The 67354-nt window shown below is 37.0% G+C and overlaps 14 protein-coding genes across 17 annotated transcripts in view; 9 read left to right on the forward strand and 5 right to left on the reverse strand.

Annotated features, from left to right (window-relative positions):
* LOC141847342 (stearoyl-[acyl-carrier-protein] 9-desaturase, chloroplastic-like) overlaps nt 1-1799 on the forward strand; it is a 2010-nt gene extending 211 nt beyond the window's left edge. For both annotated transcript variants that reach the window (XM_074735368.1, XM_074735369.1), the window contains exons 2-3: nt 609-1116; nt 1218-1799. In XM_074735368.1, the coding sequence (XP_074591469.1) occupies nt 609-1116; nt 1218-1799 (1090 nt within the window). The remainder of the gene's footprint in view (nt 1-608; nt 1117-1217) is intronic.
* A 3902-nt stretch (nt 1800-5701) lies between these two features.
* LOC141847343 (uncharacterized) lies at nt 5702-10373 on the forward strand. Its single transcript, XM_074735370.1, has 6 exons — nt 5702-5883; nt 7892-7956; nt 8054-8376; nt 8509-8583; nt 8665-8727; nt 9884-10373. Exons 1-6 carry the CDS (start codon nt 5777-5779, stop codon nt 9926-9928), a joined length of 678 nt encoding a protein of 225 aa, XP_074591471.1. The 5' UTR covers nt 5702-5776; the 3' UTR covers nt 9929-10373.
* Nucleotides 10374-11170: 797 nt separating this feature from the next.
* Nucleotides 11171-12615, reverse strand: LOC141847026 (cytochrome b561 and DOMON domain-containing protein At4g12980-like). Its single transcript, XM_074735018.1, has 3 exons — nt 12268-12615; nt 11787-12041; nt 11171-11452 (listed from the first exon to the last, which is right to left on the reverse strand). The coding sequence occupies exons 1-3, from the start codon at nt 12613-12615 to the stop codon at nt 11171-11173; spliced, it is 885 nt and encodes a 294-aa protein (XP_074591119.1).
* A 3584-nt stretch (nt 12616-16199) lies between these two features.
* On the reverse strand, nt 16200-18993 carry LOC141847990 (pentatricopeptide repeat-containing protein At1g77360, mitochondrial). The gene is made up of 2 exons (XM_074736101.1): nt 17454-18993; nt 16200-16693 (listed from the first exon to the last, which is right to left on the reverse strand). The coding sequence occupies exon 1, from the start codon at nt 18991-18993 to the stop codon at nt 17506-17508; it is 1488 nt and encodes a 495-aa protein (XP_074592202.1). The 3' UTR covers nt 16200-16693; nt 17454-17505.
* A 5608-nt stretch (nt 18994-24601) lies between these two features.
* LOC141847780 (BTB/POZ and TAZ domain-containing protein 1-like) lies at nt 24602-26623 on the forward strand. Its single transcript, XM_074735865.1, has 5 exons — nt 24602-24743; nt 24840-24985; nt 25295-25625; nt 25700-25983; nt 26262-26623. Exons 1-5 carry the CDS (start codon nt 24636-24638, stop codon nt 26437-26439), a joined length of 1047 nt encoding a protein of 348 aa, XP_074591966.1. The 5' UTR covers nt 24602-24635; the 3' UTR covers nt 26440-26623.
* Nucleotides 26624-27729: 1106 nt separating this feature from the next.
* On the forward strand, nt 27730-32218 carry LOC141847491 (28 kDa ribonucleoprotein, chloroplastic-like). The gene is made up of 4 exons (XM_074735550.1): nt 27730-28271; nt 28371-28472; nt 31280-31561; nt 31977-32218. Exons 1-4 carry the CDS (start codon nt 27765-27767, stop codon nt 32040-32042), a joined length of 957 nt encoding a protein of 318 aa, XP_074591651.1. The 5' UTR covers nt 27730-27764; the 3' UTR covers nt 32043-32218.
* Nucleotides 32219-32489: 271 nt separating this feature from the next.
* LOC141847793 (uncharacterized) lies at nt 32490-36993 on the reverse strand. 3 transcript variants are annotated; one of them, XM_074735880.1, is made up of 6 exons: nt 35695-36993; nt 35505-35581; nt 34650-34761; nt 34398-34514; nt 32818-33209; nt 32490-32506 (listed from the first exon to the last, which is right to left on the reverse strand). In XM_074735880.1, exons 1-5 carry the CDS (start codon nt 36985-36987, stop codon nt 32850-32852), a joined length of 1959 nt encoding a protein of 652 aa, XP_074591981.1. In that variant the 5' UTR covers nt 36988-36993; the 3' UTR covers nt 32490-32506; nt 32818-32849. The 3 variants fall into 3 exon arrangements, with proteins under 3 accessions (XP_074591981.1, XP_074591980.1, XP_074591982.1); XM_074735879.1 differs by lacking the exon at nt 32490-32506 and having other exon boundaries at nt 32625-33209; XM_074735881.1 differs by lacking the exon at nt 32490-32506 and having other exon boundaries at nt 33063-33209; nt 34650-34765.
* A 2130-nt stretch (nt 36994-39123) lies between these two features.
* Nucleotides 39124-40380, reverse strand: LOC141847027 (fructokinase-1-like). Its single transcript, XM_074735019.1, has 6 exons — nt 39974-40380; nt 39853-39877; nt 39668-39791; nt 39536-39612; nt 39337-39453; nt 39124-39252 (listed from the first exon to the last, which is right to left on the reverse strand). The coding sequence occupies exons 1-6, from the start codon at nt 40378-40380 to the stop codon at nt 39124-39126; spliced, it is 879 nt and encodes a 292-aa protein (XP_074591120.1).
* A 796-nt stretch (nt 40381-41176) lies between these two features.
* Nucleotides 41177-42677, forward strand: LOC141847028 (uncharacterized). The gene is made up of 3 exons (XM_074735021.1): nt 41177-41204; nt 41488-42000; nt 42570-42677. Exons 1-3 carry the CDS (start codon nt 41177-41179, stop codon nt 42650-42652), a joined length of 624 nt encoding a protein of 207 aa, XP_074591122.1. The 3' UTR covers nt 42653-42677.
* Nucleotides 42678-45204: 2527 nt separating this feature from the next.
* Nucleotides 45205-49432, forward strand: LOC141847446 (eukaryotic translation initiation factor 4B1-like). Its single transcript, XM_074735493.1, has 3 exons — nt 45205-46422; nt 48329-48751; nt 49067-49432. Exons 1-3 carry the CDS (start codon nt 45329-45331, stop codon nt 49089-49091), a joined length of 1542 nt encoding a protein of 513 aa, XP_074591594.1. The 5' UTR covers nt 45205-45328; the 3' UTR covers nt 49092-49432.
* A 2015-nt stretch (nt 49433-51447) lies between these two features.
* LOC141847447 (cytochrome b561 and DOMON domain-containing protein At3g07570) lies at nt 51448-52815 on the forward strand. Its single transcript, XM_074735494.1, has 4 exons — nt 51448-51642; nt 51718-52123; nt 52199-52485; nt 52555-52815. Exons 1-4 carry the CDS (start codon nt 51448-51450, stop codon nt 52810-52812), a joined length of 1146 nt encoding a protein of 381 aa, XP_074591595.1. The 3' UTR covers nt 52813-52815.
* Nucleotides 52816-55568: 2753 nt separating this feature from the next.
* Nucleotides 55569-59589, reverse strand: LOC141847029 (putative histidine kinase 2). The gene is made up of 8 exons (XM_074735022.1): nt 59539-59589; nt 59226-59441; nt 58512-59150; nt 58032-58407; nt 57343-57926; nt 56128-57255; nt 55806-56014; nt 55569-55692 (listed from the first exon to the last, which is right to left on the reverse strand). The coding sequence occupies exons 1-8, from the start codon at nt 59587-59589 to the stop codon at nt 55569-55571; spliced, it is 3327 nt and encodes a 1108-aa protein (XP_074591123.1).
* A 3101-nt stretch (nt 59590-62690) lies between these two features.
* LOC141847030 (protein TIFY 5A-like) lies at nt 62691-63422 on the forward strand. The gene is made up of 3 exons (XM_074735023.1): nt 62691-62812; nt 62929-63028; nt 63180-63422. The coding sequence occupies exons 1-3, from the start codon at nt 62691-62693 to the stop codon at nt 63420-63422; spliced, it is 465 nt and encodes a 154-aa protein (XP_074591124.1).
* Nucleotides 63423-63987: 565 nt separating this feature from the next.
* Nucleotides 63988-67354, forward strand: part of LOC141848058 (1-acyl-sn-glycerol-3-phosphate acyltransferase-like) — a 3456-nt gene continuing 89 nt past the window's right edge. Inside the window, exons 1-5 of the mRNA XM_074736171.1 lie at nt 63988-64275; nt 66295-66444; nt 66560-66658; nt 66740-66832; nt 66921-67354. The exon at nt 66921-67354 is cut by the window's right edge and continues 89 nt beyond it. Coding sequence (XP_074592272.1) covers nt 63988-64275; nt 66295-66444; nt 66560-66658; nt 66740-66832; nt 66921-67169 — 879 coding nt within the window. The 3' untranslated portion in view covers nt 67170-67354. The remainder of the gene's footprint in view (nt 64276-66294; nt 66445-66559; nt 66659-66739; nt 66833-66920) is intronic.

The raw sequence follows: 67354 nt of genomic DNA on the forward strand, positions 1-67354 counted from the left end.
TTCTCTCCGGCGAGTTGAATGATGTTGCCTTTTGATGCTCTTGAACTGGAACTGGAGGAAAGGTGGAGCCTTTATGTGGTTCCTCCGGTGTAAGTTCTTTCTCGCCGGCGTCGGGACTGTTATCCGAGTCCCACTGAACTGTTAGTTTTTTCTCCTGCTGCGCCTTCCGCCGGCGCTGACAACCCAGGCGGAGGCTTTCCTCTCGCTGGTGTTTGGGACTGTTTTCTGGCGATGCATCACCTTCCGCCGGCGTTAGGACAATTTCCCGGCGAAGTCATTAATTTTTTTCTTGGTTTCAGACTGTTTGCTCTTGATGTTTCTGAACTGGATTTGGTTGAAAGATGGAAAGATTAGAAAAATCCTCTTGAATTCTCAGTTCCTTGTCGTATTTTTATTTTAAAGAAAAATCCTTCCCGTTGACCTTCTGAATCCTCTTAGATTCTTTAAAGATCTTTGTCGTTGACCAAGAGACGAATATCTTAAATGGTTTAAGCATCTTTAAACTCCATTTTTTTTTAATTTCAAGTTCTAATTGAGAATCAATTTCCAAAGTAGAATTTGAAATTTATTTTTTAATTTAAATAAATTATTTATTTGTTTGTTTGTAGGGTTGAGATCCCTGAGAAAGTCTACGCTCCTGTGCCTCCTCGCCACCGACACGCGGAAGTCACGCACACACTCCCGCCGCAGAAGCTCGAGATCTTCAAAGCCCTTGAAAAGTGGGCGGAATCCGACCTCCTCCCCCACCTGAAGCCCGTCGATGACTGCTGGCAGCCGCAGGACTTCCTTCCCGACCCCACCTCCGAGAGCTTCCACGACGAGGTGGCGGAGCTCCGCCGCCGCTCCCGCGACCTCCCTGATGACTACCTTGTCTGCCTCGTGGGCGACATGGTCACAGAGGAGGCGCTCCCCACCTACCAGACCTTCCTAAACAACCTCGACGGCATCCGCGACGAGACGGGGGCCAGCCTCACGCCATGGGCAGTCTGGACCAGGGCCTGGACGGCGGAGGAGAACCGCCACGGCGATCTCCTCAACAAGTACCTGTACCTCACCGGCCGCGTCGACATGAGGAAGATTGAGAAGACGATTCAGTACCTGATGCGTGCAGGAATGGTACTCCCAAAGGAAAGATTTTTGCCCAAATTTTGATCGATGCGCCTGCGAGAAGATTTTGATTTGGTTTCTGGTCCAAAAATCCGACCAATTTTTTGCAGGATTTCCGGACGGAGAACAGCCCGTACAGCGGTTTCATCTACACGTCGTTCCAGGAGCGGGCGACGGCTATCTCCCACGGCAACACGGCGCGGCTGGCGAAGGCGCACGGCGACGCTGAGCTGGCTCGGATCTGCGGCACCATCGCGGCGGACGAGAAGCGGCACGAGGCGGCGTACGCCAAGATCGTCGAGAAGCTGTTCGAGGTGGACCCGGACGGAACCGTCCTGGCCTTCGCTGACCGGATGAGGAAGAAGATCTCGATGCCGGCGTGCCTCATGTTCGACGGCCGCGACGGCGACCTCTTCGCGCACTTCTCGGCGGTGGCGCAGCGGGTGGGCGTGTACACCGCCAAGGACTACGCCGACATACTCGAGTTCCTCATCCGGCGGTGGAAGGTGGAGGAGCTGCGGGGGCTGTCGCCGGAGGGGAGGGCGGCGCAGGAATTCTTGTGCGGCCTGGCTCCAAAGATCAGGAGGGTGGAGGAGAGGGCGCAGGCCAAGGCCAAGTCCAAGGACGCGGCGGCGGCGGCGGCGCACGCCATCGCATTTACTTGGATCTTTGACAAGGAACTGCACCTCTAATCCACCGTTGTATCATTAAGCGTGTTATATTAATGGGAACAAATTTTCACTTTGCCTCCTAAAACTTTACTTATTTTTCAAAAACCCCTCGAAAATATTAAAATTATCAAAACTCAAAATTTAAGGTTTTAAAACCGAGTTAAATCCATGCCTAACACAAACACTCGGTAGGCCTTCATTGTGTCTTTAAACTTATGACTCGAAAGAAACTCATTTATCGCGAAGGTGATCGCAATTAGTGTTGTTCGGTTGGGTAGACATAAGTCAATAACTAGGTAGGCCATTATCAATCTAGATTTATTCTTTTCACACATCGTATCGATCTAAGTTTATCTCGCGCAAGACTAATTTTGCGAATGTGGCTCGTAGTTAGTGTCGTAAAGAACACTATGCATGAACATTGATCAGTCGACTGAGCCAGCCTATACGTAATCTTTGTTTGAAATGTAAAATATATATATGTATGGAACATATATATATATATAGAAATTGGACATGAGGGTTTTGGCAGGTGAAAGGGATTGAATGGAATGTGTGATAGGGATGAGTTTGTTGTATCTGCTCTGTAACTATCAATCAATGCATGAAGTGGAAAATGTAAGAGTTAAATTGATGGCAACAGCTTAATTAGATCCTCACAATAAATAAGGCATTGATTGCTCATTTATATATTCTCCAAATTTATAGTTATACTGTCTGCTGGTTGGCTCATCCTTAATGATCAGTCTCTATCTTCTTCCTCACATGAACAGTAACATTATTTATTATGAACATGAGTTATGCAAACAATTAATTAATTAGTGAGAAACTAATTAAGATTACGTACATGGTTTTCGCTTTAATTTCACACCATTAATTTAAAGCTTCCCCTTTAAGTGTTGTAATTTATTATGAACATGAGTCCTGCAAACAATTAATTAGTGAGGAACTAATTAAAATTACGTGTTTTCCCCTTTCGCACCATTAATTTAAAGCTTCCCCTTTAAGTGTTGTATTATGAACATGCTATATTACCCTTCATTAAAGTTATTTTTAAAATAAATTAAATTAAATTAATAATATTAATAATTATAATAAATTGATAATATATATAAAAAATATATATATATAATTTATTTAAAATTTAAAATAAATAAATAAATTTAATATATATATATATATATATATATATTAATAAAATAATTCTTTAAATGATCTATTATAAATTTATAAGTATTTAAATTAAAATTTATTGAATTAATTAACCATTCAATTAATTCAATTTTAAAAAATAATCATAAAAAATCTTAATTGCTAAGGTATTCTTATTTTGAGTCTATAATTTATTTACTGATATTTTGCTGATATTATTTAAATTAAAATTTATTAAATTAATTAACTTAGTTTCACTATACATCCAATTTATTCAGTTTTAAAATCGAAAGATAATCATGGAAATTTTTTTTTTTAACATCTAGAATCATAGAAAATCTTAAACTGTTATCATTAATAAAAGAGTATAATTGGACAAACATACTTATCAATTAGTTGAATATTATAGAAAAGGAAACATGTATAATCCATATAAATCTACTGAGCAGGTTTGGGAGGAAATATTAGATGGCATCCCATTGGGGGTTTGCAGGAACCATATCCACATTAGAGTGAATGAAGTATGATTGAACAAACTAAGCAAGGGAGGGGACCAACCGATACATTGGAATCTAAGTCATATGATGCAATTGAAAAGAAAGCAAACATCTTATTTGAATTGATAGAAGAAAAAAAACCTAAATCTATAAGTAGGTAACAAGTGGATAACACGAAACTACTAATCAAATAGAATAAACAATTGACATGAATGGTTTGAGTTAAGTTACAAAATCATAGAGTTGGAATTCCATCTCCCACCACCCCACTTAAGCTACAAAATCATTCGGCAGTTTTTTAAGAAAAAAAATATGGAATTTGGAATAATCAACTTGTGAGTTGGAATTCCATCTCTGGGTCATGGGCATCAGAACCACAATTTCCATGGCCTCAATGGCATCCCCAAGCAAGCACTCGAGGAGATTTAAAAGCATGCCTTATCATCGATTCAAACAATCAATTAAAGCACAAAATTATGTCCATGTTTCGTTTGTTGCACTTCAACAAATGGCACTTTGATTTATTTCAATCCTGCAATTATTGAGGGTGAACGGAGATGAATCCAGAGGACAAACAAATTCATGATTACCTTGTTGAAGTGGGGTGGTGAGGAGGAGGACGAGGCCGAGGTCAGGAATCGCCGCTAGGGTTTCGCCGGAAGGGGGAAGCGCGCGCTCGGGACGGACTCGCCGCTAGGGTTTCGCTCGGGACGAAGAGGAAGGCTTCGAATGTTTTGCTCGGGGGAGACGAGCGCTCGCGGAGGTTTTTGCTCGGGACGGAGAGGAAGGGCTTCGAATGTTGTCGCTCGAGTCGAAGAGGAAGGCCTCGCGGAGAGGAAGGGCTTCGAAGAATGTTTTCGCTCGGGGGAGACGAGGCCTCGCGGAGGTTTTTGCTCGGGACGGAATCGCCGCCGAGGGAGACGAGGCCTCGCTAGGTTTCGGGTTTCGCTCTGGGAGGGTAGAGGTTTCGCTTGGGACAGCGGGTGCGGAGGTTTTCGCGGACGGCTCGGGGTAATGGGGTAAACGAAATTACGATAACCCGGAATCCAGCATAACCTCGATTTTTCTTGGTTTTGCAATTCCGGGTTAGATGCCCTGATTTGCTGACATATGCTGACATGTCAGGAATATAACATTACTAGGGAATCATCGATTAACTAAACCAAACAGGATTTTAGTTGATAACCTTGGGTGGATAACCAAGGTAATCATGGATTACCCTTAACCAAACACCCCCTTAAGGTAATCACATTCTGAATTTATAACTCATTTGTTAATATTTTATTGATGTGGTGATGAAAATATATTATTTGAGAATCGATCATAATTTAAATCAAATAAAGTTATCATTAATAAACTTAGATAGATAATTAGAGTTATCAACTATTATAATCCTGAATCAAACACGAAAAATGTTGTAATTTATTATGAACATGAGTCATGCAAACAATTAATTAGTAAAAAACTAAGTAAAATTACATGCTTTTCCCTTTCACACTATTGATTTAAAGCTTCCCCTTTACGTGGTGTAAACGCGCCGAATTTAAAAGAACCAAGTCGGTGTTAGTTATTTAATTAATCTTATGAATTTTGAATTAATAATTTTTTTTACTAAATTGAATATTAAATTTATTCACGAAAATTTAATTCGTGCAATAAATATTCATTAATAATCTATGAATGGAATAAGGATGTTTAATTTGTTAATTTTCTTAAAGTTTGGTCAATGTAATTGAATAATTAAGGATGGAATAAGCATTTTTATATTTAGCTTGTAAAAATATGGGAAATTGATTTTCAAAGCAAGGATGAAAATTTGATTAATAGATCATCCAAAATTAATCAATTGATTTGATTAATTAAAATAATAATTAATTAATTAAGATTAGTCACTTAATAAAAATTAATTAAATTAATTATTTGTTATCTTCCTCTCCTCTTTAAAAAGAGTTTTTAGATTTTGAAAGCTGATCTAGAATTATAATTTAGATTAATTTCATTTTGAATTGTAGTTTATTATAATTTTAGAAATAATTATCAATAGATTATTATGAGCTCAAGCATAATGAATTCGAATGTCAAACCAAATAATTCATAGAAAATATAAAATAATAAAATAAATTATAAAATGGACGACGCCGACATGACCACGTGTCCTATTTGTCATGGGCCATGCCGAACGTGGTCCGCCCAAGCCATGTTGGGCCAAGCTGGGCCGTCTTGTTATCAGGCGCCCCCAAGCCTCTTGCTCCAATTCAGGCTCGATCCCTTTCCTTCTTCCTCCCTCTGGCTCCAATCCTCCCCCCTCATTCAAAACCCTAGCTCGTCGGGATCTCATTGGAGCTCCAAATGTACGCCGATCTGGTGGCCGCAGGAAGGAAGAGGTCCATCAAAGAGCGCCTCAATGGTGTCTCGGAGGAGGAGCCACGCCGGATCACGTTCCCGAACGCCAAAAGGTAAATACTTTTGTTCGAGTCCTCGTTATCCTTTGTTGTCACCAACGTTGCCTTTGATAGTATATCCTTTCTATGTTAAACTCGTTAGTCCTGTAGGCTCTCTGATTGTGATTTTAAAATTTCGCTCTTTCTATTTGATAAAGTGGAGTACTTTTGCGTGGTGATTGAGAGACTGTTAGAACGGCAGGTGTTGTGCTTGATTTTTGTAATTTGTTGAGGAAAAATTTGGCCTTTTATTGGTACGTGTTCCAGTTTGGAAAGGTCATGAATCTAGCCAATTACGATTTTATTGAATCGACACGAATTGGTAGAGAGAAGAGTTGCCCATATATGGAAAGAGTGTAATTTCCTGCAGTTTAGGAAATCATCATTTAGAAATTTTTGCAGTGTTGTGGCTGGCAGAATAAAAACATCATGATTTGTGTTGAAGTATTACAATATTGAATATGTTTAGATTTATTTTTTTGGGGTTGTGCATCGCAACTACTGTATCCATTACCTCTATTCTCTTGAGTCCCATAAAGATGCTTCAATTGAAGATGTGAAACAAACTATGCAGGAAAGAATCATAAAATTATCCTTCAGCTCCTGGTTTGAAATCATGGATAATCAGTTCTTTTCATTGTATCCCTTAGTAGACAGAATTTATGGGTCAGTTCTTCTGATAACATATACTCGCTTAATTTACTATACATCAATCCCGTAGATGGGGCTTTAGGATCATTCATATGGACTTGGGAATTACAAATTTTTACTGAAATTATGAAAAACAGATCATGCGAGCCAATCAGATAACAAATTTTCTTGTATGATAACAGAAGGAGAAAACAGAACATCTTTTGAAAAGTTGTGGTACATCAGGAATAAGAACAGGTTTTCCTCTTGTGTTTTTGTGGGACAAGTGAACATGCTAATGTTAAAAGTTCTGCCCCATCTATGTCTATGTGTTTTCTTGGTTCATACTTCCATAAATAGAAGCACTTTGACCGTTCTTAAGTGGGGCCTCTCTATTTAGTTGTACCCTTGTATAACATTAGGTTTTCTTTTTTATTTCCTCTTGTTTTACTTTTTTACTTTATTCTTTTATACTTTGACCTCTGAAGTTCTCTTTTTGAATTTTAGGACATTTCATTTTGAAAAAAAATGAAATTGGTTGAAACTATAGGGAATTAGCATAACTTTTTGCGCTTATAATTTTTTGAAAATGCCAATCCAATATAATCCTATTCTTGTAGTCTTTAGGATATGAAGTTTTCCCAATACTCGTCGGTGAGATATTACTTAGATCCCCAAATCCTTGAAACCGCAATATAGTCACTGCACTACAAGCTAACTAATGATAGGATGAAGCATCATCTTTGGTTATTATGATTATGCAAAACTCTCTAGGTCTAGAAGGCTACCCAATTTTCTGCTTGTCCAACTTTCATCTTTTCCTTTAAAACCTCCATTGATCTTTGAGGCTATCATGCAGAAATGGCAGATTGAAGGATACTTAGATTTGAAACTTATAAGGATCATAGACCTGTGTTTGCTTCCCTTTCTTCTCTTTCTTTTACTTTTATACTTAGATAGCAGTATATGTTTCTGCTTGTACCATGCATCTTGTGTTGCTAGAGTGAGAGGAGTCGACATCATTGGTTGGCGACTACTTGTCATCTTGATTCTTAGATAACCATTAAAGAAATTCCTTAGTCTTTAATACTGGAACTTGCTACAATTCATCATAATGATTAGACACATGAATCTTTCAATCCTTCGTAGTTTGCTTTCATTCTAGCATGACTGCCTATCTCAGCTTGTTCCAAAGGGCATGACTTCATAGGGAGTTTGTCTTAAATTGAAATGGCACATAATATTGAACTATAAATAATTGAATCATCTATGGTTATCACTTATCAATATGCATGATTCTTATTAGAAGCCTACTTATCTTTTTGCAAAATTGCAAACTCAAACTTAGCTTTTCCATTCTATTCTTGTGCTGATATTTGAAATTTTTATGCAGGCAATGCCAGAGCGAAGGAATACTGAGAAATGATACCTTTAAGGATAATAGATCTACAGTTCCACGTATCATATTGTCAAAGACCTGATCTTGTGATTAGATAAAAGTTCTTTTATTGGTTTATTATGACACTTGCATTAACTTTGTATTACTTGAATACAGCCAAAATTGATGCTGAAGACCTTCGGCATAAGCTTCAAAGAAAAGGTTTGCAGCAGCAGACAGTCTCGGGGTCATACCTTCCAGGGAAATTGCCTGGAAGTGGAACTATGCGCCAACAGTCCATCACAAGTGAGAAATTACCTGCAACTCTTCATCAGCAGCCAATCAAATCTGAGAAGTTAGCTGGACCTTTGCGGCAACATGCTGCAAGTAGCAATTCGTTAAAAAATAAGGCAGTAGCTGGACCTGCATCGAATGAAACTGTTGCTGTAACAGAAAAGACTCCTGTTCTAGTTTTGTCAAACAAAATCTCACTCAAAAAGGTAGCATGTCAGTAGTTATGCTGCTCGTAATGATTATTTGTCAGTAGTTATGCTGTTCTAGTCTTCGCTAAAACTTTTCGTTTGACAACTCATCCAATGGTTATTTATACATCTTCAATTTTCTCTCTGCAGCCTGAAGTTTCAGTTGACAGTTTCCTGCAGTCATTAGGTTTAGAGAAATATGCAATAGCATTCAAAGTTGAAGAGGTAGACCTCCCGATTAATTTTTTTCTTCAGGAATGATGTTTTGTTAACTTATCTATTTTTTCTTAAAACATTGTGTGGCAGATTGATATGGCATCCCTTAAACACATGACCGACAAGGATTTAAAGACAATAGGCCTTCCTATGGTAATTCTCTCGTTTCTATCGTTTTCATGATTTACTTGTTCTTTTTAAAAAAAAAAAAAAAACTATAGCAATTAAGTGCTATTCCAATAGATGATATAATGAGAGGTAAACTAATGGATTAAAATAATGATTTAAAAAGTCTTTTTGTGTCTGTCGACATGGCTGAAACTTATTGTTCATTCACCGACTAGCATTCAAAATAAGTTTGAGACCCTCAATATGAAAAGTAGAAAAGTAGGTCTGGCTTCTGTGAGCCTTTGCAACCATGATGGCTAAGTTTTTGTGAGTGATAGCGACATGGCTTCCGCGAGCATGTATGAGGGCTAGGCTTCATCAATATGAAAAGAGGAAAAGTGGATCAGTCTTCCATGAGCCTCTGCGACCATGATGGCTAAGTTTTTGTGAGCGATAGCGACATACCTTCTGTGAGCATGTATGAGGGCTAGGCTTCATCAATTACAGCGAGAAAGCTTTTGTGAGCAACCGTGAGGACCAAGCTTTTGTGAGAATGAGGGCTAGGGTTCTACTTATTACACGATGAGGCTTTCATGATGGGACTTTTGGGACGAAGTAAACCAGGGACCAGATTAGATGGATATTCAAACCTTAATTGAGACAGGATCTATATGTTCTAAAATGACCAGCATATTCTTTAGTTAGAGAATTGAAAACATTAAATTGGAAGGTGGAAAGGTAAGAGGGAAAGACAAAAAAAAAGTTACTGTAATGAAAAAAATAATTTGATTATTTTGAACATTTATAGTGATATAATCTTGCTTAGAGTTTAATGGAGGAATAAGACTCATGTAGTCAACCCCTAACAGTTATAATAAAGACAATTTGACGATGATGATGATGACAATGATGGATTTCCCCCATCGCTCTCTGACATTGTTTGTAATCATACCAATTCACAAAATTCGGTTCCCATGTTGTGTTTTCCACATAGAAGCATTCTTAGTTTCTGCCACATAAATAATTAATTACAGATTTTTCCATCATCAAACAGATGTTGAACAATAATAACTAACTGGCTCCAAGTCTGATTTTTCTTTTTCTTTTTTTTTTATGTTTGGATTTAAGATTTTGAGAAAGTCGCATGCAAATTGTGCTATCACAACTTTGCTTCACCTCATCCCTGTGATTGCACTTGCAGGGTCCTAGGAAAAAGATACTGTTGGCTCTCAAATCCAAAACCTAGGGTTGCTGGTAACAATTTGGCGATCCCAATTGGAATTAGATGTTCTTGTAATCTTGTCAAGCCTCCAATTCATCCTCCTGGTTGCTCTAGATGAACACACTGATAATTTACTCAGGATGATTCAATTGCATTCCACCTCTACGCATTGCAAATATTCCTCTGCAGCAGCTCTTTGTCGATGGATCCTTACCATTTATGAAATCTAAAACTTGTTTACAGCAACGTGCTTAGGCTTGTATCTTAACTAGGTAAGCTTTCAGTTGTATCTCATGATTCAAGCAAGTTAGCTGTATTCCTTGTCAATGTTGTTTGATTTCTGTTTTATCGATTTATTTTACTCTCAAATTGAACTGAATATGCATGTATATATGTTTTATTTCAATTTTTGTAAGACACTCATATATAAGGGGTGCCCTTATTGACATTGATATGGGAGGATAAAACAAATTAGTCCTCAAGTTCATGATTTTCTTATTGAAAAAAGTTTAATTTGAATTTCCTAATAGATTAGATTGTATTGGCTTTCTATTCAAAACTTTAACTCATTTTGCTTGATCTAGAGAACACTAGGAAAGAGAGGAAGTAAAGTAGAAGTATTCTTGATGTTCCTTTATTTACTTGGGTGGAAAGTTAGAAGTGGTGGATTTAGGAACCAATGTGGGAGGACAAGATGAATTAACCCTCTAGGTCATAGTTTTTTCAGTTGAATTCATTGAAGGAAGCAGAAAGGCTTCAATATGGATATAATACCTAGAATTGATTGGATTGTGTTGGTTTCTTATTCACATATGGTCATGGGGTCGATCGTGTGAGACTGTTGGGGTGGTGGATTCCACTTTTTCCTGAAGTGAAGTGTTGGCTTATGATTCTTGAGTAGTTAGTTTTGTTAGATTTGGAAAACACTAGATAGGAGGGGAAGTGAAAGGATCATAAACTTTGTTTGCTCGGAAGAAACGAAAAAAAAAAGAGGAAATTTGCAAGAATGAAATGAGTAAGATAAATGAAAAACTAGAACTCCATTGACAAAACAATTGCTTAGACTTCTTCTATAGAAACAACTGAAAGAAATTAAACCAAGGAACTATCATCAGAGATGATAGAAATTTAAAATGATCGCTTATTTACTTAGACCCAGTCAACAAAGAATCCACATATAGGATAGGAACAAGGTCTCTCCTTGAAACAAGAATAGACATTGTCAAACTAAACCTCTAAAGTCAACATTGAAAACAGCAGATGAAGTCAAACATGAAAATTGGGTCTCTCCGTAGGTTTCCCGGTCTTCTTCCTTTTGAGAACTATGGTCCAGGTGATGATCTCCAAGATCAAGGCCACGGCCCCCAAAATACAGATTGCCACAATGTACCCTGTCCTCCATTTTTGATCGACTGCTAATATGCCCATGCCTTTGAGGATATTGACGATGCTCAGGATGATTACAGTGTATCCAATGGAGTGATGGTAGATGTTCCAGTAGAATCTGTATTTGTGATCCTTGTTTGGCCTCAGAAACAGTGCAAAAACCTGAAAAAAACACACACAATGAAGGAGGTTTTCATGCAGAAATTAATGAAAATCTTAGGAATGAATCTTCCCCACAACATTCTTTTTCAAATCCTGCAAAAACAATCAGTTAACAAATGTGTGTCTTGAAACTTTGCGAGAATGGTGCATCCACTTTTGTTGCTGAGTTGATTTTGTAACCAAAGTCTGTTTAACCTTGGATGAAAATAGATGGTTGTTTATGGATTCATTTTCTTAGAGAGGATGATAAACTGAAACTGAAAGTTTCATTCACCATAGGTTTTTATGTGCCAAATCTCAATTGATTTGAACAGGAAATGGAAAAGGAACTTACTTGTAAAGTGCAAAGAGTGAAGAGGGTGATGCCGATGTTCCTGTGAGTGGTGTGCACAATACCCTTGGATTTGTTCCCAAGGGCAAGACCAGTAGCCCAGCCACCAACACCAATGCTGTAGCCCATGATCTGGCAGGCAACATGGAGGTAAAACCATGCAGGGTCTGCAGACTTGAATGTCTTCAGATATCTGGCAAATATTGCACCCAGTGGAAGCAAAACGCCCCAACTGACAGCACAAAGAACTCCATGGGCCTGCAAAGTACGAATGGTGTATCAACATCTAAAACCATCGCCTGAAAATTAAGACCTGTTTTCTACTACTGATCGGCAAATCCTTGACAGAAATTCGCTTGCAGAGTTTAAAAGGATGAAGAAATCATTGGATTAAGGTGTTCGATCTAAAAAAGAAGTTATTTTTGCTACCAGAGAGGAGATTTTGAGTAGACGATGAGATGGAAATCCCTAAAATCGCACTCACATTTTTGCTTCTGGATGCTGAAGACCCGGCGGCGGAGATTCCTCCGCTGAGGAGATCCACCGTCCCCATCGACTGCAAGTTCTCCGGCTTGAAATCGTGCTTCTGGGGCACGCCATCCACCACCTCCGCCCCCACCTGCCACACCTGCTTCACCACCGTCGTCCCCTCGGGCAGCTTCACCTTCCCGAACATCCGCATCGCGCCATCGGTGAACTCCGCCGCCAGATCCGACGTCTCGTACGCGATCGGACCCTCGGAGATGGGTCCGTACCCGGTGACGTTGTAGGTCTTCACCCCCATCGCGCCGTCGGGCTGGCGGAAGGCGATCAGGGCCTGGGACCCGATCATCCTGCCGCCTGACGGGTTAATGGCCCACGATACCCACCCCGACGGATCCGGAGGCGGAGCCACGAAGGCGAAGGAGAGGCTTCCGAAGCCTCTCCCTCCCTCGTAGGTCCAGTGCAGCGAGGAGGAGAGGCGGGGGAGGTCGCTGCAGGCGGCGTATACCCGGCTCGACGGGAAGGACACCGAGGAGCACGATCCGGCGGCGTTGCCTCTGACGACGCCGGAGAAGAGGAGCACGGCGAGAAGAATAAGGGGGGCATCTCGAGCCGCCATGGATGGCACAAAAAAAGAGCTCTTTTTTCCTTGGTCGTCTTTTTTTCCGGCAAGGGTGTTGATGAAATATAAGGGAATCGAAGGGTTGCAATAAAGTCACCATACAAGGAAGGTTTCCTAAACGAAGAGCGAATATGGAATTAATAATTTGTTCAGGGGTTGGATTGCTAAAAAAAGCAAGTGACAGCTCCCGTTAACGAGAAAAGAGCGGGAGAAGGAAACAACCAAGAGCGGTAGGTTGCTCCTCGGAGTGAGTGTAATACAAAATAATGTGACACGTGTAACATCCGTCTATTGGTGGGGAAGTTGCAACGGAATAAAGAGTTCATACCAAATATTTCAACCAAATAACAGATTGTCCCGCGGAGTGAGTTCAAATATACCACAAACTACAAAATAACGTGACACGTGTTAGCTGATTATTGGTGGCGACTGCGGAGCGACTTTAGTAACGCACGTTTCCCTGAGTCGCCACGTGTTCAAAACGGATATGCCTTAAATCGTAACCTACGTCGGCTCAAAACTATATTTAAATAAATTTAAAAAAAAGCTTAATAATTAATTTATATCATATAACGTTTTTCAAAATATATTTTTATATTGACATAAATTTTGTAAGTAAATTAAATTAACGTAAATAGTTTTCTAACATGTAACTGGAAGATTACTTTTAAAATTATTAAAAATATATATAATTTTAGCTTGGCATATAATTAAATATGATATGAATTGTAGAACTTGTGTCATAGTTTGATATGAATTTTATTTTTTAAAAAAACTATGGAACTTGACATTTAATCCACTTACCAAATAGCCAGTTTATTTGTAAGTACAATAGCAACTCTATTTTAATTAATTGACAATTATTGGTATATCAATGTATTTGATGCAACTTCGACTACTAAACTCCCTTTGTGATATCAATGTACGTGAACATTGCGGCCGCAAAATCACGGTATGTCGGTCAACCATGAATAGCTTTAGATTTGTGTTTGTCTATCGATCAAACGATTCTTACTATCGATGGTATCTTTATTGAAACTGTAACGACCCGGCCCCTCGGCCCCTTGGGCGGCCCAACTAGCGGCCCAATTGGCGGCCCAATCGGCGGTCCCTTGGGCGGCCCAACTAGCGGCCCCCTTAGCGACCCCTATGTCGTCAATCGACGACCCTCGGCCGTGTCGTTACTCACTAGGACTTTCCACCCCTGGCCAGTGGATTTTTGCCTCCCCCAGGATTCGAACTCTAGACCTCCAGGATAAGTACTAGAGTTTATGAATCCTGGTAGCCAAGTGAGAGCTTCTCACTTGGCTACCAGGATTCATAAACTCTAGTACTTATCCTGGAGGTCTAGAGTTCGAATCCTGGGGGAGGCAAAAATCCACTGGCCAGGGGTGGAAAGTCCTAGTGAGTAACGACACGGCCGAGGGTCGTCGATTGACGACATAGGGGTCGCTAAGGGGGCCGCTAGTTGGGCCGCCCAAGGGACCGCCGATTGGGCCGCCAATTGGGCTGCTAGTTGGGCCGCCCAAGGGGCCGAGGGGCCGGGTCGTTACAATAAAAAGGGGCTTCTCACTTGGCTACCAGGATTCATAAACTCTAGTACTTATCCTGGAGGTCTAGAGTTCGAATCCTGGGGGAGGCAAAAATCCACTGGCCAGGGGTGGAAAGTCCTAGTGAGTAACGACACGGCCGAGGGTCGTCGATTGACGACATAGGGGTCGCTAAGGGGGCCGCTAGTTGGGCCGCCCAAGGGACCGCCGATTGGGCCGCCAATTGGGCCGCTAGTTGGGCCGCCCAAGGGGCCGAGGGGCCGGGTCGTTACAGAAACATCCATTAACAAGCTCCTTCAGCCCTTCCCATCAATCTTTGATCTCATTTATAAATCTTGTTGGTGATGTAAGCAATCTTCCCTTGCTTCGTCTACCAAGTAAATTCAAAGTACAACTTATGGCCATTCTGAAATTGATCTCTAAGATATTTATTCAATTTAGAATTTGAATAATTCTGTTTCTCTTATTACCACAATTATAAACTTATAATAGAAAATTTTTTAGGGTTGATTTGCAATTCAACATCGTGACAGACTGGCACGAGCCATAGCATGAAAAAATTAATCTAGAAGGCAAAGTAGCCGGCGATAGAAATGGATGCCGCTATTGCCATGGTAGTCATTGCTTTGTTTGATGAGGCATCAGCTTCACTCTTTGTGGAGTCACCCTTTGTGGAGTCACTCATTGGTTGAGTTGCGGTTGTCCCAAGCGGAGCACCAACACCTCCGGCATCGCTATCGGTGACATCATCGCTCGTAGGAGCATTTGCGTCGGCCGGGAGAGGTGATTTGGCAATCGGAGTGAGGACACTTGGCACGGAGTTAGTGTCGTTCGATGAAGAATTGGTTGAATCTGCTGAGGCAAAGACGACAACTACAACCAAGATGAGACCAAGAAAAAGGAGAGCCGGAGGGCGTGCCATGGCCGAGTTATTTAACCAAGTTTGAGATGCTATAGGTGGAATGGAGACTTATTGAAGATGGATAAAAGTTTGAGTGTATATATAAGGAAACAAAGAAGAATAGTTAAAAGAATATCGATCTTAAGATCAATTGTTATTGTAGTGGATCATATTCTTTTACGGCATTAGGATGGAGCGAAGAAGTGGGCATCACTCGTCTTTTCGAATTTGAAGGAGAGCCTCATGTATCTTTTGTTTAACATTATTTTAGCCAAAAAAAAATGAAAAAGAAAATTCACTTTTTCTCTCTCTTTATATCCTTAAAATTATTTTAAGGAAGTAAAAATTTGATTAAACTGAATAAATGATCGAATTTAAAAATTCAATTTGGTTATTTCAAAATTTTAATTATTATTTTTAAAAAAATCGATTAATTCAGTTTGATTTTGATTTAAAAATTTTTTATTCGATTAAATTAAATCGAATTAATTAAAATAAAAAATAATTTCTAAATTTCTAAATAAATAAACTTATAAATCCTAATTAATTAGTAAATTTTTTATAATATTTAAAAATTTTAATTATTTTGATTAATTCGATCGAAAATTAAATTAATTAATATTTTATCAATTCAATTTGTTCAATTTTTATTTGAAAATCAAAATTCGATTTCATTACGATTCGATTCAGTTCGGTTCAATTTTAATTAAATACTCAGTTCTAATTAAAACTTACAAAGTATGATTGATTGAATCATGAACAATGAAGGATATTCTGTATATATAAAAGAAAAAATATAAGAGAAAATGGATCACAAAAGGCAATCCACAATAATTTCCTTACATTTATAACTTGTTCACTCCTACAATATGAATAATACCTGAAAAAAAAATGAAATTTTGGAAGGAACATGATCCTTTTTCCATTGCCTCCATTTAAATTTTCACATACTTCTGATCTTACACCATTTAGTATTCCACACCATCATGGCAGAAGACAGCTTGTCCTAGGTTAGATCATAACTAACTCATTGCAGTGGTTGAAATTCATGGGGATAGCTCCACCAAAGCGGGAACTAGCTTTGCTCGTGTGGGCGGTTGAGTTTGTCTCCGAATCAGTTGAGGTTGTTCCCTGCACTTCCGGTATCACTATCAGTGATATCGTCCCCTGTGGGAGCTTCAGCATCAGCAGGAAGAGATGCTACAAATCTAGTGCCAATAGATGGGGAAGCATCGACTCTTATTTTCTTGGACTATAAAGTATATATTGTGTTGCATAAAACGCGAGAGCATCACACTGAGTTCTATTTCTTGCATTTGAAGGAGAGCCCTAGAGATCTCCTTGAAGGTTGGCTCTACATCAACAGAATTGTGAAAACAAATATTAGGATAAGTGCAACTCCAAACATCAAGAAGAGATATATTATGTAGAAATGGAAGATATGCGATAGTTCTGTAAATTTAGTACGGGGTCACAATTTTACGACATATTGCCTATCAGTTTGAGAGCCATAAGACTAGCAACACACTGAGAACTATTGGATTGCTAGAAGAGTAAAATATAACAGTCTAAGCAAACTTTGAGTTTCCCCAACAACTTGTTCTGAAGATAATGTAGTAGCTAAAATTTAGAAACAAGGATCCCAAGGCACCCCATTTTGGCACAAACCAACTTTTTTCTTGAGTTGCCTACCTTAACAAGCCATCGAACATCAAGAACCACCCGTCTCCAATTTCATCGCTTCCCTTAAGCAACCATTTCAGTGAGACACCAATGCTAATAGTAGGGATTAGAAAGAACTTGTGCAAAGGTGATACGAATAATCTACTAAGAGCATGGTATAACAAATTCTAAATTGAGAGAAGAATACTTGCTCACCATGCTCACAAACATGGTAATACTAATTGATAAATCAAGTATTATGTGTGTGTTTAGTTGACGAAAAACATGTGATATAAGCTTGCACTTAGCTCTACAACTTAATTAAACAAATACTAAAATGATCAGTTTATTGTAGAACTAAAATTCCAGTGTTATGGATTTTTAGTATTTGTTCACTTAATGACTGTAAAAATCATATGTAGGTAGGTTTAGGACAACTTCATGTTTCATACCTTTGTGGAAATATCCACATGAATGAGTTACATCATTAAGGCCTACAAGCTCTCAATTGCAAAGAGGTTCTTCGATAAGAACATTCATCTTCGCCACAAGAAAATCAAGGACATCTTTCCTGCCTTCCTTCAGCAACAACTGCCTCAATTTTCCAAATGTTGTGCCAGGTGGTCTGATACCCTTTTCCATCATATCTTCTAACATAACACAAGCACGGCTGACTTCACCCCTCTCAGAAAGGCCATTGATCAGCACTGAAAAGGTGTGCATAGTGGGGAGAAATTGCTTCTTCTCCATGTATTTCCACACCTTCAGAGCCATCTCCAACATATTGTTGTCACAGAACATCTTTATTATCATAGTATATGTGTCTGAGTCAGGATCACAGCATTTAATCATGCGGCGGAAGACCTTATATGCTTCATCGTTTCTACCACTTGAAATCAAGCCATTTAGTATGATATTGAATGTTCTAGCAACAGGAGCAATGGATTTGTCCTCCATGTCCCCGACCACCCTGAAAGCATTTCCAAATTTGTCGGCCTTGCAAAATGCACTGATCAGCGCATTGTACACAACCACATCAGGCTTAATGCCATTTCTCTCCATCTCCAAGAATGTATCGACTGCGTCTTCGATCCTTCTCTCGACGCCATATGTATGCACCAAAACACTGTAAATGAAAGGTGTGGGCACGCAGCCTCTACTGCCCATGTCTCTAACAACATCAACTGCCTCCTCCACGCGCCCTGCCTTGCACAGGGCATCGACAATGATGCCATATGTGACAATGTCTGGCTCGCATCCTTGATCCACCATTTCTCGGAAAACCTCCCGCATCTTGGACAGATTGGGCGCCCTTCCCCACCCTTCGAGCAGGATGCTGTAGGTCTTGGCGTCAGGCTGGAACCGGTTACGCATTCTGTCGAACACCTTCTGGGCCTCGCGGACGTTCTTGGACTTGCAGAGCGCAGAGAGGAGTCCGGTGAAGGCAGCTAGGTTGGGCGAGACGCCGTACTGCTCCATGACGTCGAAGGTGTAGAGGGCCTTGTCGACCTTGTGGGCGCGGGCGTACTTGCGCATGATAATGCAGAAGGTCTCGACGTTGAGGGAGCCGTCGGCGCGCATGGAGGCGACCAGCTCCCACATGAGCTTGTACTGGCGGATCATGGCAAGGGCTGAGACGGTGGAGTGATAAGCGCGGACTGTGTGGGCGAAGCCGCGGTCCTGGCGGCGGGCCCAGTCGAAGAAGCGGTAGGCGAGCATGCCAGCGTTCTGGAGTCGGAGGAGTACCTGCTCTGAGACTTCGGGGGATGGGCGGAAGCCGCTGGCGTCGAGGGCTTGTTCGATACCGGCGTTGGGGCAGGAGAGCATGATCTTGCACAGCTTTTGGCAGGGATTAACGGCCTCCGGAGCCAATATCAAGGCCCTCTCTGAGCTGTAGGTTCTTAATTTTCCTACCGAACTCGTCGTCCCCGTCGCCGGTGGCGGCGCGGTGGTGGTCTTCCAAAAAGCGGAAGGAGGGATTCGAGGTTTCATTTCTGCCAATTCTGCGACGATCGCAGATACCTAACCAGTTCACTTTATATAATATATATATATAATGTGCAGTCAAATCATTTTATGTTTAAGATTTAAAAATTAAATTATAATATTAAACATAAAAAATAAAAAAAATTAGATATTCACAAAGTACGATAATAAAATAAAAAGTACAAGATAATATATATATTTTGAGTGTTGCTATGCTGCGCCAAGGGGATTTATGCGACCCATGCGCAATACCCCAGATCCCCAGTCGCTGCCGCAGTCGTTGCCATGCCATCCGACCACTGGAGATCGCCGCCCCGGGCATGATCGACGGGCGGCGGTGGTCGAACGACGCGTTGAAGGAGGCCGGAAGCGGCGGGGGTGGGGGTGTGTTTACTGTACATTCCCAATTTGGCCGGTCAGATAGGCTCGTGATTGCATGATGGACGGTGATCCCGCTGTCGCGCACGCACACGTAGAAAATCGACGCGCAACATAGCAAAATTGTATATATATATATAGAATTTTGTTATCCTGCGGTCCATTCTCGTACGCTCCTGTGCACTCCCATCTGACCCAGCCTTGCTCCAGCCGCTGCCGCATCGCCGTTCGGCCACCTCCGGCCACCGCATCACCCCCGATGGATGCACAGCTCGCTGGCGCACATCCCGACGCCGGATTCCGGCCAGATAGTGGTCGGAATTCGATGAATTCAACCGGAATCGACCGCTCGCCACCCCCATCCGCGACTCCTGTGCACCGTCCCGCTCCCGCCACCGTCGCCGCCTCGTTCGCCCACTGTCGATCGCCGAACCAGGCGCGTTCGACGCGCCAATCGCGGGCGCACCGCCCGGCGCCGGATTTCGGCCACTATCCGGGCGGAATCCGATGCGGGGCGGTGCGCTCGCGAGTCGCGCTTCTATCTTGCCCAGGGCGGCGGTCGACGGTGGCCGGACGGTGAAGAGGCAGCGGCGGCAGTGACGAGGGGTCAGAGGAGTGCGCACGGGTCGCACAGGATACGGGCTGCATAGGGATGGCAATTAGACCCGGACCCGATGGGGAATCCGTTCCCCGAACCCATTTTGACCGGGGAATCCCCGAATCCGAGAAAGCGGGGATGGGGATGGGGATGGGGAATCCCCGAATCTCGGAAAACGGGGATGGGTGGGGATGGTATTCCAAATATTCCCCGTCCCCATCCCCGAACCCGACCCATCTTATAGTTAACTCTTTTTATTTTTTTTTCTTTTGTAGGATAAGTGGTGTCAAAATTTTGAAAAATTGAAGAATGGAAGAACTTCAAACTTATTGTATCGATTATGCATTAGTTAGATGTTGTTTTAGAGATAATGTTTTGTTTTAGAGTTTAATATTTGGTTTTATAATGTTATTTTGTAAGGATTTTATAATATATATATATATATATATTTAAATTAATATTTAAAAAAATAAGACGGGGATGGGGATGGGGATGGGTATGGGTATGAAAATACCCATGAAAATATCCACTGGAAAAACCAACTCCGAAACCCGCGGGGATCCCCGAAACCCGCTGGATACCCGAAACCCGACGGGGATGGGGATGGTATTTAAATTATGATACCCGATGGGGATGGGGACGGGGATGGTATATGAGTTTGGGTTTCGGGGACGAAAATGGAGAAGGCTTCCCCGCGAACCCCCGAACCCGTTGCCATCCCTAGGGCTGCAGCGTAGCAAAATTCTATATATCTATATATAATTGATAACAATCTGATATATTCTTTGAACATTTAAATTTTTTTAATATTTAATATTATAATTTAATTTTTAAATTCTACAAAAATTCTTAAGTAATTTAATCATAGATAAAAAAGTAAAATAATAATAATAATATGGTATTAGAGTATATATCCGTAACGCTCCTTCCTTATAACACTCTAATGTTAATAATAAAATATAAAAAAATAAAAAAATTACATGTACACGTTCAAGAGGAGTTCAAAAAGAGAGGTGTTATAACACCCTTCTACCTTGTTCATTAACATCCAAAAAATGTTATTAACATCTCATTAACAAAGCATTAGGGATGCTTTTATTCCTTTTCGAGCACTTGAAAATAATCCGATCCCCCGAATGTATACGTAGGATATCATATATATATATATATATATATATATATATATATATATATATATATATATATATATATATATATAAAAGATTTTTATAATAATAAAAAATATCAAAACCAATTGAAACCATATTGATGCATGACTACTATAATATTTTAAAATAAATTCAATTTAGTAAATAATATTACTTCACTTTTATAAAATAAAATTATCAATTTTATTAAAATTATTTAAATTTATCGAAATTACGTAACTACTGCTATAAATATAACAACTACTTAATAGCCCTTATTATAATTTTAATATGATTTTAACTATGTTAAAAGTATGTTGAATTAATTTTAATTAAATTTAAATAATTTGATTAAATTAATAAAAAAATAATATAAAAGTATTTAATGTATAATTTTTTTATCAAATTAAATTTCAAAATAATTCACTTTAATATTTTATAATAACTATGGCTTACAAAATGAGAAATATGAAAGAAAATTATTTTACCTTCTAAAAAAAAAGATTTTTTTTGTTAAAAATGATATTTAGGGATCTTTTTTTTATTTTTATTTCTCAAACATGAAGAAAGGCTATTATTATTATTATTATGTCCTATTAAAATAAAATGACTCCCCATCTTATTTTTAACCGAAAATATTTTATTTCAGTAATATTATAATAATGATGATTATAATTACTATAACATAGAACAGTGAACTTTTTCATGGTAAAAGTTATGCCCATAATTGATAAATATTATTAAATCAATTTTTGTCAAATTATAGTGATTTTGATAACCTTAACTAATTTCGATTAAGTTGATAAAGAATATTAGATAAAAAATATACGAACTTCATTCATTTTCGCTATCATCAAAAGGCCATCGTATTTTAAAAAATATTTAAAAAATACTTCATCATATCTTTAATTCCATAAAATATATTTTTATTATCGTATTAATGCAGTAGTTTTGATCAAAACTAATTAGTATTCGACTAATTTTGATTAATTTGGATTAGTTTTTAAATAAATTAAAGCAATTTAATAAATATTAGAGTACGTTTGACTAATGTTAAAATAGTTTTGACTTTGTAGATTATTTAACATTTTATTAGCATATTATAATAATTTTAACTAAAATTACTACAATAATAGAATAATGATATTTTCGTGATGAAAAATGAGATGAAATAATCGTTTGATGATAAAAAATAAATATTTTTTAAATTTATTCAAGAGTATTTTTATATAACAGTGTTTATATTAAAAATAAAGATATTTTTAAGGATGAAAATTAAAATAGGAAGACCTTTCAAAATAAGATGCCTTTTAATAATAAAAAATATTTATGACACCCTTTTAATTTTTCCTTAAGTCTTAGATAATTAAAACTTTTATGTAAATTATTAATCATATAATACCTTTTAATTTGATACACAATCTAAAACCAGCCTCTCATAACTATTTAAAAATGATTATTTTTAGTGTAAAAATTAAAAGGGCTCTCCAGTACCAATGAAGAGAAATATCAAATGAACGTTTTTTAAAAAAATAAAAATAAAATCAAATGAACATCCTTTCAGTAATTTTTTATCTCAAAAATATCATTTCATCCAATAGATGATGTTGTAGCTATTATAATATATAGAAAGTTATACAATAGATGTTATAATGTATTTAGGATGAATTTATATGATCAATTGTATGGGACCGCTAGAGGTGACGGATTCTACCTTTTGCTTAAGTTTAGGATGAGTTTTGAATTTAGAATTTAGGGTTTACATCGTAAAAGGTATCGAGTAGTAATTACAATGTGTAAAACATACATAATAACTATTACAAAGTGTTTATGATGAGTTTAAAATTTAAAGTTTAGAGTTTACATAGTATAGAAACTACTGAACAAATGCTACAATATATAGAAGTTACCCGATAGCTAGTTGTTAAAATATGTTAGGATTATAACAGTTACATAATAACTTCTACAACTATTTTAAAATGATCTTGATGAAGTTTTAAATAATTTTAATCAAGTTAGTAAATAATATTTTGATATAATAGTGTTAAGATATCCTAAATCATAAATTCTAAATTCACCCTAAATACGTTGAAATTTGATAGTTTCTACATGTTATAGCAGCTACTCAGTAGCTTTTATATAGTTTAAATCTTAAATCTTAAACTCATTTTAAATACGTTGTAGCAATTACTCCGTAACTTCTATATGGTATAAATCCTAAATTTTAAATCTTAAGCTCACTCTAAATACATTAGAATAGTTATTAAATAGTTATATATTATAGCAGCTACTCGTTAACTTATACATATTATAACAGCTATTAGCTATAACAACACTAAGTCAAGAGATATTTTTAAGATAAAATCATTGATGGGTGCTCTTTTATTTATTTATTTTTCCTTTTTTGAAAAAAGAGATAAAAAAATCAATTTAAAGAAAGTTAATGAGGAGCAAGTGGTTGATGTACATTGAATTTTGCCCACAATTAATTACTTCCAAAAAATATAAAAATAGTGAAAGTTGGCAACTCTACGCCAAATAAAAATTATCTCACGTTTGGAAAGGTAAGTGATGGGTCACTTTTTGATCAATCTTGAGCCATTGCTTTATAAAAAGATCTATAATTCGACAACCCCTCCAAGATTCGTGTGAATCGACTTTGATTTTGATCCAATTGATTTGATCTACTCGATTTAAAAGATATAAACAAATAGTATCATAATATCCTCGATTTATATTAAATAAATATTTTATATAAAAAACATCAATCTATTATATAATATATTTATAATTGATAGTTAGTAATTAATGTAGTATTTCTTGATTATCCTAGACAATAAAAGACATATATAATAGTTTAATATATAAAATATTAAAGCTAATATGGTGAAACTAATCGGTTATTCGGTTTAGTTTGATTTTATGAGTTTCATCAGCATCCATGAAAATTAAATTAAACCTAAAAACATTGATTTTTTTTTTTTTTAAGTAAACTAAATTGAATTTTGGATTTGGTTTACCCATAAAATCAAAATAATTATTTTCCAATAAATGTATATTAGTCATTTACTATAGATATTAAATTCGCATATTACGCCAACACCTTTTCCATATACCTTTTTTATAAATTAATAAAAAATAAAAAAGGGAAAAAAAAAGAAAAGAAAATGCCGTCACTAATGACGCACTCAACCCTTTGTCCCCTTTTCCGTGAACCTTCGAATATCAAAATCTTAATTTCACGTCCTCAAATTTTAGAAAATAATACTTTACCCTTGGAGTTCTCAAATTCATTTTAGTTCACCATTCTCACCTTTTTTTTTTTTATGATAAATATTAATGTAAAATCATGCTATGAAGGTGTAAACAAATAAATTTTGAAAATTATAGAGGCAAAATGATATTTTATAAATATGTAGGGGCAAAATGAAATGTTCTCTTCTTATTATATATATGCGCTTTAATACCATGGAAACCACTCTTTCTCGTACCCAGACTGACACGCACGTCGCACGTGACGATCAATGAGCTCCACGATGAACAGCGGCGGCGACGACGCTATTTTCTCGCCGGCAGACGTCCAGATTCTCACCGCCAGCAAGCGCAGGATCCCGGCTGATTCACGAGTCCTGGTAAGGCGCCTGGATCTGTCATCGATGTGCGCGGATTTTTTATTTATTTATTAGCGAATCGGTTTAGGGATTGTTGACGGATGCGGTTGTTTTAAGGCGGCGGCGTCGCCGGTGCTGGAGAGGATGCTGGATCAGAAGACGAAGCTCATCGACGGCGGCGGCAGAGCGATTAGTATCTCCATTCTTGGCGTCCCCCATGGGGCAGTCGATGCCTTCCTCCGCTTCCTCTCCTCTCCCTCCAGGTTACTTTTTTTTCTTTATCTTTTTGTTTTATTTGATCTTATACTATTTTTCCCCCACCGCCATTTCCGGAAAATGAAGAAAAAGTTAGAAAACATTCTTAAAAAATTGGTCAAAAAAGTTGTTTACATGAAGTTGCTCGGATCCCTTTTCCATTAATTTTTTTCGACTTCCAACTTTTTGATCGATCTACTTGATCTTTTCTCGAAGACCATAACAAAAAAACATCAGTAAGGAATGCTCATTAATGATTGCTGAATTTGTTGTGTTTAAAATCAAATTTTGATCAAATTTTTTTCGATCGAGTGAAGGTGCGGTATGCTGGAGGCGAAGGGGGAGGAGGCGGCGGCGGAGATGGCGGAGCACGCGGTGCACTTGTTGGTGTTGTCGCACGTGTACCAAGTGGGATGGCTGAAGCGCGCGTGCGAGCGGGCGCTGGCGTCGCGGCTGGCTTCGGAGGCCGTGGTGGACGTTCTGGTCCTTGCGCGGCGGTGCGACGCGCCCTGGCTCCACCTCCGCTGTATGAAGCTCATCGGCAAGGACTTCGCCGCCGTCGAGCGCACCGAGGCGTGGCGCTTCCTCCAGGAGCACGACCCCTGCCTCGAGCTCGACATCCTCCAGTCTCTCCAAGACGCGCACTTGGTAGGCGTCCGCGCATCTCTCCTTCGCTTCGGCGTTTTATCAAACGGCTCACGCGCGTCTCCTGATTCGTGCAGAGGCAGAAGCGGCGGCGGAGGAAGAGGGAGGAGCAACAGGTTTACACGGAGCTGAGCGAGGCCATGGAGTGCCTGCAACACATCTACACGGAGGGCTGCGCCACCGGCCACTGCCCCGACTCTGCCACCTGCCGTGGCCTCCGGCAGCTAGTCAGCCACCTCGCCCTCTGCGATCGCAAGAAGAAGCGGCATTCCTGCGGTCGATGCAAGCGCCTGTGGCAGCTCCTCCGCCTCCACGCCTCCATTTGTGTCCAGCCTGGCCCCTGTCAGGTTCCCCTCTGCTCGTAAGCTCCCAAAGATCCATTTTTTCCACTCTTTTTCCGATCAATAAACACTCAAATCGAATTTTTCATCCTCTTTTATTTCTAAGGTCGAATATTGGCTCTCTTTCCCGATCAACAAACTCTCAAATCGTTACATCTCCGCTACAAAGATTGAATTTTTATTTTGTTTTTGGTCAATGAACACTCAAATCCTTCCTTCTCTGTGCACGAAAAGATTAATTTTTTCCGAACTTGTTTGTATAAATGAATGCTCAAATTTTCTATGGCTTGATCTGCAGCCAATTCAAGCAGAAGATGGATCAGAGGAATGCAAAGGACGAGGAGGATGAGAAGTGGAGGCTGCTGGTGAAGAAGGTGGCCTCTGCAAGGATCATGTCCTGCTTGGCCAAGAGGAAGAGGCAAGAAGGGTTCCAAGACCAGGAGCAGCCATGGTTGAAGCACAAGTTACTTGAGTGAGCAAAGAAGGGGGGAACAGTGTCGAATTTAATTCAATTTGCCTTCTATTGCCATACTTGATAATGTGATGAGCTCATCTTGTTCTTTTTTTCTACAATAAAAAAAAAAAGCAGAATTAGATTCTGCTTGAGCTCTGTATACAAGGATCTTTATCCATATAAACAAGTGATTAATTAATATTAAATGTGCTTGTCTAATCTAGCATAATTTTTAAAGTTATCAAATGTGCCTGTCTAATCTAACTACTGATTAAAAATTTATTTAATTATTACCTTACATTTGTATGATTATTAATATTTAAGAATGGCATTTGGAATTTTCCTTCTATAGCTAACAAAATAAAACAACATTAAATTTTTTTAGTATTAATCTGAGAAATATCACTTATCATATTAAATTTTGTACATACCATCTAAAATATAGTGGACTGTAAAGTTTCCTCTCAAATTTTCATTAATATGTCTCATCATTATAAAGGTAGTATTTATTGTCTTGTCATCCAATAATAATGTTTCATTTATTATATGTAATTTGAGATATCTTCTTTTGTAAAAAAAGTGAAATTCATCGCTTCAATGACTTTACACAGTCGACTCTACGATCATATTCAAAGAGATAAATCGAAAAATTACAGTTGATCATAAACATAATAATAATATGCTAAGATGCTTATGCAATAAAAATATTTGCAATGTTCACAATAGGATGCTTGAGTAATGATAGATAACATGAAAAATTTGTAGTATGAATGTAGCATGACACATTCAATGCAAGTGGGTCCTATTGACATGCAGTGGGACCCACATCCATGCATTGAGTGTGTCATGTTACATTCATGCTACAACTTTTCATGCTATCTATCATTACTCTTCTTTTAAATTGTCATGGCACCGAGCCTTATCATCCCACAAATATGATGCTTATGCTAATTATTATTGATTGAGGAGTAAAATGACAAAAACTTAAAAAAATTAGGAAGAATCTTTGAAGAAAAGAATGTAATAATTTTAATAAATAATGGGAATGAGAGACAATAATAATGAAAAATGACTTATAAATTGTTAAGAATAATTAAGTCTAGTTATTATTTTTTAAAAAAAAAAGATAATTTTTTTTCAATGGCTCGACTTCAAAGTGCTCTAAAAATTTTAATTTATTATTTTTAGTAATAAAATAATAATTTAAATGGTAATATTAAACTCTTAAGGAGTAATTGATAACAAATCTTGGGATCATTATGAAAATTTATAAATCTTGGGTGGCGTTTTGAGAAACTACCCATTTCTCGTCTCCTTTTCTCCCCTTATCTCTTCACTTCCTAATCCATGGCGGCTGCCGCGACGACCTTCCACTCCGTGTCAATGGCGGAGGGCCTCCTTCCCTCCCTCCACACCGTCGTCTTCTCTTCCAAGCCCTCCTTCCCCGTCCTCTCACTACCTCTCTCGTCTAAGCCCTTCCCCTTCCTCCACCTCTCTCGCTCCGCTTCTTCTTTCTACCTCAAAAAGAACCCTCCTTTTCTTCCGCTCGTCGCGCAGACCTCCGACTGGGCTCTCCAAGATGAGGTTACCGAGGCGGATGACGGTGAGTTCGGATATGATAGAGTGAGGGAGGAAGCCGCTGCTGGGATTGAGGAGTACGAGGGTGATGAGGAGCAGGCGTTGGAGGGTGGGTTAGTCGCCGAAGGAGACGGAGGATTTGTCGAGGGGGAAGAAGAGGAGTATGTCGAGCCGCCTGAGGAAGCTAAGCTCTATGTCGGGAACCTCCCTTACGATGTGGACAGCGAGAGATTGGCTCAGCTCTTCGAGAAAGCTGGCGTTGTCGAGGTTGCCGAGGTGAGAAAGCAGAACTCTTCATGGTCTTCCAGGGATTACTGTAACCTAGATGGGATTTCGTTTTTGGTTCCGTTCTAAGCTATTCATCTGGTGTTGCAGGTGGTTTACAACCGGCAAACAGATCAAAGTCGTGGCTTTGGATTCGTGACAATGAGCACCATTGAAGAAGCGGACAAAGCACTAGAAATGTTGCACAGATATGTAAGCTCTATCCTGTTTATTTAGTTGATGATTATTCTTTCAAGTTCAGTTGGGTAGAAGAATTCCCCATGTGAATGCTGAAAAGCTATCCAAGTTAGTGAAAAAATCACCTATGTATGCTGTATGTTCTTTTGCATCCATGAAGTACCCTGCCTTTATTGATTGTGTTTGGTTCAACACTTACCCCTTCATTTGCTATGTTGCATAGTTGACACATTACTATACAGAATGGAACCGGAAATTCTTGGACTATAGTTAGTGGCCAACTGGCCATATATAGAAAGAAAATTTGCTTAAAGTTTCTAGCTTAAGGTACCAAAATTTTGGGCCTTCAAGTTTTCTAAATGAGAAAGGTGTGCAACAAGCCAACCCCATATAGTAGGGACATATAATTTGTTCATGTTCTGTTGTGGAAAGGTGAATAAACAACAGGGCTGTGGTCTATGGTAACATTGTTGGTGTGTACTTTGGTAGTAAATCTTGTTAAGCAATTCACATGCTTTATCTTTATAATTGCTGTATGGGCATAAGGGTGCATTTGTATTTTATCTGGCCTGAATGTGATGCAGTGGATAGTTCGTCTTGTAAATATAGATGGATGTTTGTATGATTCGCCATGTACTCGCATCATAATACAAGCTTTACATAAAGACAACCAGGACTGTTGAATAGTTCAATTTTAGTTTGTTTGAATAGTTATGATGTTCCGCGTAGCAATTAGTTTTGATTGCAGGAATCATGCCCAACTCTTCAGTATCTTTTCCTTCTGCATTTTTGGAATTTTAGTTTTCCTTCATTAGGACCTTATACAACTTTTCTTCCTCTGTCGTCATTAGAATGTTGGGATTGTACACTGCTTTGATGAATATTTCTCTTTATTTGAGAGGTCATCATGTTATATACTTGTCTTATCTTTAAGTAGACTTAGTATGTACTAGAGTGTCTCCTATGGCAAATATAAAATGTCATCATGTAATCAGTGTGCTGCAAATGATTGAGGAGAATATTTGGGAGCTTCGAACTACTGGTTTCTACTGTCTCCCCTATTACATCTCCTTTTCCTGGCAAATTGCAATTGCAGATTAGTAAATTGCTACAGTAATCATTTATCTACCTATCTAGAGTCACAATTGCAAATTGCAATTCCTTTATTGGCATCAGTTGCTGCATCAGGGTTGAGTTTGGACAGTGCAGGGTGTGGTCTCTGATACGTGTTTGTTAATTTTAGTTATTCATCAATTACACCTTATGTTTTTCTCTTGGTAGTAATATTATATTAAGTTGTCTGTGTTATTTGTTCATTGAAGCAATTTGAATTATTTCACTGGGAGAGAGAGTTTTTAAGTCTTAACAACTTGTTTTTGTTTTCATCACACCATTTCTTCAGAGATGTGTAATGTAACTCACCTTTCAGTGTGGACATATTCTTTTTGATCCATGCTAGGAAAGTAACCATTCTTTGTTTGGTCTTTGTTTGCAAGTGCTCTATGTAACCATTCTTTGTAACAATGAGTCTGCTAAACATGATCTTTGAGCGAGTAATAATAATCACCTCCTTCCTACAATCACACACGATCAAGTGAAGTTCCTATTAGCATACTCAACTATCAAGGGCCCCACTTCCACATAAGAGTCTTGGCATTTTGGATTGGTTTGATTGTCCTGTTGGATTTCTACATAATATCAAAGTTGCCTCCTTTTTTCCCCACATGGCTAATTGAAATCCTCTTGAAGTCTTGGGCATGCCTAAGTATGATTACGTAAGTGCCTTGACATTTTAGCTTAGATTGAGCTTCCTTTTGGACTTCTACAATCTTCTTAATGCCAATTTTGCACAGTGCCACATTTAAATGCTAACAGGCACAGGAAACCAGATACGATGTGGTCGACATTGCAAGAGCATGGGAAACCTCTGATCCCTAAAGTCATATTCCTTCATCTGATTTCCAGTAGAACTCCTGTTTCTAGCTTTTACTGACTTTGCAATCCACAATGAAAAATTAAGCATTAAGTTGCTGCTTTCCTCTTTGTCAGCTTAGAGAAAGCTTTTCAGCACTGAAAGCAGAGAGTATACTGGTAATGTCATACGGTTACCTTATTGCAAGCCTGCGACGGTCTTTGTTTCACATAGACTTGTTAACTCTAATTTTCAATCACCTTCATTATCTACAAGCCTTGTCCAAGTGTTCATTTTGTCGCTTGTTCAACTGACCTACTTGGGCTGAGTAGAATGAGATGAGTTCAATGATTTACTGGTGGAAAATGACTATGAAGAACGGAGCACGTTTCAATGTTCATGGGCTTGTACAACCCAACTCGACCGTAAAATAAATGGAATCTTAGAACAAAGAGGAAGTAGCAAAACATTATTCATCCCTTAGCATCACAATGTGGTAAGGTTAGCAAAAAAGATGTCTGATTGTTTAGGCTGAATTGGATCAATCTCATAATGAACTCATCTCTTACCTTTCAGACTGTTACTGGACGATTCATTTGGAACCATTCGATTTTTGTTGCATGTTTGCACCACTGCATTTTGAAATTGTTGCATGCTTCCACACATTTGATGCTAGTTTTGCTTGATGCAAGATTGCTTGTCATACCCTTTGTTTCTTCGTAATGTATATTTTTCAATGCATTTACTGGATTTGGAACTCTATGAACTAAAATCCCTGCCTGCATCGATTTTGTGCCGACTAGTAGAGCTATTGTCTGACTTATATCTCAAGTTCCAATGGTACTTAGAGTAGCAACTGTTTCGTCATTATCGAATTGTTTTGTCTAGCTTGTTGCATCTTTGGGAACAGGAAGTTAATGGCAGGCTTTTAGCTGTGAACAAAGCAGCCCCCAGGGGCACTCGCGTAGAGAGAACTCCGCGTGCTTTTGGGCCTTCCTTCAGAATTTACGTCGGGAACCTGCCCTGGCAAGTGGATGATGGCCGTCTGGAGCAAATATTTAGTGAACATGGTAAGGTTGTGGAAGCAAGGGTGGTGTTCGATAGAGAGACTGGACGCTCACGTGGATTTGGCTTTGTTAAGATGGAATCGCAGACCGAAATGGATGATGCAATTGCTGCTCTTGATCAACAGGTGAGAATACTTTGATTGCCCTACTCTATTTACTTGCATTATTATCTACTCTGAGTAGAGTTCATCTTGCAAAGATCTATGTTTGTACTCGACCGGCTATACTTTATGGTTATTAACACAACGAAGATGAGATTGTTAGGATCGATGTGTAGGATTATTAGAAACATTCAGGAACAACAAATGTAGCTGCTAGAGATGTAAAATGAGAGAAAGTAGATTATGATATTATCAACATTTCCAATGATGAACAGATTGTAAAGTTAAACAGCAACTTATGACAATGCGACAATGACGATGAGAGCAGTGTACAGTTTTCTCTATGAATGATGACTTTTTATGAAATACTTGTTTCCATGTGGATCTATACTTATTTGAAACTCTCATCTACTAACTGTTTGTGTTGGCACTCGGACAGAGCTTGGACGGTCGAGCATTGCGAGTGAACGTCGCAGAGGAGAGGCCGCGACGTGCTGCATTTTGATGTCGTAGAACTAACAAAAAAGAATATTTGTTGGAAGGATTTTGTCTACAAGATCTCATTACTTGTATGAATTTGTGTTTTTGTTGTTTACTTTGTAGGGCGATGCTCAAAGATGTGATAAATTTACACTTGTTGAGTCTATATGATTACTAAATATCTTCTACATGGTTACTAAATATCGTTTCAGTTAAATAGAGCATGCTTTAGGGTCATCTCTGTTTTTGTTTACGGAATAAAAATGTCTGCTATATGTAATTGAACAATGACACAATACACAAAATGGAATGGATCAGAAATAAAATAGAATGACATTTTTTTAATATTGTGAAATAAGATATATTTCACAATATTAAAAACTTTTGGATTTTCATTTCTTGCAGATCAACTTGAAACTGTCCAACCCACCAAGTGTGCCAAATTGGTCTAGTCGATCTAGTTCACCTGGTCCACATTACCAATTCAACCTTGACAGAACAAAAAAAGGACTTTCATCCAACCAAACGCACTAAATCTTCATGCCAAAAAGGTTGGAAATCTAATGTGCAAACAATTCGATCAAAAACCCAATAATATTAACACTTGAGTAAAATAATTATTTGTAGCCACTACACATTATGATGACCTTGAGAAAGGAATTCACATGTGGTCCTGTCTCACAGTTGGAATAAACATCTCCCTAAAAAAATTTCATCCAACACTAAAAGGATGCAAATCCTGATATGAATGATATGAACTATAAATGAGCAACAAATGCAGAGAGGATCATCACACTTACCTCTTAATTTACAGGTTCTTTCTTTCGACTGGTCATAATGTACCCTGCATTAGGGGCTCCGACAATTCCATCTCGTTGTTACCTTGTGGTACATCGGGTTGATGGTATCTTATAGGATTCAAGCCCAACCATTGCCAGGGCCAGCACACGTATCGATAATTGTTTCTGCTCCGGAAATCATCTTGGTTTTCGGATTCCTCAAGCTGCCGAGTTAACTCCTCAAGTCTCTCCCGGAGCCTTGTGGATCTCATGTCGGCCAATTTCAAAGATTTTTCAGCTGCGTCTCTAGCAACCATGGCTGCGGCAGCAGTCTCTTCTTTGAACTTGAGCTTGTTCTCAGATTCTAAGGTTGCTTGCTTTGCCTCTTCCAGTTCCTTTCCAAGAGCTGATAACTGCACATTCAGTTTGAAATTCAAGAAAACAAATAAGTTAATGCCGGGAAAAATAAGAAGGCAATAAAACTATGAAACACACACACCACAAATTTTCATCAGTTTATCAAATTGCAGAATCATTGCATCAATTGGTAATGTCATCATGAGTTATATTACTAAGCTGCATGAGAAACAAGGGCTAAAAGTTTGACAGATGGGATTATGTAGGGATTAGCTACAACAGAAGATGACAATAATCAAGGTCCCACAGTCCCATGAATTTAGGGGTCAGTTAAACGATTGCATCTTTTTAGGTTGTCAAGCTCTACTGCTGAATCCAACTAAAATTCATGAAGATATATATCTTGTCTACATGTAGTAAGAAGATCTGTGTGGACTGTCAAGATATATCTTTTTCTCAGCTAACAAATATTAATAACTAAATAATTATTTTTTGTTAAACCACCAAGAAGGGTATAACACCGTGCGGAACAAAAAGATAACTGTGTTAATGATGAGAACAAGAAATTTTCTCAAATAAGAAATGGTAGGTTATTTCTGGATACATTGCCAGCTTCTGATTCCACAAGTAACACTACATCATCGTATTCTCATTCTAACAATTGAACCTGAAAATTAATAGTGAACAACATATTTTAGGGTTAAATCATTGTTGGCCCCTACTGCACAATCATGATTAGAATAACAAGGACTCTGTCAATCTGATATAAAAAGGGCTTTTGTTCACAAGAAATTACAGATGCTACTCCCTCCATTTAATCTTTATAGTTTTCTTTATCTCTGACATCTAATGTTCTGCTGTGATCATGTGATTTTACAAACCCATATCTACCATGTTACTATTGCTAAAGTGGCAATATTAGCCATCAAAGTTCTATAAATTGTTAAAAATTTTGAATTTACAAGTACTGATGCGTCTGGTTGTTAAAAAGTATAACTTGTAAACAATTATGAAAAAAGAGTATAATATATTTACCAAAAACCTAAAAGTTAGGCTATATTCAGTGGTTTATCCAGAAGAACAAGAAGAGTTCTCAGAGCTGTAATGTCAAGAGTTAAGAATTGCTTTCTATAATATTAGCAAGTTGTGGACCAAAGATTTTACTATGCCTAAGAAAAGGTAAATGCACGACTTCACTATCATGATTAAAAAAAAAAGTATCTTAGAAGCATCTTGCACTGCACCTGTAACTGAAACTCCTGTTCAACAGCTCTGCCAGCTGCTGCTTCTTGTTCTGCAGCAGCTTTCCATCTTGAAATTTCTTCCTCTGCTGCTGTGATGTCCATCATGAGTCCCTCGACCTTTCAATAACATGTATTTTCATTTACTACTTTATGTTAAAAAAAATCTACTAATTAAATAAATACACTTGTCGAAGGCATGCCCAACTTTTAACAGCAATACTGTGTAAACTGGAAATAGGAGTGAGAGATTACATTTTCGTTTGCCATTCGTTCCTTCTCCTCGAGCTCCTTTATATGTTGCTTTAGCTGGGCAATCTCTTTTGTTTGTGTTTCCAAACGGGTTTTTAGTAGACCAGCCTCTGCCCTTTCTCCAGAAAAAAAGTACATGCATATAATATGAATCAATTTAGGATTTTAAGACAAGCTCATAAATCATAGGAGTTGCAAAACTAGATTGGATAATGACAACCGCTCGATGCGTATCTTCAAGTGCAAGATTAATGCTGGATGTAACTGCACACAGTTTCAAAATATTTAATCATGCCACAAGTAGCACTCACAATATCAAATTTGACCAAAAAACTCATCCATTTTGATATGGCAGCATGGCTGGTAGTGAGTCCTACATGACAAAACAAAATCTACAATTTTAAATTACATCAATTGTTTTGACTCAAACCCAAGGAGAACAATTTGGAAAGCCAAGTTATGATACATTAACGCAAAGCACCTTGATCTTTGACTAGGCCATCTCTTACAACAGGAGCTCTGTTTGTGAGTTATTTGGATTTGACTGAATAGATCTCATCTCATCACTGAATTGTATGTTCTCTACCACTAGTAATACTCAGGCCATTTAAATCATATTAATTATTCTAAGCAGAGATTTCTTTGATCTTCTTGCCCCTAAAACTTTCAATTCTACTTAATTCAAGACATCTAAGAAATTTATCGATATTCATATTTTGTTAACTTATTTATAATCTATCAAGATTACAAATAGTAACCTTATAAATGACTACAATGTGAGGTATACCAGCAATTAGACAGTGTATTTTTTGTTTAATAAAATTCTTCATATCATTATTAAGGTAACATGAGAAGTACCCGAGTGCTTCTACCAAATGCTGCAGCTCAATGATCTTAGTATGTGATTCCTTTACAGTAGTTCCCAATGCACCTGCCTGCAAGATAACGTGGCGTGCATTCCATTGTAAGGGTTTTAGGTGGTTTTATAAAAGCTAATAGTTTCTGGCTAGTAAAAACCTTAAAAACAAGATTAGGGTAGCAAGATTACCAAGATATACACTTCATTTTTTTCACTCTGAACAGACTCATGCCCATCAACATGGTCCAATCTCAAATCTATCCCAGCTTCTCTAAGACCCTCCTCTGCCACATGTCGCACTTCATTTGTCTTTGATGATAACATACTCCTGAGCAAAGTCGCAATATGTTGCTTCTCTGCTAAGAGTTCCGAGACCTTCTCATTCAAATTATTAACTTCACTGTTACTTTCCTCCAACCGACCCCTTACTTCCTCAGCTGCGACCTTAGCCAGTTTATAAACAGACTTAGTCCCATCCAACAAAGTGCGTAAATTATCATCAACATTCATTTCATTCCAAATAAACATAGAATCTGAGAACTCAAAAGGATCATTATCATTCTTAACAACACTCTTAACAATCTCACAAATCTGTTCATAGGCCTTTGATGTGTGATTTAACTGGTCAATGATCAACAGTCTCTGCGATTCTAATTTCATTTCCAAATTCTTGTTTTTGGCATCACGATCATCACCTAGCTGTGTCAGTCTGGAAATCTCACTCTCGATCTCTGAGATCCGTGTCCCTCTCTGAGCAGCTACATTTTCCAGGTTTTGCAGCTCCAAGCCCTTCTTGGAGACTTCTTCTTTGAGACTCATAATTGCAGCCTCAAGCTGCGAAACCTCAATTGCGATTTCGTAATTCCGTCGCTCAACCTGTTCCCTGGCTTGATCCCTAGCCTTCGAGGCGGCATCAATCTGCTTCATAAGCTCCTCGGAGATTTCATGCGCTCGCTTGATAACGCCATAGGCCACGGAGGGAAGACCGGTGTACTTCTGGGAAGTCGGTAGACCACCGGAGGCGGAGAAGTTCTTGTACCCGCTCACCTTGCTGGAGATCTTACTGATGCCGGAAAGGAGCATCTGCGCAGCAGTCTCCATCTCGGACCGTAGAGAGTCCTTGTGCTTCATGAACTCATCCCTGAGTCGGATCGCATCGGCGAGCTCCGCTGCGGCGGATCGCGATGCCTCGTCCTTTTCGCGGAGGGCCTCGTCGCGCCTCCTGACGACCTCGTCCCTTTCGCGGAGCGCATCATCGCGCTGACGGATTGCGTCATGAGCCATGGACTTGAGGCGGCTGAAGGTGCTCTCGGCAGCCTTCCGGGCGCTGCGTTCCTTCTCGAGCTCGGCGAGGAGGTCGCGGATGCGCTGCTCCGAAGCCGAGGAAGAACTGGCGGAGGGAGAAGGGAGCACGATAGGGAGGGGATCATCGTCGCCCTCGACGTCGCTGAGGACGGCGGATTTGTCATCTTCGTCGCCCATGGCGAGAGAAAGAGGGCGACGAAGCGTCTGACAACTACCGGTCTTCCTAGTTCTCTTGCTTCTTCAACGCATTATATGGTTTATTTATTTGAATAAAAAATTTAAAAAAATTTAAAAAAAAATAAATTTCTAAACGACTTTATAGTTTATTCATAAATTATTTTTTTAACAAATTAAGTTTACTAGGGTTAAATTTATTTAATTTATATATTTTTTAATATATACGAACATGAAACCTAAGTTTATTCATTAATATCCAATTCATTTATAACTCTAGACAGTTCGGCCTCACAGACCGACCACTAAGTAAATTTGAAAAGCACAAAGGTTTACAACCTGGCAATCCAATGTTACTAATAGTTCGAGCACCGCGAACATATGATATGCCTTGTGAGAAAATCGAATCCTATATATAGATTTCCATGAATAACGTTAGCCTTGTTAGTTGTGTTTATACTAATTTGATTCTTAGGAAACAAAAGGTATGAGAACAAATTTGGTTGGAGCAAATCTAGAAAACAGAATAGTCCTAAATTCCAGTGTTTTCAAACCGAGTAGGCCAGCCTATTGGTTTGCGGTTTCGATTCAACCGACCAAAACTTGGGTCAATACACAATTCATAATTGCATAAGATTGTTGTTCGAAAAGAATGGCATAATAAGTCAAGAACCTTTCGGTGGAACTCAAAAACAGTTGATAAACTGCAGGAATCATGCAGAGTTAAGGCTAGATCCATACTTCAAAATGTAGGCTGTGGCTGAATTGGACATCTAAGTTTTGTGATATAATAAAACCAAAAAAACACATGTAGACATAGAATCTAGTGTATAAAGACAATTATGAATGATGAATTGCAGGATAATGATCATTGGTTGGTTTTGATCAACAACAACAGGCACTCCTAATGCATATCCAAAGTGATCAAATTCACAAGTCAGCAGCTATTTCTGTCTACTTTCTCTGTATATCTGCGAAGCATTGATTTTAAGTGTGTTTACACATTCCCATAGATCTAGCTTTGTGTTCCTACAAAGTAGTTCTGTATTGTTTTATCAAAGAACTTATTCTTCAACAATCAGAAAACATCAAATTCCTTAGCAAGTTCTTTCCTGACTCAATTTGTTTGTTAAAAAAATTGAAATGACATAAAATTTGACCTCTCTCCAAAAGATTCCTGATACTGGGGGTTTCCCTAGATTGTTCCTTGGTTGCATATTTTCAGCTGTTACAATTATGAAAGCTTAGGTATGGTTAATTATATGGTTAGGCTTGGGATTTGGCAGCATTTTATCAAAGATATGGTGACAATATGTCAGGTTACCTAATTGTTGTAAGATCCCAGAAAATCTTCCTGGACCTGAGGAGAATCCTATGCTATCTACTAGTCTGGTTTTTGTCAAAATTTTCCACTGATAAGCTGCCAAGTAAGAATCTAATCCTTACTAAACAGAAAAGCAAACTCTGACTATTGGCATTGACTACAATCTACCACTTGATAAGAAATGCCATGCACTGATAACAAACTTCTGAATTGTTCATTTTTTCTGTCCTTTTGGTCGTTACCTCGAAGTATCTTAACATCACATTGGATGTCAGATTAGTTTCTGTTCCAAGAAGAAACGACAAGGTTAAACGCTGCCAACATTGGAAAATAGTGTTTTGTATCTATCACGCTTACCAGTAGACCAAACAAGTATTGGTTCTGAATTATTCTCTAGGAAGCTAGAGGGTAACAAACTAAACTTCCTTTGTAACCTTACAATTTTAGAAGCTTTACCTATGTAGCCTTACAATTTTAGCTTTACCTATGTAGCCTTACAATTTTATCTACTAATTACTCATCTTTCATAAAAACAAAAAAGTCTACACAATGCAATTAGAGCTTAAGTTTGGACAAATGACCATAAGCATGTGATATGTCTTGACTATTTGGTTAACAACATGGATACTTTTCTGCCATCGAGCTATATCTCATGTCACCATACTCAAAGACCCCATTGAAATAGATAACTACAATACATTATTGCATTTTTGATAAACAAAACAAACTACTACTGAATTAAGAGCCATGTGGTTCCAAAGGCATATATAACAAGCTTGTAAATCAGAGTAAATGACAACATGAAATATGTGTACTTATGCCTTGTCAAGCAACTGCATGACTTCAGATACGTTCGGCAATGAAGAGATTGCCCCCTTTTTGGTAGCAATGATCGTGCCACATGCATTAGCGAATTTTAGTACTTCCCTCAGTTTCTTCTCATCCTGCGGACAGTGCAATTCCATGATCATAAGTGTCAGCAATGACGAGCAAATTCTTAAGCAACAATAGCTTTCACATTCACTTGCCTGCAAAGCTGATCGGTCTTCTTCAATTCCTCGGAGCATCCCACCTACAAATGCATCGCCTGCACCTGTTGTATCCACCTGCTTGACTGGAAAGGATCCAATTAGTCCTTGAAAATCCTGCCCAAGATAGCCAATTGATCAACTTAGTGGATTTGACTAGAAGATGTTCTCCTCAGTAACAACAATGTAGACAGTGTACCTCGGTGTAGTACTTGCATCCCTTATCTCCGAGGGTTACCAGCATCAGCTTCAGGTTCGGGTGCCAGAGTCCATGGCCTTAAGATGAGCAGTTAAGAATGCAATCGAATTCGCTGACCTTGACAATATTGGCCTGGTTCCATGGCGGTGATGGCCACATCAAACTTTGGATCAAATGACAGAAAAGCGCCATTGACTCCATAGCCTTGGAGAAGCATCCACTCCAGAGCAATAAACTCAAGACTCAATTTGTAGTGCTTTATATGAAAGTTTATGGCATTAGATCAACAGATTTGAAGAATAGTGTTTTTGCATCACTTGGGGATCAATCATGGGCCTTGATCTGTCGATTCAAGAGGTATTGCGAGATTTAGCAAGGTAAACGAGAAAATTTACAGATTAGACGATTAATTTCTCGAAGAGGGGAAGGGGCGTGTACATTTCTGATGAGATCCCATTAAGCTCGGCCTTCGTGAGAAGCATGTCGGCGCTGGGGTTGCGATAGAACATGAACTCCCGTTCTCCGTCGGCCCGGAGGGTAACGAATGCTAGGGCGGAGCGTGCGCCGGAGTCGAAGACGACGCCCGCGTCGGAGACGCCATTGTCGCGAAGGACGGATACGAGCATGTGGCCGAACTCGTCGTCGCCGAGCTTTCCCACGAAGGCGCTCCGCCTTCCGAGGCGCGTGACGGCTATGGCAACGTTGGCCGGCGCCCCGCCGGGGGCCTTCAAGAACGCGGTGGCTTCCGCCAGCGAGACGCCAGACTCGGTCGGCACGAAATCGATCAGCATCTCTCCGAAACTCACTACGAGACCGGCGGCGGCGGCTCTGTTGACGGTGACCATCTCTGCGGCGGCGGCGGTGGTGGGAGGAGGTGCGATGAACCAAGAGAAGGGGTACCAATTTTCAAAAAAAAGCCGGTGGAAGTTTAAGAGAATTTTAAAATACCTCCTATAATTACAGTATTCACTAGACTCCATTAACTAGTACTCATTTTTCATTCACAAAAGTAGCTCACTGGTAAAATCCGAATTCGTAGGGTCTATTCTGATCAAATCAAATTCTTATATTGTCCAGCTTAGTGAATTTATTTGTAAGAAGAATTTTATTGATGAATATAATTTTATAAATTATATTTATGAATATTACTTATAAATATTATTAATAAATAGTTTATCATCTTTTTCATAAATATTAATAAGCTATGTGTTTAAATTTTATTTTATTTAATTAATTATTTAAATTTGTTTTTAAAAAATTAATTAATTATTTGATTTAGAGCTATAATGAATAAAGAGGTATGAGAGGGTATTTTAGAGAATGAATGTATAGACGTGCATTTTGAATATTTCTTAAATACGTGATTTGATTGGTTTTTAAAAAATATATTTTTTTAAATTGTATTTTTTATTCAAATAACTTATACGTTTATTATTAAAATATTGATCATTGCAAAGAAAATATATGCATAAATATATTTACTAATATAACTTTTAGGTTAATTAAAGATTTGCCAAATATAATGCTAAGTCATAATCATTCTTAACATTTTTTAATTAAGAACAACCAATTTCAAATATATATTTAGTAATTAGATTTAGTTTTATGTTAATTTTTGGATATAAATAGAATCTTAATGACATGGTATATGCCCTATATATGTTATTTGGTAAATACATCTAATTATACAAGTTTGGAAATTACTTCAAATGTTTCTTATATATATTTTAAATTTACTAGAGTTTTTTTTTTAAAGAGAGATTTAAAACTGAAGTATTTGAATAATATTTAAATTCTTCACGTAGAAATAATCCTCATATTTAAATCAGATTTTTACAATTTCAAACCTGAAAATCAAATTTAATAAATCGATTAATTTGAAAATCGTATATTTGGTAAGTTATGCCATTTTCTTTTAATTTTCCAGCTAAATTATTAATTATGCCACGTAGGATGCCATGTATGCCCCACATTCCGTATCAAGCCATCCATCGGCCACCGAAGCCGAACCCTCTTAAGTACCGAAATTGGCGCGCTGAGACGCTTGAGATTTCCAAACCCTTCTCTCGATGGAGACGACGGCGACGGCGACGGCGACGCGAAGGCCGCCGCAGTGCCAGCGGCGGCGCGGGAGAGGGGGGAACGAGGCCGGATAAGCGGCACAGAGGAGAGGACGCTGGAGCGGAAGCCAAGCAAGGTGATGCTCGAGGGCTACGTCGGCGTCGGCGACGGTCGATTGGGGCGGTCGACGAGTCTCACGTCCGATGACCTCGAGGATCTCAAGGGGTGCGTCGACCTAGGGTTCGGGTTCAGCTACGAGGACATCCCGAAGCTGAGCAGTACACTCCCGGCGCTGGAGCTCTGCTACCCGAGGGGACAGCCGGCGGCGCAGCAGGAAGGTAGTACGAACGGCGATTCGCCTGTAGCATCGCTCCTCGTCGCCGATTGGAAATTCCTCGCTCCTGGTACGTCGCCGCCTTTTGGTTCTCTGTCTGCGATTTAGGGTTCTTGGTCGATTTCATCATAAAAATCCCATCTTTCGATGGTTTTGCCATAAACTGGAAATCCATGTTTGAAAAAATCGACTTATTTTCTCTTTCCAATCAAGATTTTATTCTTCTTGAGTTTGAAATTGGTGGAAAACATCGGTTTCTTCGGATCTCTGTCCTGGTTGGTAAAAGCCTCTCAGCCTTTTCATCATCCTGCTGTTTCAACTTCCTTTTCAATCAAAATTTCTTCTCCTTGGACATAAAATCTGAGAAAACTACCCAATTTTGCTGATGTGTTTGTTCATATACTTCTTATTCGCATTCTGATTCAATCTTTTCCTTCTTGTATCAGATCTTTTTGGTTATCCAACTTCCTGATCAATCCTTATTAGCTTGGAAATCGGAATTTGTTCGGAAATCTTAAAACAAAACCAACTTTTATGAGGTTTTCCCCCCATAGTCCTCAATCTGGATTCCGTTTATTTGAATTTGTTTCTAGTTGTTTAACTGAAATCTAACTCTAAATTTGTTTGTGTAACTTACAGGAGATGATCCAAAGGAAGTGAAAACAAGGATCAAGTATTGGGCTAAAGCAGTAGCATGTATTGTTAAACTATGCAAAGATTAATGTTTCAATTTAATTTCAATATGCAAACCTCCATGAAGAAGATCTTCTTCTGTAATCAAATATCAATGATTTAATAGGAATTTAGATCTTAAATTTAGTTAATGCTCAATTAATTTTTCAGTTGTACATAACATTGATTGAAGTATGGTGAGATTCCTAGCTTGACCTCCATGTATCAATTAATTCATTATTATATTTGTGATTAAAGATCTTGATCATTGATTATATATATATATATATATATATATATATATATATATATATCTTAATTTTTCTCAATTACTGAATATTTTTACAACCTATAAAAAGTTAATTGAGTGAAGAATTTTCAAACTAATTAAATAAAACAGAAAATTAAACATGCAATGGGAAGGAATACAAACAATAAATGATTAAACAGATCTTTCAAATAAACTGAAATATAATTTATCAAAAATAACAAAAATATTTTATTAATGTAACAAGCATAGAAAGTATTGCGAGGATTAAGATTAAATTAATATTTTCTCTATTAGATCCATGAGAGTTACAAGGATGAATAACTCTTTTTGCATCGATTGAATGTGGAGCGGAAATTTCAAGTAAATTCAACAGACATACACACACTAATATTTAGTCCAAGGCTTAGTCCTAGTCATATTACCACTATTAAATTATTTAGTCAAGGCTATTACCACTATTAAATCTTCTTTTTCTTGTATATCTTCCGGAGACGGAGAAACTATAACACAATAAGAAACTGTAAATACAAATAAAAATAAAAATATAATTTTACAATTGAGAACTATATTTTTAGAGATTTCTTGATACTTAAAAGAGTCTTTTAATAATAAGAAATGTAATAGCACTTCCTCTCTAACCCCTTAAGAATCGATATTTTCAAATCTCCTCGAAACTCTCTTTTATAGAGTTGTTGTCAGATTGATTTTTTATTTATCATTGATCTTATCATCATTCGATTGATCCACTGTAGATTCAAACATTAATACTTTGATCTGTCAGTTCAACAGCTCCATCCACCTCATCATTAGTCGACTGTTACATAATCAATTGAATTTCATAATCAAGTTTTGAACTTTCTATTCGTTTAAACAATAGCATCAGTCGATTGATGTATTAATCTAGTTGATCAATCGATTTCATAATTTTCTATTTGCTACAGTACTTTTTCTATTTGTTACAATAGCAGTTGACTATATCGTAGTAAACCCAAAAATACTATAGCAAATTCTAATTACTATAGCAAATCATATTTTTGGGATTTAGCATCCATTAGTCCATTGATGTCTAAATAGTTGACTGATACTCATGTTTTAACTTTACCAAAGCTAAATTCTCACCTTATTTAGTATTTTATTAACCTTAATCTATCAAAATTTTCTTTCCTTGACATTCGATCTACCTTGAGTTGTCAAAATTTCTCATTGCCTAGCATCTGATTAATTTTAATCTGTTGAGATTTCCTTGTTGTCTAATATCCAGTCAATCTTGACTTGTCAAAAAATTCCTTATTGTCTAGCTTTCTGGTCAACTTTGATGTTGAGACTTCTTTATTACCTAACATTCGATTAACCTTAATCTGTCAGGACTTTACGCCTCACGTCAATTAACATATTGATCAATCATTGAAACTTACACTCGATTTAAATCGAGCTTAATCAACCTAGTCAATCTTGACTAAAGGTCGATTGTACCAACATTCTTTACGATTTAATACTTTTAGGAAAGCAATATATTTTTTTTTAAAAAAAACTTATAAATTTGTGATAAAATAATTTTAAAATAAATAATAAAAAATATTAGTTGATGATTGCAATTTTTTAAATATATGAAAAATTTATAGCTTGCTAAATATACATTAAAGCTTGCTATATATATAATGTAATTTTCTATTTTCAAAACATATGAAAATTTAAAGCTTGATACATATAAATATGATTGGAACATTTAAAATATCTGTTAAACAGTAAACAAATTTATTTATTTTACTACATTTCATAATTAAAATTATAATCTGATTAATGCACGCAAATATTTCTTTTTTTTCAAAAAAATTTAAGAGGTACTTTTAAGAATTGTAATTATTTATATTAAAAATAAATACAACTAATTAATAAATATCCAATTTTATCAAACACAAGTATAATAATAAGTAGGAATATTTTTAAAATAAAACCCAATTTTTATCAAACACAATTGATTACTAAAACTACAATTTGACAATTAAAATTGATTGCTAAAGGTACAATTAGAGATCCTATTCCACCTTTAATGGAAAGAAATATATCAAAATTTTCCTAATTAGTAAGAATCAATTCTCAATCATTATTATTATTTTTATTATTAATAAAAATCTCAATCATTATTACCGAACAATTTGGATTTCATAATTTATATGAAAAATCACAATTTATATTTATTTTTTAGCTACAAAAAAAAATATTGCTCTTTCTAGTTTTTTTAAAAGGAAGAAATTTATTTTTTTATTTCCTTATAAAAATACTATAAATTGCAGATGGCAATCGCTTCCCTTCCTAATCGATCATCGATACCCTTGTTCCATCCTCCGGCGCACAATAGCACCGTCCACCGTTTTGTTTTTCCTCTTCTGAAGGCGCACGAAAACTCTCCTCTCCCCATCGAAACCCTAGAATTCTCGATCTGATCGCCGGAAGCATGTCCAATCCATGGGGCGGCGTCGGCGCATGGGCGCTGGATGCCGAGCGGGAGGAGGCGGAGGTTCGCGAGCGCGAGGCGGTCGCCGGCAATCTCGCGCAGAGCTTCCCCAGCCTGAAGGAGTCGGCCTCCTCCGCCTCCACCAAGCAGAAGAAAAAGAAGAAGAACGCGGCCATACCCTTGGCCCAGTTCGTCGCCACCGGCGGCGCTTCGGCCGCCTTAGTGGAATCGTCTAAGGGACTAACCCCTGAAGAGATGCTCCGCCTCCCCACTGGCCCGAGGGAGCGATCCCAGGATGAGCTAGAGCACGGCCGCCTCGGCGGCGGGTTCCGGTCGTTTGGCGCCGGCGAGAGAGACGGCGCTTGGGGTGGAGGGAGAAGAGGTTACAGTGGTTTTGATGAGGGGCGGAGAGGTCCGCCTCCTAGGGATAGGGATTTGGACCTGCAATCGAGGGCCGACGAGGTGGATAGTTGGGGAGCCGGAAAGAAGGCGTTTGTTCCTCTGCGGAGTGATGGTGGTCGCCGAGATCCATATGGTTTTGGTGATGGAAGTTCATCGAAGGCTGACGATGTAGATAACTGGGCATCTATGAAGAAACCTCTCCCTTCCAAATCTTCAAGCTTTGGATCAGAGTTTAGGGATCCTCGCACATCATCCGATTCCAATCGATGGGGGAGGGACATAGAAGGATCGATCCCTAGAGAAATAGGGAGGCGAAGGCTCGTTTTGGATCCTCCAAAGAAGAGGGATGTTGACGCACCACCACCAACAAGCGAGCCTGTTAAGACTCGCCCGAGCCCCTTCGGTGCTGCACGTCCAAGAGAAGAGGTTTTGGCTGAGAAAGGGATGGATTGGAAGCAGATGAACTCTGAGTATGAGATGAACACCAGCAGACCAACTAGCTCTCATTCCAGCAGACCTTCCAGTTCACAATCAAGCAGGCAGGGGAGTCTGAGCTTGGAAGAGGTGGTCATTAAATCTAAGCCAAAAGTGAACCCTTTTGGCAATGCAAAGCCGCGCGAGGTTATCTTGGAAGAAAAGGGAGTCGATTGGAAGAAAGTTGACCTTGACTTGGAGCACACTAGGGTTGAAAGGTAAATGTTCTCCATCTCTCATAGATAAATTTCTGAAGTTGCCATATTTTGCCTTGTTGAGATTGATTGCTTTCTGTAATTCCTGTAGCTCTTAGGGCTGCTACTGGAATGCTACTCTTGATTTTTTTTTTATTAGTATCTCTTAGTTTAACCTAGAATTTTTTATATTTACACAAATACAAATTGAAGATGGGTTGCCTATTGCTTCTAATGTGCATCATATGATGAAACTTAATTAATAGGCGATGCTCCATTCTTCAAAATGTTGCTTCAACATGATCAAGTGATGATGCTTAATGTGCTATTTCTTGACGATGGGAAATACCAAGAAGCTTAGTGAAACAATTTAAAAGTTTCATATTGTGTTATCTAATTCTATTGCTGTTCTTGTGGCCTTAATAACTATATTTTATTTGCCATCTGTTATTAATTTATGGGTTATATGATTGCACACCTACTAATATTTTTACATATGATCTAAAATTATTGATAGACTTAATGGAATTGTATGCTTCTTTTACTTCCTTGCATCAAGCAAATGTTTGTTGATCCCGTGCTCTTGCTCTTAATTAATCATCAACTTATGCCAACCATATTTAGTATTGTTGGATTTGTTGGACCTTTCTTTGCGTTGAAATAGTTAAGTTTAGATTTGGGGACTGGAAAGAAGAGTATTTTCTAAGAGGGACCTGTCAATGTAATTGTTTGATGACTAGTGGATCAAGAATTAGAAACAATGAATCAAGTAGGAGAGGACTCGAATGTGATTGGACTTTGTTTAACTGTAAGGTGGATATAGTTAAAAATTATATGAATCTAGGATATCAAGGATACTTGTCAGAAAGAAACTATTGCAATTGAAATGAGCTTCTAAAATTATGGAAACTGAAGAAATCAATTATATGGAATGAGTTTTTTTGGAGTTCAAAATAGTTAAAATAGAGCTGTGTTTAGACATTTGAAATTGTATGCATGTCTTTGATTCTGTTTACCCCTTTGGAAGATACAAATAGAAATGTGAATATGGTTATGTGCAAATTGTCAAAATACATATCCTTGGCTGACATTATGTATGTTTTTCACATATCCTTTTTAATGCAAGCATGTAGATTTCATTACGTATTGTATATTATATCAGTATGATATATTTCTTAATAAAATAGTATTTCTACTTGTAAGAAAGATATAGTTTTCTTATATTTCACCATGTATAGGGCAACAAGTGCATATGATGATCGAGCGCTCTTGTCTAATCTCAAATGAAGGTGCAACAAAATATTTGCAACTTCTAGTTCTTTCAAAGAACCAAATTTATGATTAACCAAATTTATTCCACATATGCATTTGTTACATTATTCGAACTTGTACTCAGTATCCAACATGGGTGCAAGTTCATGTGCCTGACACAGCTATCTTTAGAATTTCTTACATGTAATCAAGAGAAACATTGAGCATCCACTTGGAGTATTTGTGTCCTAGTTTTGGGCATCTGATAGAAATATGGAAGGGGTAGATAAAGAGCCCGATTATTGGAGATGTTTGTTTGTGGATTATATATATGCAGGCCAAATTTCTACATAAACTATTTATTCAGATTCAAAGTATGTTGTTCAGTGTTTGAAAATAAAAAATAATGACATAGAAGCCTTTTTCTGTTTAGTTTGATACATCTTCTTGTGTAATGATTTTTCTTATAGTTGTCCTGCTCAGTCAGTCTTGTATTTCTTATGGGCAAAACTTCTTCATTAAAGTTTCAGTGATTTGGAAATATTGCTGTTCTGAGCTTCTTCTTCTTCTATAGGTTCTTTGAGATTTTTCATCAGTAACTTATGTTTTTCAATTCTCCCTATGTTTGTGTTATTATTTCTTATTTTATTCACATGAGACTTATATAATTGGATTGTAGATCTGAAACCAACGAAGAAAGGCTTCTAAAAGAAGAGATAAATCATCTGAAGTCACTGGCTATTGAAACTGATGGAGGTTCAAAACTACCTGTTGAACAACTTTCTATGCTTCACAATGAGATTGCAAGTAAAGAAAAAGATCTGGAGCTTCTGGCTTGCCGGTTGGATGATACTGTTCGATTTGGTCAAAGATACCCAACCACCAACAGTAGACCAGGATCTGCAGCTGGTAGGAGCGATACCTCATCTACAAGGTCGGCATCTCAATCTGGCATGTCAGAGAGATCTAGGAGCACTGAATTTGTTGACAGACCACAATCAAGGGGTGCGGCTGGAGACGAAGGCGGGCAAATGGCAAACAACAGAAGAGGATTTCAGAGGGGAAGTGACAAAGGCTTCTTTCATGGTAGAAATAGTGAAAGGTACATCTCTAATTTCCATTTTTTTTTACTTTCTGATTGCTTTTACTTTATCAATTTGTCCGACTAGACGGGTTATTACTGATCACCATGGAACTTTCTTTTACAAATCTCTTAGTTATATGCTTGATTATAATCAAAATTTGGTACAGATGTAGTTTTTTTTAATAGTTTTTATGCAAACATTTTCCTCTACCTGTGCTAAACTCTCAACTCCAAACTTTTACTTTTATTTTCAGGTTTGAGCCGTTGTTTTTTTAATTCAGCTGCAGATTCAGTTTCTAATCTGCTTGAATTTTGCCATTTCTCGATGTCCAGGTCGAGTTCCAGGGAGCGTTGGTGAGTTTTGTCGACATGGATTCACATCGATTTCCCGACAACATTAAAGGGATAAAAGAAAACGAAGACTGTTCAGTCATCCATTCAGCAATTGCTGACCTCCTTTCATCGATCTGTTTATTGCCGTGGCGACCTACGCCTCGTTGATCTCTTCTTCTTCTTCTTCTTCTTCTTCTTCTTCTTTGTTTTTGTTTTGGTCCCTTCCCTCTCTTTGTACTTGTTGAGGAAGGGCTCTAATTTTGAGGTGGAGAGATTTTGGAACTCAATTGTAGCTAGTATTGAATGTAATCGTTCTGCTCTGCTACATCAAGTCGAACAAATTCCATATTGCGTCTTTTCTTCTTTTCGTCATTTATGATTGACACGTGGCAGTGACGGTCTCTATCGCAGAGCTGTGAGAAGAATTGATGATGGCGGCGATCCACCCTTTTCTGTAGAAAAAAAAAAAAAATGAAATCTACGAGGTCACTGAGATCAGGTGGGGCTCACGCGGTTGGCGACATGATGAAAAAGTAAATCAAGAAGTTATAATTTAATACGATTTAGGTTAGGATATTATTTTTTTAGTGGCTGAAGATTTACAATTTTTATTCATTTTTATAATTTTATTTTATCACAAATTAATTCAGTTATGCTACGGAAGCCATTCACCCTTGCTTCTATGAATGTTCAAACATAACTTGCAGAGATGAATTATTGAACTATTTTATGATCGAGAGAAATAATTTAATTATTGTGAAGAGCAGAAAACAAGCATTCCAGTACAGCACATGGTTTTGTGTGTTAAACCAGCAATTTGATGCATTCCATCGCATGCACTTGCATTAATTATTGTGTTACACAATTAATAGGTTCTATAAGTTATTCATCCTTTCCACTCGATCGATTCTCCTAGTTAAAAAAACTATTAGTCAATAATTGACATATTAAATGAAAAAATAACTTCATTATAATTTAATTTAATGAAGAAGCGCGTCAAAGTAATTTTCTATGATATTAAAATATTTTTAAAATTTAGAATGAAGTTCTATAAAAATAATATTAAGTTAAATATTAGATTATGATTTGAGTATGCTAAATAAAAAATAAAAGTGAGATAAAGATGTTAAAATAGATAAAATTTAGAAGAGAGATAAAAAAGATAAATATAAATAAAATTTACTTAAATATAAATGTATAAGTAAAATATAGTTCAATGACGTAGAAAATTTATATAGTCAATCTCATTTAATAAAATAAAACTTAATTATTATTATTGTATTCTAACTATTTCAAAATCTAATAAAAGGATCCTCAGAAGCAAACACACAATTAAATAGTCAATACTATAAAAAGGTGATTTCGTTCACCCCAAACGATTTAATATCATCGGTCCATAATTAGATATAAATAAGTAAATTAGGTACCGAACAGGATCCCATAGGAGAGGGTATTTCACAGTTACATGATGATTGAATAGTCAAGTAAATATATTTGGTGGATCAAGGTCACTAATTCAATAAGAAACAAATAAAGCTTTGAAGAGAAAGCCATACCTATTGGAAAATTAGAGAAACATGTTAATAATAATAAAATCTCTAATTTTTTTTGAATAATTCAAGTATTTAACTTTTCCAATAACACATATATAGCAGTCAACATCTCAAAATTATCTTTCCATTATAAAAAATTAATTGACAATACGTTCCAATTAAGAATGGATCCATGGATATCTGATTAACTACGAAAACTTTTTGCCATTGGATCGTAGCCGTAGCCGTAGCCATAGCCGGGGCAGTTAAACCTTTACAAGTACTACAGATGGACGAAGAGGCTGATTATCAAAATGAGGAGGCAATTTAAATTTCTAAACTTAGTGGGAACGCTTGACAATAGTGCAATTTGCCCTCCCAAGGAAGTAAAGTTTAGGGTAATAAATAACTTAACTAGTCGGAATGGTTTGGAACAAACAACTAGCTAGCGTGTGGCAAGCACACGGAATTTGACCTAAAAAGAGACAAAATTCCAACCAAGCGAATCTTTCAAGAGCTACCTTCCCCACTTGAAACCCAAGAATTCATTTACTTTCTATTTTTTAATCGTCTCAAGTCACCAACAACTGAATTAAATTATCAATAAACTATTCTTAATTATGTTGCCTATTTCTTCTAATGATGCAAGAAGCTTCTCCTAGCAAATTCTCAATATAAATTTGCATTAGAATTTTCTTTTTTGTATTTTTTTATTTCAAAAATACATTTACTATTTTATTGATGACACACACACACACACCTCTCTGTTCATGCACCTTCTTGGCCTTAAAAACTCATCACCAAGAGAAGAGATCCTCCATTGTATTGCAAGCCAAGGAAGAGAGAGGGATGGAATTCAACAAGATGAATAGCATCACCATCTCCTTTGTTCTCCTCTTCTGTTTCTCCTCCTCCTCCAAGCTTGTTAGGACTCAATCAGATTCTTGCTCTTCTCCACTTGAAGTTAGCAACCTCATCCCGTTCGACACCACTTCTTCCTTCCGCTGCATCTCCGCTTGGAATGCACAAGGCTTCATCCTCCGGGTATATCCTTTAATTCGATCTCTTTAGTGTTATTTGTATTCTAAGTTAAACGTACTTGGACGAGAGAGCATGCAGTATGCTCAGACAGGCCAGAACCTTTGGAGTTTCATCCTTTCAGCCCCTGACCCAAGCTCCTACATATCGATTGGATTCTCGAGCAACGGGAACATGGACGGGAGCAGCGCCATGGCTGGGTGGACCGAGTCGACCGGCGGTCCGGGGATCGCAAAGCAATACTACTTAGGAGGAAAGAGCTCGAGCCAGTGTCCACCTGACCAAGGGAACCTACAGTTGGTGCCGAACAAGACAGTGATCGTCTCACAGTCATCGCAGCTTTACCTAGCATTTCAAATACATGCCCAGCAGCAACCTGAGTCGCACCTCATTTACGCAGTCGGTCCGCGAGGGACTGTCCCATCGTCGAGCTACCATCTTCCAACTCACCAGAGCCAAACTTCTACTTCCATTAACTATGCCACAGGTGAGTTGTATAAATATATCTTCATTAATCATATTTAAGCTTAATAAAAAGCTTACTTTGTTTGCCATGAAACAGGAGTGGCTGCTACTACTGCAGGAACTGGATTCTCGACCAAAAGATGGCATGGACTGCTGACGATTTTAGGGTGGGGATTACTGATGCCTGTGGGAATCACCATGGCCAGATACTTGAAGCACTATGATCCTCTTTGGTTCTACTCCCACATCTCGATCCAAAGTCTCGGATTTGTGCTCGGTTTGGCAGGCATCATAGCGGGCTTCAGGCTCGACGACGATGGCGTATCCAGGGCTGACACCCACAGAGCTATTGGATACTGCATCTTGGTCGCTGGCATCCTCCAGGTACAAAACATATAAATTAACAAAATTTTTAAAACATGAATTTGACTGGAGTTCTTGTTATCGATACAGGTAATGGCATTTCTTATCAGGCCTGACAAATCTTCAAAGATCAGAAGGTATTGGAATTGGTATCATCACTATGTTGGCAGGGGAGCCATAGTTTTAGCAGTGGCTAACATCTTCCTGGGACTGTCCATAGCTCATGAATCAGGTTCATGGATTTTGGCTTATTTGATCTGTCTTATCATCTTGGTGGTCTGCAATATTGTTCTTGAGGTGAAAAAGTGCTTGGCCAAAGATGATGATGATGATGATGATCTTCTGTAGAGAGAGGGATGGATAGATTTGGTTATTTGCATTCTTATTATCAGTTGTTGCTAGCTATAGATATTCGATATTCTCTATACTTTTGTTGACATCACCACATGCTTATTAATTTTTGTTTTATTTATTTGTTTATTTATTTCCATTTTGTTGATATTTCCAACCAAAATGTCTTTTCATTCCTCTAATAATTAATAATTTAATTAAAAGTCTAAAATCAAAAGAACGTTAGGCTTTAATGGCTGCCAAAGAAACCCAAACAGCCCCGAACTCTACCCACGTTGGACCTGCGTATTGGGACCCACTAAATCTGGCCAATACATATCCTCCCTATCTTTTCCCAACTACATAATTAATTTTAATTATTAGACACAATTTAACCTAAATTTTCTAAATAAATTATGCATCTCACCTTTTAAATTTCTGTATTCTATGTTAGTTTTCCAAAAATAACCCGATGATCGATATATTAAATTAGAGACGGATCTAAGAATTAGAGTTGGAAGGAGTTTGAACTTACAAGATAGGTTGGAGGACGGAGCTAAGTAAGATCCGTATTTGAACTAAGCGTTCGTAAAATCACGACTAATTGCTAGGCTAACTAACCTCAAAATTTACATAGGGCAACTTAAACCCAAAGACATTCCATATATTTATGTACAAATGATAAGGAACAATACTAATCGACTTTTTTTTTAAAAAAATAAAAATTATTAATTATTGCATTTTTGTGTGTGTGAAAATTAATGGTCGTTTATAAATGAATAGGATAAGAGAGGAAGGAAAGAAAGTAAAGGGTAGAGAGGAACTAAATGAAAGGGGCATTAGTGTAGGCATGTTTTAAGAGACAAACTTCTAAATGTCATCATCAATGGTGCCCTATAAAGTTGGTAAAGAGCTACAAAGGTAAGAAAATAAGGACGAAAAAAAAGAGACGAATTTATGAACATGTATATGGAGTGTGTAGAAGAACATATGAATCTCGTGCATGATCTACAAAGGATGTCTCCATCAAGCATGTGAACTTTTACGCTTTAAAATGTCATTAATTCAATGACACTTTTGTTTTTTCATCAAAAATATATTTACAAACAATTTAAGTATATATCTAAAACCTAAAAATAAATCGACTAAATTTTCACAACACATGTTTATTCTACTATTTCTCTTGCTCATCTAAATCTTTTTAGTCTTACAAATAAGGTCATTTATTCTTTCAGAAATGGAAACAAACTAGGGACACATTGGTTCATAGGAAGCTTCATTGAGACATTAAACTCAAATATTATGCGACCTTCTTCGATTAATTTATTAATAAAGAAACTGAAATCACTTTAATTCTACACTATTTCAAATAATAATAATGATGAAATTCAAAATACATATAAAAATAATTAAAAGAATCAAAATTCAAATCTTGCTAAAGGTAAAGGAAGATTTCATTTTCATGATAGAAAAATATTTATTAATAAAAATACTACTTTTTATTACCAAATTATATGAAGTTACATATGGAATAGCTAGTTTTTATTTTATTTTTAGAAAAAAATGTATCAAACAAATTAATTGATAGTGATGAGATGTTGGATTTGTTTTGTGCAGGGCATGTGAAGCACTCATGCATCCAACACTAGTTAGCGGTGGCCATGAGACTTGTTGGTTGATTTATTTGATCTTAAAGAAAGAAATTTAGTGAGTTGCAGAAAAAGAAATTTAGTGATATCATTTTTAATTAGAAATTTAATAGCACGAAACAATTTTAAAATGAATCCATACACCTCTTCACATCAAATCAAAATCAAAATCAAAACGGATAAAGATAAAGAAAAAAAAACTAAAAAGAAAAAAACAGAGGGGACCCCTACGAACAGTGAAGAAAACGACCTCCATCTAATTTACGATCTTATTCTTCAGGAACAAAAAGAAATAGAAACAAATCCCAAACTTAAATCTCAATAACCAATCACGTGTTACTTTAAAGGAGGAACTCGTGTTGTTCGTGCCCAACCCTCGATTCCTCCATTATAAAAAGCAGCAGTAAAACCACCATGCATTGCATCAATCTGCTTCGTCTATTGATCCATCAAGAAAGATTTTTAACAGATTTTTTTTCTTCTTCATCTTCTACTAGGAATCGAATTGAATGGAAGAAGAAGAGAATGGGGAGGTGTGTGACACAGAGTTGTGCCTCAGCCCCATCGGCCAGCGCCAGAGTTTGAGTTCTTCTTCTCCTCCTTCCTCTTTGGCTTTGGCTTCACGAAGGTGACGGATTAAGCACTAGATGAGTCTTGAATCGTTTGTTTTTAATTTGTTTGTATATATGTTTTGCTTTGTTTCTGTTCAATTGAGTCTGAATGGTGAGTGTGGATGATGAGAAGAGGGGGAAAAGCCCCAGAGTTGAAGAAACAAGAGGACGATGGCAACATCACTATATTTTACAATGGAACGATTTGCATATGTGATGCCACAAAGATCCAGGTATAGCTTTGTTTGAAAGTTTCAAAATAAGATTTCCGGCAAGGCAATTGTGAAATGTACTATGGTCAATTTGTTGACAAATTTATAATGGCAGGCAAGAGCTATTATAAGCATGGCAAAGAAGGAGATGGAGGTGGAAACAACAACAACGACGACAATAACAAGAGCAATACCTTGGAATGTTTGCAAGTTCCTAGCGGATCAAACACGACGGGATCATCGATGGCAATGATGACGTGGTGCCATCGCTGTTGCTGAACCAAAGCCCGTCGATGAAGCGATCACTGCAGCAGTTTCTGCACAGGAGGAAGACGAGGAGGTCCAAAAGGAAGCTGATGACTGAAGCAGATTAAACAAGCATCTTTTACTTCCAGGCTCTCTCTGCTTAACTTGTCAGATTGATTCCTGCTATTAGATTTCAGTTAAATTAAGAAGTTTAGAACATTTTCATCAAGAAAAATCAGGATGTGGGTGCAAAATTTTACAGATGTATTACTGATTTGAAAATTTAGTTATACGCTACCTTTATAACAGTATTGATGGCATGGAGCAATTTGTCAGCTTGTAATGGCTTTGTCAAATGGAAATCCATTCCTGCTAATGCTGTCTTTCTTTCTTCCTCAGGTGAAGCATGAGCAGTAAGAGCAATAATTGGAATTCGGAGACCATAATTTCTTTCTTCTTCACGAATGCGCCTTGTTGCTTCATAACCATTCATAAGTGGCATCTATGGTACAAATGTAAAGGGTAAAATTAAATTAGACTAGGATTAGCCAGAATTTTGAGACAACTTAAACAACAAACTTTCCAGTAAAACAACATTGCTTTTATGATTTTTACCTCACAATCCATAAGAATAACATCATAAGGAAAGCTCTTTGAATCATTACTTGGATCGCCTTCATGTGTGGAATCTAATTTCCTTAAAGCATCTCGAATTAAATCCAAAGCATTCAACCCATCTTCACAAGAAGTAACACTCGCACCAAGGCGAGAAATTAATTTTGTAGCCACTAGCCGCAGTGTAGGTACATCCTCCGCAAGTAATATGTTCATGCCATCTAATGGCTTATGCTCCAAATTTAGACTCGATGAAAACACTTCATGACTACAACATTGGAAAGATGAAGATTTGGATGAAAAATTGTTACTTTCCATAGAACTAGTCATTTTATGCAAATCATGTTCACTTTCTCTCCCCAAATCTTGTATAAGTCTCGAGAGTGCATATAGGCGGGATCCATGGATTGGCTTTTGCAATATAAGGTGGCATGGCACATGTTTAGATCTTCTCAATCCATCGGTAGGAGCATTGGAGTTAACCAACCAAACAATTTTGAAGTGGAGAGATTCATTGCCAATTATCAATGTCTTCAAAGTTAATTCAATCTCTGAAAAATTCCCAAGACTGAAATCAATGACGACTAACACACAACTTGTGTAGTCTTTTGAGCTAGTCTTGAACTCTTTATTAGAGAGAGGTAGAATCTTGTCGGCTTCATCTTTAGAGTGTGAGAATTCTGCTGCCATGTTCAACAAACTTGCAGGTGATCTTGACTTAGATCTCCCTAAACGAATAAGACTATTCTTAATTTTCTCTGTGATGGAATAAATAAGCCTCCAATGATCAATCACCCACACTTCTACTCCTGAGATTTCCATCCATCTTTGCATTATTCGTGTAGTTTCGTCACCTTGAACAAAAAGTATGGCATGAATGCTATCTCTTGCTAAACCCCTTCTGAATCCCATACCTGAAATAGTTGACGGCACAATCTGAGAATTTGCAGAATCCTTAATGATGTTTGAATTGATTGGCAATGAACTAGACCTTTCAGCTCTTGATTCACCATCCACATTTGCATAACTTGGTTTGCATGATTTCAGAAGAATGTTGAATCTGAAACAAGTTCCTTTTTCAGTAGGAGTTTTATCCATGATTTTAATCTCACCACCCATGAGACGCACCTATTGATTAAAAAAAAAATTAACCATCACAAAAAGGTAAATGATATTATCACTAAAATATAAAGATAAAGTTCCAAGTGTCCTTACAAAGGATTGGACTATGCCTAGTCCCAAGCCAGTGCCTTCATGTCCTCCATTCAATGACTCTTTAACTTGAACATAGTTTTCAAAAACAGAAGCTCTTTTCTCCTTGGGGATTCCTGTGCCAGTATCATCCACCTCTATAATTATCTCAATGTGATAAGGATCACTTTCAATTAGATTCCCAACATAATTGTCACCCAAGCTATCTTTGGAAAGCCATCCTAATAAAGGATTCAACACATTTCTTAAGTTATAACCTTTTCTGGAAGAAACTTCAATTTTTTTGAAGCTTGGTTTTCTAGCCCATGCACGCAGAACAACACGTCCTTCAGATGTAAACTTCACTGCATTGCTCAATAGGTTATCAATTATCTGTTTAAGCCTTTGACAATCACCTCTCACAATGGTAGATGTAAAAATGGAAAAATCACAAGGATCCCATATGACCTCCAAACCCTTATTGAGTCCCACGATATGAAAAATATCAATTGATTCTTCAAGGACTTGACATATATCAAACTCAACCTCTTCTGGTTGCATTTTGCCTGCTTCAATTTTGCTTGTGTCAAGGACAGAGTTTAGTATCCCTGCAAACATATTTGAGAATATTAAATTTCTATGAAAAACAAAACCACTATTAGGAAATGCACGTCTATGCTTTAAAGTTACAAATGATTAATACTACTACTCACCAAGAAGTTTTGTTACACAAGTATTAATTTGTTGCATATTTGATTGTAGCTCAGAAACTCGAGGAGCATCAGCAAGGCAAATTCCGACCAATCCAGCAATGCCTGCGAGAGATGTACGTATGTCGTGGCTAGCGCTAGCAAATGCCAAACTCTTATTCATACTTTTTCTCTCTGCTTGTTGAATTGCCCCTTTAAGCTTGATAAGTTTAGCTTGTAGAAGGCCTTCCTGTAACTGTGACCTATGAAGTAGATGTAGCAGCACATAACTTCCAAGAACCATGCCTAGAATGATGAGTAATACTAGAACCACAACAACAACCCTCATCTTTTGCAACATCGATACACCTCGTTTACAAGGGAAAGCTGCTACGTATACCTAGTAAACAAACAGACATTGTTCGAGTCAGTACAAGGTCAATTCTTTCATCCTAGTTTTGAAATGCAGTATGAAGAAAGATACTCAAGTAGTAAACTAATCACCAATTCCATTCCATATGCATCTAGGAGAAAACAACCAATCTGATACCTCCTACCCTGAATCTTCAAATGCTTAATGTGCGATGGCCAAACAGAGATATTTCCATGGCACGGTAAATCATCATACTTCTCTACATTATTCATATCATCCTCATCCATTGCAAGAATGGATACTCCATTGTCACCATAAACAAAATGAGTATGAGGAGGTTCATTTGGTGCAATTACTTCTCCTCCTCGGGTAGCCAAATGCAAGTGTCCACCATGAATGTTGATGCTTGAGATTGAATTCTTGAGAGTTTCTAGAGGTACGCCCACTGACAAAACCCCATTTGTGGAATTTCCAAGTGGAGTGTTGAAGAATAGCATATGGATGCTTTGCAAACCTATCCCGACATATGATGCATTGTGGAACAAGGACTCATTCAAATGCCTTGGTGGTGAACATATAACCTCATCAGAGAATTGCCCAGTACCATTCAATGCCTGGGTGCACCATAAATAATCATAATCATTTGAGAACAATACATAAGTTTCATTTCCATCACCATAATATGAGAAAACTTTCCCTTGAGGCTCTACATAAGAAATTTCTGCAACCCATTTCTGCATCATAATTGCCATGTACAATTGTGGGACTATCTGCAAATCAATTTTAGTTAAATTTAAATTGGGAGATAAAACAAAAATCTAAACAGATTGTTTCATTAAAATTACCTTGGATTGTGTGGTGAAGAGAAAAGACAAGTTCTTCTCCCAAGTGAGGGTCTTTGCTATCCCATGCATCATGGTGCCTATTTGAAGCAATTGGTTCTCATGATCCTTAATGAGTGACACAACTTTGATGATTTCTTCTCTATTACAATCTCCTTTAGTCTCTTGAATAATGAGAACCAGTAACACAAACATGGAAACTCCCAACAACAACAACATCTGCATAAATATATCTTTCTATAATCAATTATTATATATATATATAACATTTTGCCCATAATAAGATGACAAATACCATAAAAAATTCAAAACAAACCATTGGACAAAGAGTCCTGTAGCTTTGACAAACAAGCCTGAGCATCTTCATTGTTCCAGCAGCTATTGATCAAAACAAAAAATGAACAAACATATACAATTATATATTTGAAATGATAAAATCACTATTTTAGAATGAAAATGAAAATTCCTTAATTTTTTTTGAAGGAAAAGGGGAACAATTAATTTAAAATTTTAAAAATTTAAAAGAGATAATTTATTATAAATTATAAAAAAATAAAATTAATGAATTATAATTATTAATTTAATAAATTATTTTATTAGAACAATTATTTTAATGTATTATTTTATTAAAATATATATAAATTTATGTTAAATTTTAAAAAATAAAATTAATAAATGATGTTTATTAATTTAATAAATTATTTTATTAAAATAATTATTTTAATGAATTATTTTATTAAAATAAAATTAACGAATTATATATATTAATTTAATGACTTTAAAAAAAAAAAGGCAGTCCGGTTAAAAAATAATCCCGCCATGCGGGGTCCGGGGAAAAGATCCATTGTACGCAGCCTTACATTGGCTTTATTAAGAGGCTGTTTAAATTTGAACCCGTGACCTCTAGGTCACATGGCAAAATTAATGCGCCAAGGCTCCCCTTCATATTAATTTAATGACTTATTTTATTAAAATAATTATTTTAATGAATTATTTTTTAAAATATATATTATTTTAAATTTAAAAAAATAAAATTAATGAATTATATTTATTAATTTAACGAATTATTTTATTAAAATAATTATTTTAATAAATTATTTTATTAAAAAAATATATAAATTCATGTTAAATTTAAAAAATAAAATTAATAAATGATATTTATTAATTTAATAAATTATTTTATTAAAATAATTATTTTAATGAATTATTTTATTAAAGTAATAAATTATATTTATTAATTTAATGAATTATTTTATTAAAATATTTTTTTAATGAATTATTTTTTAAAATATATATAAATTTATTTTAAATTTTAAAAAATAAAATTAATGAATTATATTTATTGATTTAATGAATTATTTTATTGAAATAATTATTTTAATGAATTATTTTATTAAAAATATATATGAATTTATGTTAAATTTTAAAAAATAAAATTAATAAATGATGTTTATTAATTTAATAAATTATTTTATTGAAATAATTATTTTAATGTATTATTTTATTAAAATAAAATTAACGAATTATATTTATTAATTTTAAAAAATATTTTATTAAAATAATTATTTTAATAAAGTATTTTTTAAAATGCATATAAATTTATTTTAAATTTTTAAAAATAAAATTAATGAATTATATTTATTAATTTAATGAATTATTTTATTAAAATAATTATTTTAATAAATTATTTTATTAAAAATATATAAATTTATTTTAAGTTTTAAAAATTATAAATAAATTATATTTTTGATATATTATTAATTTATTATCATTATTAATATTAATATTTTTAATTTAATTTAATTTATTTGAATTAAGGGTAATATAGTAAATATTAAATTAGTTATGTTTTATTCCCTCCAAATAAATAAGTTGAAACAAACAACATTAGGTTATATTTTATACCACATAACCTTAGTTATGTGATTACCAGGTAATCACATAACTAAGGTTATATATAATAACTTGAACCAAACACACCCTTAAAGTATATACGTTGGAACATATGGAATATGCACATAATAGGCCCATAAATTTTGAAAAAATATTAATTATTGCATTTTTGTATGTGTGAATTAATGGTGTTTATAAATGTATGAGAGACTAAGAGAGGAAGGAAAGAAAGTAAAGGATAGATAGGAACTAAACTAAAGGGGAATTAATGGAGGCATGATTTAAGAAACAAGCTTCTAAATGTCATTGTCAATGGTGTCATAAAAAGTTAGTACAAAGTTACAAAGGTAAGAAAATAAGGACGAAAAAAAAGAGATGAGTCCATGAACATGTATATGGGGGGTATAGAAGAACATATGAAGCTCGTGCACGATCTACAAACGATGTCTCCATCAAGCATGTGAGCTTTTACGCTTTAAAATGTCACTAATTCAATAAGTGCTATTGTTAGGGCTTTATGTATAATTGAATGAAACTTTTGTTTTTTCGTCAAAAATATATTTACAAACAATTTAGGTATATATCTAAAATCTAAAAATAAGCTGATTAAATTTTCACAACATATGTTTATTCTACTGTTTCTCTTGCTTATCTAAATCTTTTTAGTAGTGTAAATAAGACCATTTACTCTTTCATGAAATGGAAACAAACTAAGGACACATAGGTTCATGGGAATCTTCTATTGAGACATAAAACTCAAATGTTAATAAAGAAACTTAAATAACTTTAATTCTACACCATTCCAAATAATAATGATGATGAAATTCAAAATACATATAAGAATAATTAAAAGAATCAAAATTCAAATCCTGCTAAAGATAAAGGAAGATTTCATTTTCATGATAGGAAAAATATTTATTAATAAAAATTACTACTTTTTATTACCAAATTATATGAAATTACATATGGAATAGCAAATTTTTATTTTATTTTATTATTTAAAAAAAATGTATCAAACAAATTAATTGATAGTGATGAGATGTTGGATTTGTTTTGTGCAGGGCATGTGAAGTACTCATGCATCCAACACAAGTTGGCGGTGGCCATGAGACTTGTTGGTTGATTTATTTGATCTTAATGAAAGAAATTTAGTGATATCATTTTTAATTAGAAATTTATACCACGAAAAATTTTTAAAATGAATCTCTACACCTCTTCACATCGAATCAAAATCAAAATCAAAATGAAACGGAGAAAGAAAAAAAAAACTAAAAAGAAAAAACAGAGGGGACCCCTACAAACAGTGAAGAAAACGACCTCCATCTAATTTAGGAACAAAAAGAAAAAGAAAAAAAAAGAAGAAACATATCCCAAACTTAAATCTCAATAATCAATCACGTGTTAGTTTAAAGGAAGAACTCGTGTTGTTCACGCCCAACCTTCGATTCCTCGATTATAAAAAGCAGCAGTAAAACCACCATGCATTGCATCAATCTGCTTCGTCTATTGATCCATCAAGAAATATTTTTAACAGCATTTTTTTTCTTCTTCATCTTCTACTAGGAATCGAATTGAATGGAAGAAGAAGAAGAGAATGGGGAGGTGTGTGACACAGAGTTGTGCCTCAGCCCCATCAGCCAGCGCCAGAGTTTGAGTTCTTCTTCTCCTCCTTCCTCTTTGGCTTTGGCTTCACAAAGGTGAAGGATTAAGCACTAGATGAGCCTTGAATCGTTTGTTTTTAATTTGTTTGTATATATGTTTTTCTTTGTTTCTGTTCAATTGAGTCTGAATGGTGAGTGTGGATGATGAGAAGGGGGGAAAAAGCCCCAGAGTTGAAGAAGCAAAAGGGCGATGGCAACATCACTATATTTTACAATGGAACGATTTGCATATGTGATGTTACAGAGATCCAGGTACAGCTTTTTTTATGTTTATTTTTTTCAAACATTTTGGCAGTTTAAAAGTCTGGAAAGAACACAAGTTTGAAAGTTTCAAAATGAGATTTCTGGCAAGGCAATTGTGAAATGTTCTATGGCCAATTTGTCGACAAATTTATAATGGCAGGCAAGAGCTATTATAAACATGGTAAAGAAGGAGATGGAGGTGGAAATCAACAACAACAACAACAACGATAACAAAAGCAATACCTTGGAATGTTTGCAAGTTCCTAGCGGATCAAACACGACGGGATCATCGATGGCAATGGTGACGGTGGTGCCATCGCTATTGCTGAACCAAAGCCCGTCGATGAAGCGATCACTGCAGCAGTTTCTGAACAAGAGGAAGACGAGGAGCGATCGACACTAGGAAGACGAGGAGGATCGACACAACCGGAAGCCGGACCTCCGATTAAAAACAGGAAATAAAAGATCGCTCACCTGGAAGGGCAGAAGACGAGAAGGGTTTGGAAGCGAAGCCCGTACGACGTCGAAGACGGCCGAGTTTCGTCACGCGGTGGCGGGAATTAAAGGCGCTAGGGTTCTAGAAGCGTTAAGGATTTATATAAATGTGATAATTAGGTTTTTTATTCTCTTGTAATATTAGCAAGATCTAATTAATAAAGATATTTCTTTGTATATAAATTCTAAATTTGGAATTATGATATATGAGCATCTCCTATTCTCTCTCAGATCCAGCTATCAACTACATTTTGTTTCCGTCCTCAAGAACAGTGGAATCCTTCCCCAATCCTAACTTCGCTGCTCCTCCTCCACAAACTCCTCATTTAGCTACATTTTCATACCTAATTTTGCATTCGTAGATTTCGCATTGAGTATTACTTGCGCTTGATTCCTTCTCCGTCTTCAAATTTGAATTTTCGGATTTTTTTTTTTGTGAGGGAAATTTGATCGGCGAGGGGGGAGGGGAGGTGATGGATCGGCCGCTGCTCAGTTCGCTGTCGAAGGGGCGTCGCCCGGGGATCTGCCTCGACGGGGTGTTCCGTCTTCCGGAACCCGAGGAGGAGGGGGACGGTGGCGGGTTCGTGGACGACGATCGGTGGGGAACGGTCGCCGTGTCGGCCTTCCGGATCTTGGCGTGCTTCCTCGCCATGATGGCCACCACTTTGGCGTGGGCGGTGGTCATGCTTTTCATGCTTCCGTGGCCCTACGAACGGATCCGGCAGGGCAACCTTTACGGGCATGTCACCGGGCGATTGATGGTAAGTCCTGTGATCAAAATTTCCCCCTTCGCTGGTTGATTCCATTTCTGCAGATTCCAGTAGCTGTGTTCATGTTTGCCTACTTTCTTCTGATAGATTGGGGAAATCTTTTGAATCCTTATCGTAATATTTTGAGTTTTCCAATCTACAATGCCAATTTTCCCTTATCAATCTCTTTGATTCTCCATAGTAGATTCGAATAGTCAACAATATCATTCAATCATAGACGGATCATTTAGGCTCAATTCAGAAAACCAAGATCTCAAAGCCATGTTAGATTTATATTGAGAATAACAAAAGGGTTTCGTTGGTATACAATTAATCAACTAATGATTTTATTGTTCAGTTTATGAGGGGGAGCACTATAATATGATTTCTAATCAATCTCATGAATTTGGAGAATTTTATCTGAAGTAGTGAAATAACTTTTAGGATTTGAAATCCCTTGAAAATCATACCACATCAATTCACATCTTATGGAATTAAAATCCCACGAACCAAACAATATCTTGTTCCATTATTCACTCATTTTGTGTTGGCAGGTGTGGAAGCTCGTGCACGCCGCACTGGCCAGCTCGATGCTGAAGTTTTCATCAGTTGACTAATTTGTTTTCCTTGTATTCTCTCTCACTCTACATTGTTGTGATCCTCATTATCCTTCTTTTGACCATGTATCTTGTTTATCTACTATTTCCAACTAACTTACTGTTGGTAACAATACCATATGAAAATTTGGGGAAATTGTAAAATTTGACAATAGAATGGAAGTTCTCATTGTGAAACTTTCCTAATTTCAGAAAAGATACAACTATGGTCCTGAGTTCCAACTTTATATATCCATCCTATGTAATTCAACCAAGTATTAATACTTGGCTGAGTTGCTCATGTTCCAACCTAAATATCCATGTTCTTTATGTTTTATCCAGGACATATTGAATCAACCTAGTATTGAGCTACTATAGTTTCTCTAGTTATAAGATGTTGATATGTCCTGTGAATTTCTGGTGGATTGACAGTATAGTCATTCTTTGTGAGATTCTCCAACCGGAATAAGATCATCCTATTATAAAAAAATGATATCATGGTTGCTGTAACAAACAAGATAGGCACTGATGGGATCCTCTTTGAACTCAAGTTCAAGTAGAACTGTGATCCACACTTATGCTTTTAGAACTTAAGATTTGTTTGTAAACCTTATCTGATACACATTCTTTGAACCCTACCCTCATGTTAGTTTGCACATTGGATTAATGAGAGACTTCATTCATGCATACAATTCACGATTGCAGCTGGACCATAAGGAAATATATCTCTGTACATGTCTTCCTCTCAATGATCAACAAGAACCTCTTTTGAGCTAGATAAGTACATTGTTTAAGAAGGCAAGAAAAGAAATGTTTGACATGAACAAAGATGGTGTTTTTTTTTAGTTTTTTAACAGTGGAAGAAGATACACAGTCGGCTCTCTTCTAGTTGACGACGATATAAAGTGAAGATGAGGGAATTTCTTTGCACCCTGTTGGTAGTCAGAATTTGCTAGGATATCTGAGGGTACTTACTTTTGTCAATTGAGCAAGTTTCTGAAATAATGGTTCGATTAATATGCATCACAAATCTAGCCTGATTGTTAATGATTTGTTGGTTGTGTTACCAAACAAACTAGGCCCACATCTATGCAATTTTTGCGGAAAACCTATTGCACCATTTGTGAATACATCACAAAAGTAAAGCCGCTCAGACAAGGCAAACTCGTTAAAGATGCATCAATGATCACCCCAAGGGGAACTTCATTCATCAAATTGAACTATAAAAACCTTGATCAACCAGTTTTTTATCAGCCAAAGATGAAAATAGGCAATAGTTCATCAATACTAAATACGTCCAGATAATGTAATCCAAAGCAGCCATAACAAGTTCTCAGGAAATATGAATCCTTTTATGCGCATGGCATACAAATCTTGAAATTACATTTCCCTTTATTGTCTAATATCTTCTAATGCATTCTTTTGGTTCTTGCAGCTGTGGATTCTAGGAAACCCCATAAAAATCGAAGGTTCTGAGTTCTCCGATACAAGGGCTATATTCATTTGTAACCATGCTTCACCAATAGACATCTTTCTTGTTATGTGGTTGTCCCCAATTGGCACTGTGAGCATAGCAAAAAAAGAGGTCAGCTGAAAAACTAATTTACCTACCAAACTTCTTATCCTTTTATACTAATCTTAAAAGTTCTGTTTTTCCATTATACCTCGTTGAGTGCTGACAAAACACTTCATTGTTCCAGATTATTTGGTATCCACTCTTTGGTCAGCTTTATGTCTTGGCAAACCATCTCCGTATCGATCGCTCCAACCCTGCTGCCGCAATTGAATCACTGAAAGAGGTTGAACTCACTAATTAACAAGTTTCTTCAACGGCCAACTTGTATGGAGTTATATAATGAACCTGTATTTCTTGAACTCAGGCAGCTCATGCAATCATGGACAACAACCTTTCACTTATCATCTTTCCAGAAGGCACTCGATCCAGATCCGGAAGGCTTCTTCCATTTAAGAAGGTATAAATATAAATATCCCTCAGTTTCCTTGGACATAAAGAGATACTTGTGCCTGTATCAATCCTTATATCAGTCAGTTTACTTCAAGGGTTTCATCCGCATAGCACTGCAGACACGACTGCCAATAGTTCCAATGATTCTCACTGGCACGCATTCAGCTTGGAGGAAGGGTACTTTGAGGGTTCGACCGGCACCTATCACCGTAAGGTATCTTCCTCCAATGGAAACAAATGATTGGAAGGCCGAAAATATCAATGAATACATCGAATTGATTCAGGCATTGTATGTCAAACACTTACCAGACTGTCAGAAGCCATTGACACCAGATGTCAGTTAGAAATTCAAGTTCTAAGCTCTGCTGTGTAGGTTCCTTTCTTCTTTATTCCATTCATTGGTGTAGTTAAAGATGATGGATTGGAATTTTCTTGTAACAATTTGGAGAATTATGAATGTTGGAGTGTAATCCTTAGAGGGAGGGGAGGAGGATAATTTTATTGTTTGCAGTGGTATTTCCAGCATCCT

This window comes from Curcuma longa, chromosome 16, assembly GCF_044706935.1.
Source record: "Curcuma longa cultivar G26 ecotype Majalengka, Jawa Barat chromosome 16, ITB_CL_G26_1.1, whole genome shotgun sequence".
NCBI lineage: Eukaryota > Viridiplantae > Streptophyta > Magnoliopsida > Zingiberales > Zingiberaceae > Curcuma > Curcuma longa.

Bases quoted from the DNA above. Each gene is read 5' to 3' on its own strand.
- LOC141847343 (XM_074735370.1), top strand. From the start codon at position 5,777: ATGTACGCCGATCTGGTGGCCGCAGGAAGGAAGAGGTCCATCAAAGAG. The intron at 5,884-7,891 runs GTAAATACTTTT...ATTTTTATGCAG, and splicing joins ACGTTCCCGAACGCCAAAAG to GCAATGCCAGAGCGAAGGAA. The intron at 8,728-9,883 runs GTAATTCTCTCG...TTGCACTTGCAG, and splicing joins AGACAATAGGCCTTCCTATG to GGTCCTAGGAAAAAGATACT.
- LOC141847026 (XM_074735018.1), bottom strand. From the start codon at position 12,615: ATGATCGGGTCCCAGGCCCTGATCGCCTTCCGCCAGCCCGACGGCGCG. The intron at 12,042-12,267 runs GTGAGTGCGATT...CGTACTTTGCAG, and splicing joins CAGCATCCAGAAGCAAAAAT to GCCCATGGAGTTCTTTGTGC. The intron at 11,453-11,786 runs GTAAGTTCCTTT...TGTTTTTTTCAG, and splicing joins TCACTCTTTGCACTTTACAA to GTTTTTGCACTGTTTCTGAG.
- LOC141847990 (XM_074736101.1), bottom strand. From the start codon at position 18,993: ATGAAACCTCGAATCCCTCCTTCCGCTTTTTGGAAGACCACCACCGCG.
- LOC141847780 (XM_074735865.1), top strand. From the start codon at position 24,636: ATGAGCTCCACGATGAACAGCGGCGGCGACGACGCTATTTTCTCGCCG. The intron at 24,986-25,294 runs GTTACTTTTTTT...GATCGAGTGAAG, and splicing joins TTCCTCTCCTCTCCCTCCAG to GTGCGGTATGCTGGAGGCGA. The intron at 25,984-26,261 runs GTAAGCTCCCAA...CTTGATCTGCAG, and splicing joins TGTCAGGTTCCCCTCTGCTC to CCAATTCAAGCAGAAGATGG.
- LOC141847491 (XM_074735550.1), top strand. From the start codon at position 27,765: ATGGCGGCTGCCGCGACGACCTTCCACTCCGTGTCAATGGCGGAGGGC. The intron at 28,272-28,370 runs GTGAGAAAGCAG...CTGGTGTTGCAG, and splicing joins GCGTTGTCGAGGTTGCCGAG to GTGGTTTACAACCGGCAAAC. The intron at 28,473-31,279 runs GTAAGCTCTATC...CTTTGGGAACAG, and splicing joins TAGAAATGTTGCACAGATAT to GAAGTTAATGGCAGGCTTTT.
- LOC141847793 (XM_074735880.1), bottom strand. From the start codon at position 36,987: ATGGGCGACGAAGATGACAAATCCGCCGTCCTCAGCGACGTCGAGGGC. The intron at 35,582-35,694 runs GTAATCTTGCTA...GTTATCTTGCAG, and splicing joins AAAATGAAGTGTATATCTTG to GCAGGTGCATTGGGAACTAC. The intron at 34,515-34,649 runs GTAATCTCTCAC...TGTTATTGAAAG, and splicing joins AACGAATGGCAAACGAAAAT to GTCGAGGGACTCATGATGGA.
- LOC141847027 (XM_074735019.1), bottom strand. From the start codon at position 40,380: ATGGTCACCGTCAACAGAGCCGCCGCCGCCGGTCTCGTAGTGAGTTTC. The intron at 39,878-39,973 runs GTACACGCCCCT...TTGAATCGACAG, and splicing joins AATGGGATCTCATCAGAAAT to ATCAAGGCCCATGATTGATC. The intron at 39,454-39,535 runs GTACACTGTCTA...TATCTTGGGCAG, and splicing joins GATGCAAGTACTACACCGAG to GATTTTCAAGGACTAATTGG.
- LOC141847028 (XM_074735021.1), top strand. From the start codon at position 41,177: ATGGTATATGCCCTATATATGTTATTTG. The intron at 41,205-41,487 runs GTAAATACATCT...TATGCCACGTAG, and splicing joins TGCCCTATATATGTTATTTG to GATGCCATGTATGCCCCACA. The intron at 42,001-42,569 runs GTACGTCGCCGC...TGTAACTTACAG, and splicing joins TTGGAAATTCCTCGCTCCTG to GAGATGATCCAAAGGAAGTG.
- LOC141847446 (XM_074735493.1), top strand. From the start codon at position 45,329: ATGTCCAATCCATGGGGCGGCGTCGGCGCATGGGCGCTGGATGCCGAG. The intron at 46,423-48,328 runs GTAAATGTTCTC...ATTGGATTGTAG, and splicing joins GAGCACACTAGGGTTGAAAG to ATCTGAAACCAACGAAGAAA. The intron at 48,752-49,066 runs GTACATCTCTAA...CTCGATGTCCAG, and splicing joins CATGGTAGAAATAGTGAAAG to GTCGAGTTCCAGGGAGCGTT.
- LOC141847447 (XM_074735494.1), top strand. From the start codon at position 51,448: ATGGAATTCAACAAGATGAATAGCATCACCATCTCCTTTGTTCTCCTC. The intron at 51,643-51,717 runs GTATATCCTTTA...GAGAGCATGCAG, and splicing joins CACAAGGCTTCATCCTCCGG to TATGCTCAGACAGGCCAGAA. The intron at 52,486-52,554 runs GTACAAAACATA...TTATCGATACAG, and splicing joins TGGTCGCTGGCATCCTCCAG to GTAATGGCATTTCTTATCAG.
- LOC141847029 (XM_074735022.1), bottom strand. From the start codon at position 59,589: ATGAAGATGCTCAGGCTTGTTTGTCAAAGCTACAGGACTCTTTGTCCA. The intron at 57,927-58,031 runs GTGAGTAGTAGT...ATATGTTTGCAG, and splicing joins TTGTGTAACAAAACTTCTTG to GGATACTAAACTCTGTCCTT. The intron at 55,693-55,805 runs GTATAACTAAAT...ATCTAATAGCAG, and splicing joins AATACTGTTATAAAGGTAGC to GAATCAATCTGACAAGTTAA.
- LOC141847030 (XM_074735023.1), top strand. From the start codon at position 62,691: ATGGAAGAAGAAGAAGAGAATGGGGAGGTGTGTGACACAGAGTTGTGC. The intron at 62,813-62,928 runs GTGAAGGATTAA...GATGATGAGAAG, and splicing joins TTGGCTTTGGCTTCACAAAG to GGGGGAAAAAGCCCCAGAGT. The intron at 63,029-63,179 runs GTACAGCTTTTT...TTATAATGGCAG, and splicing joins GTGATGTTACAGAGATCCAG to GCAAGAGCTATTATAAACAT.